General features: G+C 40.3%; 4 protein-coding genes across 4 annotated transcripts; 1 reads left to right on the forward strand and 3 right to left on the reverse strand.

The window, feature by feature from the left end:
- Positions 1–929: 929 nt before the first annotated feature.
- LOC139470058 (pyridoxal phosphate phosphatase PHOSPHO2-like) lies at positions 930–7,091 on the reverse strand. Its single transcript, XM_071252346.1, has 2 exons — positions 6,978–7,091; positions 930–4,892 (listed from the first exon to the last, which is right to left on the reverse strand). Exon 2 carries the CDS (start codon positions 4,886–4,888, stop codon positions 4,148–4,150), a length of 741 nt encoding a protein of 246 aa, XP_071108447.1. The 5' UTR covers positions 4,889–4,892; positions 6,978–7,091; the 3' UTR covers positions 930–4,147.
- An 88-nt stretch (positions 7,092–7,179) lies between these two features.
- On the forward strand, positions 7,180–19,958 carry LOC139470308 (cilia- and flagella- associated protein 210-like). The gene is made up of 9 exons (XM_071252669.1): positions 7,180–7,323; positions 8,963–9,186; positions 12,254–12,427; positions 12,923–13,128; positions 14,531–14,741; positions 16,336–16,421; positions 16,921–17,113; positions 18,010–18,174; positions 19,381–19,958. The coding sequence occupies exons 1-9, from the start codon at positions 7,278–7,280 to the stop codon at positions 19,735–19,737; spliced, it is 1,662 nt and encodes a 553-aa protein (XP_071108770.1). The 5' UTR covers positions 7,180–7,277; the 3' UTR covers positions 19,738–19,958.
- A 4,914-nt stretch (positions 19,959–24,872) lies between these two features.
- On the reverse strand, positions 24,873–35,680 carry LOC139470309 (post-GPI attachment to proteins factor 3-like). Its single transcript, XM_071252670.1, has 7 exons — positions 34,954–35,680; positions 31,142–31,291; positions 30,433–30,495; positions 28,155–28,216; positions 27,100–27,236; positions 26,456–26,660; positions 24,873–26,018 (listed from the first exon to the last, which is right to left on the reverse strand). The coding sequence occupies exons 1-7, from the start codon at positions 35,227–35,229 to the stop codon at positions 25,952–25,954; spliced, it is 960 nt and encodes a 319-aa protein (XP_071108771.1). The 5' UTR covers positions 35,230–35,680; the 3' UTR covers positions 24,873–25,951.
- Positions 35,681–44,201: 8,521 nt separating this feature from the next.
- LOC139470138 (post-GPI attachment to proteins factor 3-like) lies at positions 44,202–51,724 on the reverse strand. The gene is made up of 7 exons (XM_071252435.1): positions 51,449–51,724; positions 49,075–49,224; positions 48,325–48,387; positions 46,783–46,844; positions 45,850–45,986; positions 45,189–45,393; positions 44,202–45,015 (listed from the first exon to the last, which is right to left on the reverse strand). Exons 1-7 carry the CDS (start codon positions 51,722–51,724, stop codon positions 44,949–44,951), a joined length of 960 nt encoding a protein of 319 aa, XP_071108536.1. The 3' UTR covers positions 44,202–44,948.
- Positions 51,725–59,299: the final 7,575 nt, after the last annotated feature.

A 59,299-nucleotide genomic window follows, 5' to 3' on the forward strand; every position in this document is an offset into this window, starting at 1 on the left:
ATTATCCAACACACTGCTCTCTGAGTCTTATGGCTTCTTAACACTTCTCAGTTTAAAAAAAAAGACACTCTAATATTTAGATTTTAATGCTGTAAACATTGCTACGGTAATAGATGTACCCAGACAATATCACTCTCCAGCCCACATGGAGAAAGGCCGGAGTTACAGAGAGGAACGACAGGTGGTGGACGGACATGTGCCATGCCAGTAATATATTTTGGGACCTTAGGATTTGTGACGTAACAGTTAATCTTTAAATAATAAATAAACACATTTGATAAATATACATATATTATTGACAGCAGTCAACATCTAATAAAGTAACAAGGCTTCTTTTGCACTAGCGACAGGAATATCTAGACTGAAATAAAACGTTAGGAATCATGAATATTTTGGGGGATATTTTTTTGTAGAGTCGACTAATGTTTTTGTTCAGTAAACGTACTTGTGGTGAATAGCACTTTAAATACAGGATGATGATCACTATTTCAACGAAACAGATGCAAAAATATTGAACAATGGATAGTGTCACTAATTAGTGACATGTAAAATGATATGAGAAATCTCACTCAGTGTCAATTCAGTAGCGAATCAGCACAATGATAAACTGACCTCTCAACATCCACGGTATCTTGAAACAAACGAGCCACAAGACATTTTCAATTCAGATGAACTGGCCTTTTTCATCAGCTGACATCCAAAAAAAGTCTTCATCTTAAATCTGAGAAACGTATCCTCCGGTTTAAAAAAGAAATGATGAGTGGAAGTTGTTAAAGTACAATAAAACACTGCAGGGAGAATAAACCATGAGGGGCAGGGCCCTAAGTGGTTTATTCTCCCTGCAGTGTTTTACGGTATGATAAGCTACGACCACGAGTTGTTGATTTCTTATATGAGACATCAACATCATGTACAGCCTCTTCAGTGAATGAGTTGGGTTTAACGCCGCTTTTAACAGTATTACAGTTATATCGAGGCGTGTCAGCTTAATGTGGGAGGAAAGCCCGAAGTGATGCAGGTCCCAGACGTTTACCACTTCGGTGAAACCCATGAGCAGGGGTATGGTTCTGACAAACCTAGAAACGTAATCGAGGTAAACCAGGATTCGAACCCACAATCATAGGTTTCTGGCATGCCCAAGGAACGCAACTCTGCACAGCTAATCACAGCACCACTCAGCCCCCAAAGCCTCTTTAAGGATGTTGATGAAATGTACAAGCTTTAAAAACATTTACCCAAATTTTAATAAAGATGACCCCCCTAAAAAAAATAACGTTGTTCAATATATGACGTTTACAAGTTGCGAGAGCATATTCGAATCTCCAGAAATGATGTCATGAAGCAATTTTTTATTGTGAAATAAACCACGCTTCGTTCTTCATTGTTCTTTGCGATTTATCTCGCAGCTTTCTTAAATATGAAAATTGTGCAGGCTGCAATGTTATAAAATGAATGTTATGGAACGACCACAGCTAAAACAATGCTGCAGTTATTGTTTTAGCCAACATGGCAAACATGTCTGAGAGAATATGTACTGTAAATATTGAAATAAATGCATCTCAAAATTAATACGACGGCTGACCTCAAGCCAAAAATGTTAATATCAATGTGACTCCCCCCACCCCATCCCCATCCCCAGTGGAATGATACATATCCTTACCTTAATCCAAACAAACAGCAAATAACACCCTTATCAGCACTGAGTAGAGCACATCCGCAAAAACAATATAGTGTTTTCCTAAAAGCACAGTTTATGTGTTTATTCTGTTAACTGGCAAATATAAGGTTTAGTTAATGCGCGCAAACACCACTCACATATTTCGCATTTAATTCACGCTCGCAGTATTTTCAGGATTTACAGTATATCTGGTATTTAACAAACAATGTATATAACAAACAATGTATATAGCAAACAATGTATATAACAAACAATGTATATAGCAGACCGATTTCTACCGGTTCCTTGTTTGATATAGCCATGTTCTACAGTAAATCCTCGTTACTTTCAAGCTAATTGGTTAGCAAGAAATCTGTAATCCCAAAATTAACAAAGTGCTGCCTACGTTAGCTGTCTAACATACAATATCCTTGAACATGACAATGTAGGAATAATATACTGAATACACATTACAGATATGCATTTGTTATTTCATAAAAACATGACATGTTAGATTTGTCACTTGTTGAAGATTGTTTATGACATTCAAAATTTAAAACAGATAAACAAACATCACATGAAAATTCAAACACAGAAACCAAAACTTCACTGACATAAAACCTGTTTCAAGAAATGTTTTGTCTCACAATTATTTGTAATAGAGAAAACAACTTCTGTATTTACATTGTTTTGCCTGCATAGAGTGGGGGTGTTATTGAATATACTCTTATATATACATTAACCATCTTCACAAGGCAAGGGAATTAACTGACTATAAAGTCCAGCTCCCACCCTTGCCAAACTAAGCTGGTATTATGGAGTTATATTTTGGCTGGACTAACGAGCCTTTGCATTGTCCATTCAAAATCGTGTAACGAAATCGACATCCAGTTTGTAAACTGTCATGCAGATTTGGCCCATTGCAGGATTTGTAAAGCATGTGTACCGCCAACTTGAAGTCAACAGATATTTGCTAAATCTTTTCCTGTTTTTAATCAAGGTGCTCACGTGATATGATGCACTTCGCAATATAGAATTGGATTATCAATCAGATAGGGCACCGCCATTTTGTTTGAAGCAAATGCAAGTAATATGAGAGGTGGAATCTGATTGGTCAATAGGAAGGACAGAGAAGGGACATACATGTAACTCGTAATTGCCACTGGTGGCGCTACAATCGAGCCCAGAAATTTAAGCCTAGTTCAGCAAGGGTGGAAACTGGACTCATATAGTCAGTTAACTGCCTTATTCAGGAAAATGACATTGACAACCTGTGTTAAAACCCTCAGTTCCAAATTTAGAGTAAGATGCATCTAAGTTACAGTTAGACAGCCTCAAATTTCAAAACACAGGTTTACCTCCTCATTTGACACCCAGGATTTTATCATTTGAAACCTCTTAATATGGCTAGTGGTTCTAATACTCAACATGCTCAATAACACAGGCATCTATTAAAGGAATCACTTGAGTTGGGAATATATTTGGTCATCATGATGCGCCATGTTTGTCAGACTTTTGCATGTCGGTGTCCCACTCTTGCTTATGTTGAGGATAATGTATAAGTACCTGGATATTCGTTACAAATAATGTACGAGTCAGCACATCACAGAACAAACTACTGTCATCAAATACAGCTTAAAAGTAAAAATAAATAAATGAAAATAAATACAATACAAATATGCTGCAAGGAATTTCATACCGTACATTCATTATACATGAGAATCTTCAACTTGGTGCTTCAATATCTGTGCTGCATTTGAACTAGCCCAAGGCTCTCAAAAGGATATTTACCATCCCAAAACACACAAGAGTGATAACCTCAATCTAATGATGTACTGGAAGAAAAGAAAACCGTAAATAATAGACAACAGTCAAGATATGTTTCATTCTTATTGCCATGGAAATATAACAATCATAATTATTATAATGATGATTATGACATAAGTACAAATAGAGTACTTTTATATACAGTTAACTGGACTAAAGCCATTAAGTGATTGAGTAACAGAGCCTGTGCATTAGAAGAGGCTGACATTTCTTCCCATTCCTAAGGATAGTATGTACAGACAGATCATTGTAAATAATCTCATCAAGCGTTTTTCATCTGTGATCCAGAAAACACAAACATGATGCAAAAGTAACACTGAAACATACACATATACATGTAATATGTCTGCCTCGTCCCAAATCATGTTATATGCATCCCATCATTCTAAACTGAAATATACAAACTTTTAGTACATGTGAACTTAAAACTAACACATGCACCACAACATCTAAGACAGACAATTTGCTTTCTTCTTCTAATTTGCAAGACAGAAAACATAAATTCCAAAGTTGAAATAACAGACAACTTGTTATTTTAAAGAATTCATCTACATCTTTGTACAAACATTTGCATCCTCGGGCATGACACGTCCAGCATCACTTCAGCATTCATAATTTGTTTTTCTAAATTGCATCACATGTCTCTGTAGGAAAATTTGCATTCTAGGGCGAAATATTCTTGATAAGTCCCACAATATCACTGCCGGATTCCCAGGGGTAGATCCGAGCTTTTAGTGACTTCGTCTTCTCATCTTCTTTCATCAGTTTATTCACCTTTCTCCAAAGGGAGAATCCCACACGAGGACAGAGATAGTCCTGTTGGCTCAAGGACAACCCAGGACACAGATCATTGGACCCGTCCCCAATGTAGATCACCGTCGAGAAGGTCACACCTTTCTGCTTTCTTTCCTTGATGAATTCTTGAAGGATGTGTCCTTTACAGAGATTTACAGTGCTGAGCGAGCACCAGTCTTGGGTGTGGTAGTACTGTATTGTCAGGAGTCCATTCTGGTCAAACATGGCCGGATTCGTGAAGACTTGAGTGACAGTGTCCTTCAGACCAAACCTTTCGAGAATCGTATCGATGAAAATGGAATTGGAGTCGGAAATGATGACAGTTTCAAACTTGTCGCTGCCTTTGATAAATGCAAAGAGTTCCTCCATTCCCAGAGTCAGAGGGATTGAGGACAGACATTCCTTGAAGTTGTCTGGTTTTACTCCGTGAATATGTAGAAACTTAAAGATCTCGCCCATATATTCAATCCAGCCATTGTCACTGTAGAAGCCTTTGATTTTTTGCGGTAGCTCCCCATTTGGAGCAAGACGAATCACGAAAAGGTCACTGTTTTCGTCAATCACTGTATGGTCAAAATCTAGAGCGAGCAGAATTTTCTCTCCCATCATTAATCTGGAAAAAAAAATCCAGTTATTTCATTCACGTTCATGAAAGAAATTTCAAAAGAGTTAATTGTCACTCGATAAATATCATTGTGTTCTCAAATGATATTTTCACATTCCCAAAGATTCTGCAGGGGTAAAACATACCCATGACGTGACACTTGTATATTATTTATCATCAAAAGTCTGGACCAGAAAATCCAGTGATTGATATGGTGGGTATGAAGACACTCACCCAAGTCCCAGAGCCTGTCTGCCCGAGCCATTTGGGCACCTCTTACAACCAACAGACCCGAGAAGATCCGGGGTAGAATTGGTCTTCAGCAACCCATGCTTGCCGTAACAGGCGGCTATGTTTATCGTAAGAGGCAACTAACTAGATTGGGTGGTCAGACTCGCTGATTTGGTTGATGCATGTCATCGATCCCAAATGCGTGGATCGATGATCATGATGTCAATCATTGGATTGTCTGGTCCAGACTCGATTATTTACAGACCACCGTCATATAGCTGGAATATTGCTGAGTGCGGTGTTAAACAACATACAAACAAACAAACAACATTTATAAAGAACACTCATATAATAACTGAAGGATATAACACACTGTTTTTTCGGCCCCAGCCATTTTGCTGTATATTTTATCAAAACTATCAAAACATCTGCGGCCACATACGCTTGTTCAAAGCGACAACAAACAATTAAAGGCAAGTGATTAACTGGATTAAGTACGAGCACCTCCTCAACTTACTATTAACAGTGACTTGGCTATAGCCCTTGAAGTGGATATATTCTGTCTACTGACAGACAGCAAGTGACTCTTGTGTTTGTATGTCAATGAAACTGTATCAATAATATATTTATAACATGTATTTACTTATGTTATGAGTTTTATGTCATTTATGAGATAAATAAATATAGTACATATACGGTGCACACTTTGTTATTTATCGAGTAACATGATGTGGTCACGTGACTTGATGCAAAATGTCTGACTGTCTAAATACTCATAACAAACTACGGATATATAACAAACTAACATTAGTGGTCCCTTTCAGTTCGATATAACTGTAGTTTACTGTACTTACCAAATGAACCTCTTGTCAAAAAACTGTTGTTAAAGTAAGTGAAAGACACAAACAGGAATTATTAGTAATTATTATCATTCATTTGGGATTGACTTCTAATTCACTGTCTCCCTATTGTATAAATTTCATGAAAACAGCGCCACAGCACTGTAGCTACCTGTATATGTAGCTTAAAATGATAACAAACAGTCACTTTCAAAAGTTGCTATTGAAATGATTATGTATAAACTGAAAAAATAAAGTTAAAAGTATTAACAAAAATGTGACAAGTGCCTATATTTCCACAATGTTTCTAAATCTACAATTCAAACTTTGTTACCATACATAACAGTAAAAATAACTGTCACAAACTTTTCAACCAAACATACCACCAAAAAGGAAATAAGTTTCTAACATGTCTAATGCAAAACAAATTTACCACAAAAACACACACAAATATGTGACATAGTTACACTTTCTTCACCTATTCCCTGTGTCAACCTCTGGCAGCATAAAAACTGACGGTAGTTTGTAGTTTAATTATTATACATGAGCATATGAAACATGATGAAAATACATTTATTAATGATAGTTACAAATAGTGTATAAATACATAACATGCATGTGAACAATAGAGAAACTGTTCAGCGTTTCAACAGTATGCTGTCTTAGAATCTAGTATCAAGTGTCATTTAGTCTCAAGTATCAAAAACGAGTGTCGCATGTCGCCAGGCTAGGATTCCTATATGTTCATGCATGGATGCAAACGATGTCCCATCGACTCCTATACCTGCCTCAACACCGCGTGTGAAGATTCGATTGTTATTCATAGATAAATAAAGCAGCATGTTACTGATGTAAGTTATCCGGTTTTAAGAGCAAAGAAGTTGTTTTCAGTAAATGCAAGACTCCAAGAACATTAGGAGGGTATCAAAACACTTCAAGAATGTCTAGCTGTTTTCTGTTCAGCACTCTTAGGGCAGGCCTATTCTTATCAGTAACGGCGAAGTATGAAGGAATTGACACTCACGTTATAGTCAGCTAAAATTGTGGTTACAGATGTAACAATAGCATGACTTCAAGCACTGGACTTCTTTGCACAAAATAACTGATTTTTGTACGTCTCACAAAAGGATAGTTTTATTTCCACTGTAAATAACTAACTAGAGTTATTCGCCCTTGGTCGAAGGTCAAATAAACGGAAGTGACGTACTGGATACATGGATGTTTGCCTAACTACCAACAAGGAGGCATTTATGGTAGAATGTTGTGTGGAAATCGTTGGTGTTAGTCGACTTTAAAAAGTAAAAACAGGAGTCGAAAATTCACCATGTCTGCCAAAGTACTGCACGGTCGTAGAAAGGGACAAGAAAGAGGTAAATCTTTCACGAGTTCAACCAGAATTATATTTTGAGTGTGTCTATTTTGTTTATTATTGTGAATGACAGAGAGTAAATAACTAGAAGTGATATCCTCGGAATCTAATTAATTTCATAATAAACCGATTTATAAACGTTCAGTATGTAATTGTTATTGTCGTACGCTGGTATTTTGATTGGTAATTTATGCTTTTAGAGTAGATCAAGAAATAAGTTCATATTAACAGTGGCCGATTGATAGGATGTGCATACATTGGAGATCTTTAACATAGTCCTAGTAGCAATGCTCCATGTATACTTAGCAAACTCAACAATGACAAGAAAGATAAGAAAATCAAAGCTATTAGTTTTACCTCCATACCCCCAGTATTTAATTTAAGCATGTTTTATTGTTGAAAACAATCTTGATCAGAAGGAAGTTCAGTTTAAACATTAAACTTCAGTCAACTGCTTTACTGGGTTCCCGTCTTCATCGTTTTCTGAGGTGTGTGTATCTAAGCGGGTGCAGGCTAAAACGGCACCTCAGCAAAACGTCACCGATTTCTCTGGCGAAAACGGCACCGCATTTGGCGAAAACGGCTACTATGTGTCGGGCAAAAACGACACCTCTATTTTACAGAACGATAACAATGATTTTTGTAGTAATATATAGGGTTTATTTACATGGTATTTGATGTATTTACATGTCGTTTGATGTATGTGATGTATTTACATTGTATTTCCCGTTTTAACAGATAAGTAAATTTGTTCATATATACAGTTTTGTGGCATGTCCATCATCATCATCATCATCATCATCATCATCATCATCATCATCCTCTTCACAATATTGGTCCATGTACAACCGAACATTGTGAGAGTACTTGGGTCAGGGAGAGATCTCAAACTCCATCCTATAGTTGGAGTAGAGGCTAATTTCTAATGTAAACTTGTTTTAACTTCTCACAATTATTGGCGTTTGCAAGTTACAATGTAAGTTTAATATCATTTATTTGACCAAGGTAAAAAAAAATTAAAAAATAAGGTGCCGTTTTCGCTCGAGTCGAGGTGCCGTTTTCGCCAATCGGTGCCGTTTTCGCACGGTGACGTTTTGCTGAGGGGCCGTTTTCGCTATAACCCATCTAAGCAAGTATGTGCAAGAATGCCCAATTCCATCGGATCTCTTACTCTTAGAATACATTAACCAAGGAACCGCCACCACATAGCTGGGATGTTGCTGAGCGTGGTGTCAAACAACAAAAAATCAAACAAACCAAGGAAATTAAAGAAGAAAATATGATAATTAATTTGATTTCAATAATACAGCCTTGCCTAGTTCCTGGCTATCATGAGTAAGTAAATAGCGCTTTAAGCCATATTGTACTTCTTTGCTGCAATTATCATCAGTACCTAAAAAAACCCAAAGCGTCTGCATTTGTGGCACTTTTCATGATAAAAGACATTTTATGTTTTATAAAGGAAGTTCCAATCAAATTTCTAATTGGGACTTCTAAAACCTTCAAATCATCAGCATATAAAGAAAATAAAACAACTACATGTTTTTTTGGTTTCATATTTTTTTAGGTCATATTGATTTATACAAAAAATCATATTGTTACAAACACATTTGTAAATTCACGATGCATTTTTTTTTCAGGTGGCCAAATGCCCATCGAGATACAGAATGCCACCTTACAATTACAAAGTGGCGCCGACCTACGGCAGGTCACAGTGTTGTCCAAAACAGACTGGGAAAGAATACAGCGTGAGCTAAATAGAAGGCAGATTGAGGAGGATCGGATCAGGAGGATCACGGAAGAACGCGAAGAACAGAGAAACAGATCAAAAGAAGTGGTCAAAAACTGGGGCAATACCATTGCTGTAAGAGAACATTTACATAATTATAAATCAAATTCACATACAAGATCATGATTATAATAAAACACAAAAATACAACAACACATACAAAGAATAGTCATAGAAATTGAAAACATTTAATGCAATGTTTTGCTCTGTTTGAAACAGTTAATTTGATTTATATTATATCATATTTAGAGAATTATGAACATGTGACAGTATGTGTAAGTATGCTTGTCTTCTGTTGCTTGACGACAGCCTCCGTGGTCTAATGGGAGAGCGTCCACCCGGAGAGCAGAAGGTCCGGGGTTCGATCCCCAGCCGCGTCACACCAAAAGACGTTAAAAGATGGTACTTGTTGTCACCCTGTCTTGCGCTCGGCATTAAGGGGCTAAAACAAGGATTGGTCAGCTCGGAGTCAGTATACTGTGTCTGAGTCGGGTATTCATGTTAAACTGCAGCATGGTATCTCAGTGAGCTGGCACTATAAATCGGCATCAGTCCGGACTAGTACAAGCAGCCACACCCACATACACGTACATGCACGTCGCTATATAAGTGCAATAATCTTGGATGTGACTTTAAACCCCATTTCACCTCACCTCACCTCTGTTGCTCGACTGACTATATCAGAGCTACTGATAAGCTGCGTATATGATAAAATACCCCCCCAAAATATTTAAAACCCAATTACTTTCAATTAACTTGTGTACAAAAATGCATGCATTAAATGAAAAACTCAAATGTATAAAAACAGCACGCATAAATACCCAATGAAGCTTTTTCAGTATGCGTACAAGGGAGCTAATTTCTGAAACAAAATTACAAGATAATTTACTCTCCAAGTCAAAACTATATTTAGAACCTTTATAAAAATCAAAAACATTATTTCATTTTTTTTGAAATCTCAAAATGTTAGCTCATTTTGGGAAAAACCCAATTGAGCGATGAATAGATGAGTGAAAAAATATTGGTTACCCAATGAAAAGTGTAATAACCCAATTAAAATTGAAAACTTCAAGTAAAAACTCAATTGCTCAAAAACTTATCTGGAGCTCTGCTACATTGTTAAGGATAGCGCGGGCTCTTTTTTGCCCAAACCATATTGCAACTGTAACAGCAGCATTAGAAATTGGCACTAGTCCTGCTGACCTTACCAAACTGCCCAATAGTTAAAGTATCATAAGGACTTGTAGAAATTTGCCATTTTTAAGGGTTTTGCTATATGTTATCATTATTAGGACTAGTGGACTAAAAATGTTAGTTTCTATTGCTGTAACACTCACCGACTCTAGCTGTTGGGAATCTCAGGAAAACACTTATGATACAGCCCATATCTCCGTGCTGCTCCCTATAAACAATTTTGATTTTGACTTTTCGCTACTCAGAGCGACGGGCTGTCCCAGAGTGTTCCATAGGCCCAAGGGGGTATTGGGTGGTCAGGCTCACTGACTTGATTGATGCATGTCATTGCATCCCAATTGTGTAAATTGATGCTCATGATGATCATCACTGGATTGTCTGGTTGAGACTTTATTATTTACAGACTGTCGTCATATGGCTGGAATATTGTCGAGTGCAGCATTAAACAACAAACAAACATGCAGGGTTTCAGATTTCAGGTTTTTGACGTGGGAGGCAAATATATAAAAATCAATATAGCTTGACATAAACATGACTACCGTATATCGCTGTGTATAAGGCGAGTTTTTCGTACCTAAAATGAGGGGGCTAAGAAGGGGGGTCGTCTTATACACGGAGTCGAAGATCTCACATTTTTTTCCACTGGCGATGTCAACCGGCGTCCGATAGCCAGCCCAGCATTTGACAATAAAACTTCGCATTTCGTCCTAAATAACTGTTCAAATAACTATTTCCATACATAAACATGATTTGTATCTCTTTTCCTTGAATAAAGTTTAGTAATTTCTGCAAATAAAGTTGAAATGACCCTCTCCTTGATGCAGATTGTCAAACCAGCTGACACGGTAAAACAATCAACATCCGTGAGTAGAGAGCCGGAAGTACCGGTAATCATTTGCATATTGCACATGTGACTTAACATGTGATAACCGGTGAAGCTGAAATCAATTCCCGCTGTTTTTACAGTTGTATTAACATATTTTATAGTATAGGATTTTAGGTTGATTTTTAAGGCGTGTACAGGGGGGTCGTCTTATACGTGGGGTCGCCTTATACACAGCGATATACGGTAATTTAACAAAATAAACTCTCGAAATACAAGTTTGGTTGTTTGTTTGTTTGTGGTTTAACGCCGCACTCAGCAACACCCCAGCTATATGAATGCAGTTCCTAAGAAAATGTATTGTTATCATAATAAGGACAAGTGAACGCTGCCACAGCTTTTACAGCTAGCATATGGGTTGCGGAAGACCTATTCTATCCCGGATCTTCATGCATAGAAAATTACAAGTTGCGAAAATGCAAACAAAAGACTCTCAACATATGTATTTTTATAATTGAGTAGAATGTTTTAGTTTTTGTTCAACAAAGTTAATGTGCATCTTCCCAAGATAAGAGTGTTAACTGACTATAAAAGTCCTGTTTCCACCCCTGCCGAACTAGTCTGGTATTATGGAGTTACATTTTGGCTGTACTAACGAGTCTATGCATAGTCCAATCAAAAGCGTGCAACGAAATCGAAATCCGGTTTGTAAACTGTCGTGCAGATTTCGGTCGATTGCAGGATTTGCAAAGCATGTGCACTGCCAACTTGTTGTCAACACATATTTTCCAAATCTTTTCATGTTTTTAATCAAGGTGCTCACGCATTTTGCGATGTGAGACCCATTTTATCACAAACATAGACCTTGATTATCGATCAGATCGTCTTGACTGGGCGCCACTGTTTTGTTTGAAGCAAATGCAAGTGATACGAGAGGTGGAATCTGATTGGTCTAAAGGAGAGGCTTAGAAGGGACATAACTCGTAACAGCCACTGGTGGCGCTGCCACCGAGTCCAGGAATTCCAGCCTAGTTTGGCAAGGGTGGAAACTGGACTTTTAAAGTCAGTTAACTCTCTTGCCTCGGGAAGATGGTTATTGTGATGATGTTTAATGTTTTGCTTCAGGGTCAAAGGCAGAGGAAATTGGAGGCACGTAAAATACGTGAACGGAGAGAGGAGGAAGAAAGAGTGAAAGTTGACTTGGAGGAAGCACAGTATCAGGCTGCCCAGAGAAGAGAGGCCATTGAGAAAGCTAAGACACAACAGTATTATCAAACAGATCGAGTCAAGGCATTCCATGTAAGTTGACATGGGACCTAAGCTGTATATTTTAGAACCAGCCTTTCTTTCTTTTTTGGTTTACAGACATCTGCCCAAAAATTGAAGGTCGGTAGGTCAAGAAAAATGTTTGGATTTCCTTATAATGAATGTAAAGTAGGGGGATGGGGGTGGGGTGGTGGTGGGGGAGAGAACAAGGGAAAAAAAGTAGTTTAGAGTTACCTCCCTTTTGTTATGGACACTGATCACTCAAATAAAAATGCACACATATACAAACTTTTGTAGCTGAAGATTGCAATCAACAGTGATGACAAATTCCAAAAGATTGGGATTAAAATTAACAGTGAAAATATTACAATAAAATGACTGAACCCAACATACCCACACGATTCAACTCTTTTCTCCTCATCTTCAATATCATTCAAACATCTTTTTGCAAACATTATGTAGAAATAGAAGCGTAATAATTTTCAGAAGACCAGCCATTTTCCAAATTGAATCAATTTCCTTCTCCAGGGGGCGCTGCTGCTCACCGAGGTGTTGAAGGAACGCGAGGCTCAGCTGGAACTTAAGCAGCTGAAAGAGCGAGCCAATGAGGGCAAGGATCAGGAATGGCTTGAGATCACTCGGAGGGAGTACGAGGAAGGGATCCAGAAGGACCATGCCAAGGCCGCAGAAAGAATCTCTGCTGCAAGAGAAACAGCCGATTTCCAGAAGGCACAGTAAGCCTTTTTTTATTTTATTATTTTGGATTAATGTTTTCAAATAAATGTCTATTACTTGCAACACTTGGAGCTTTCCTTCCTCTTTCAGCTGCCACTCTGTTGTACAGTCGTGCCTCGTTTATACAGACTTCAGATATCCGGAAACCTCAGTTCCCGGACGATTTTCATTCAAAACGAAATAATTACTATATAAATTTACCCTTATATCCGGAAATTCAGTTTCCGGAACCGGATGGTCATTTTCATACACAAAACACTGAAATGCACACAAAATTGTCTCACTTATCCGGACAGTACACTTCCGCTGGCCACACGCAGTTACAGCACGCGAAAAAAGGGAAATTTGTCTGTTTAAAGAAAAACGCCCTTCAGCAAGTTTAGAAACCATCAGTAAGCATTATGGCACTGAATTTGGACATACCATAGGAAAATCGACAATTGGTGACATTTTAAAAAACAAGCAGAAGTGGCTAAATCTCCTGGAAAATGGATGTATCTGTTTGCTCTGTCATCTGTCATGAGTTGCATAATTGAAGGGAAGTAACTCTTCCAGTAAGAAGCTGGTTTCAGTTATACGGAAATTCGTTTATATGGACGAATTGTGAAATGACGCATGTGTCCGTATAAACGAGGCACGACTGTATAACTGAAATGGGGGCAGGGGTGGCCCAGTCTCGTCTAAAGCACCGATGTTCTGAGTTCTGCCTGTGGGCTTGTGAGAAAACTGTGATTGTGGAGGTCGAATCTTGGTTCGCGCCGATTATGTTCAGGGTTTGTCAGCACCATACCCATGCTCATGGTTTCATCAAAGTGGTAAACATCTGTGGTTTGCATCAATTTGGGCTTTCTTCCTAAATTAGTGAGTGAGTGAGTATGGTTTTAAGCTGCTTTTAGCAAAATTCCAGCAATCCTCCCACATTAAGCTGACACACTGTGAGTGGAATACTGTTCAAAGTTGTGTTGAGTCACTCACTCACTGTTACTGAAATACTGACCCGTGTAGATCTGGGGTAGAATAGGTCTTCAGCGACTATGCTTGTCTTAAGAGGCGACTAACGGGATCCGGTGGTCAGGCTCTCTCATAATGTCAACTGTCACTGGATTGTCTGGTCCAGACTCGATTATTTACAGACCGCCGTCAAATAGCTGGAATATGGCTTAGTGCGTAGTTAAACAACAAACAAACAAACTGAAATACTGTCTAAAGTGGGATTACATCCTAACTCACACATATTACAGGAGAGGTTGGCTAGCAATTGTTGTTTGTTTTACAGACTGGAAAGATTCATGTGCAATCAAGGCTACAGTTTGTGGAGTTCATTCTCTGTTTCCCCATTCTTGATGTTGGCTAGAAGGTGTTGGAAATTGTGTCAGATAATACCTCGTGCCTGTATTGCAGAGTAAGAGAGCACATGATTCAGGCTGAGAAGGAACAGGATGATGATTGCCTTGAGGGCAGAGAGCTGAAGACCCTGGCCTTGCAGCACCAGGTAGAGAAGGAGAGGCTCGAGAACATCCGCCGGGATGAGAGGAAGCAGATGATGATGGACAACCTACAGCAGCAGCAGGACGTCATCAGGATGAGGGACATCAACCAGCTGCAGGAGGAGGTCAGTGTAGGGTGGGGCCTTGTGTAGAGGGGAGGGAGGGGTGAGGGGCATCAACCAGCAGGAGGAGGTCAGTGTAGGGTGGGGTCACGTGTAGAGGGGAGGGAGGGACGAGGGACACCAACCAGCAGTAGCAGGAGGTCAGTGTAGGGTGGGGCCACGTGTAGAGGGGAGGGAGGGATAAGGGACATCAACCAGCAGCAGGAGGAGGTCAGTGTAGGGTGGGGCCACGTGTAGAGGGGAGAGAGGGATGAGGGACATCAACCAGCAGCAGGAGGAGGTCAGTGTAGGGTGGGGCCACGTGTAGAGGGGAGAGAGGGATGAGGGACATCAACCAGCTGCAGGAGGAGGTCAGTGTAGGGTGGGGCCTTGTGTAGAGGGGAGGGAGGGATAAGGGACATCAACCAGCAGCAGGAGGAGGTCAGTGTAGGGTGGGGCCACGTGTAGAGGGGAGGGAGGGACGAGGGACATCAACCAGCAGCAGCAGGAGGTCAGTGTAGGGTGGGGCCTTGTGTAGAGGGGAGGGAGGGACGAGGGACATCAACCAGCAGGAGGAGGAGGTCAGTGTAGGGTGGGGCCTTGTGTAGAGGGGAGGGAGGGATGAGGGACATCATCCAGCAGCAGGAGGTCAGTGTAGGGTGGGGCCTTGTGTAGAGGGGAGGGAGGGACGAGGGACACCAACCAGCAGCAGCAGGAGGAGGTCAGTGTAGGGTGGGGTCACGTGTAGAGGGGAGGGAGGGATGAGGGACATCAACCAGCAGCAGCAGGAGGAGGTCAGTGTAGGGTGGGGACACGTGTAGAGGGGAGGGAGGGATGAGGGACATCAACCAGCAGCAGGAGGAGGTCAGTGTAGGGTGGGGCCTTGTGTAGAGGGGAGGGAGGGGTGAGGGACATCAACCAGCTGCAGGAGGAGGTCAGTGTAGGGTGGGGCCACGTGTAGAGGGGAGGGAGGGATGAGGGACATCAGTTCAGTATAGGGTAGGGCTTTAGGTAGATGAGACTTGTGAGACTTGGGATATATAGATTTTGAGGGCTATTGGAAGAAGGTTTGGACCTGTAAAGATCGTCTGTAATAGGTCTTCAGCAACCCATGCTTGCTGAAGACCCGTCTATACTTGTCGTAAGAGGCGAGTAACGGGATCGGGTGGTCAGACTCGCTGACTTGGTTGATGCATGTCATGATATTCCAATTAGACTCGATTATTTACAGACTGCCGTCATAGAGATGGAATATTGCTGAGTGCAGCGTTAAACAACAAACAAACAAAAACAAAGGAAGAGGGTTTGAAGGGGTGTTGAGGGTTGTGTTTATGGTACGGGAATTGGATGATTGTTTGGTGGAGGGGAGGTAGGGTTGGAACGATGGGGGACATCAGCAAGCTTGGGAGTAGAGATTAGAACTGCCTGAAAGTGGGATAAGACATCCTTGAGTTAATACTTCTGATGCTAATCTCAAAGCAAACTATTTGCTTTGAACTGTCCATGCTAAATTTGGCAAATTAGGATTCACTGATCAGCTAAGACTCAGGTATGATAATGGCAAATGGTCCCTTACTTTGAATTACAACTGAAGAGTGTTTGATTCTTCCCTGTTCAGGAGGAGGATGAGGAGTGCAGAATATTTGCTGCAGCCAAGAGGAAGATGATGAAGCTCCGGGCAGAGAAGGAGAAACAGATTCACAGGTAGGAGCATCCCTTCCTGTCGTCATTGGTAGACACTGGTTCTGGATAACAGTGTTGTGGACACAAGATAAAAGATAAAATGACTGCTCTCTGACACCTTGGGAGATTTTGCTGCTGTCAGTTATGTTCTTGGGTGGGTGACAGCCGGACACCTCATAGACTCTATTATTGCCATGGCCTAATATCATGGTCTGGAATCATGTTCTGTCGCCATGATCTTGTTGCCATGATCTGGTATCATGGTCTGTTGCCATGACCGGATGCCATGATCTGGTATCATGATCCAGTGTCATGGTCCAGTGTCATGGTCTGGTGTCATGGTCTGGTGTCATGGTCTGGTGTCATGGTCTGGTGTCATGGTCTGGTGTCATATACTATGCTATTGTGTCACAGGTATAGAATGTTTTAGCCTGCAGGCAATCACACCCTCAGTTCTGTTCTTCTTGTAAATAACCTGACAGTGAGAAATCGTTTCCTGACGAGGCGTTTGATGTTGCAGAGAGAAGCAACAGCGCCTGGAGAAGATCCGGGAGAAGCTTGGTGCCCAGATGAAGGAGAAGCTTGACGATGAGGATGTCCGCATCCAGCGCGCCGAGGAAGAGATGGAGCAGAAGAAGGTCCTCGAGGAAGCAGAGAAGAGCAAGAAGGTTCACAAGATGATTCAGGAGTCTGCTGAACACAGGAACAAGCAGGTGACAGTGCAGGGGATTTACTGTTTAGGAGTTGTTGTTTTTTCACTGCTGTATCCAGGTGTGATTAAGCCGGAAGTCTGGCATTTCACTGGCAGACATTGGTAACAATGTGACATGGAGTCTCATGGACATCATCTTTCTTAGTCTTTTTAGAATCAGATCTAAGTTCTCGCTGCCTCTAAACAAAGATATGAGGACATCCCATTTCGCGAACTTTGACCGACCACTGAAATGACTAACAAGAAGTCGACATCAGCCAGTTAGAAAGCAGCTTTCTCGAGCTTTACGGCAACAAAACTGAACAAACAAACATTCCAGAATGTCTAATATATGGTGGAGATTGTATGGCAGTGCTTCCCGCGTACTGTGCAATGCCTCCTCCGTTCAAATGTTTATCCGACGGAAGCAAGAGATAGACGATAATTTTGACGGAATTATTCGTACGGGCCATAACTGTCGTTCGGAATACACTGTGTTAACGTTTTCGAGGTTGCATGATTAGAAAACACATTCCGACTGTCACTTTCATGATCTGGTAAGCGGCGCTTTGATTGGTCGGATGAAAGGTCGTTCTGACGTAACCCGTAAGTGATCTTTGTCTAGTGATAGCGAGAACTAAGATCTGATTTTAATGCAATTGTCATCTTTCTATGTCTGATGGTATCAAGGTATCAAGCAGAAATGGAAAACTTAATCATGTTGACATACCCAAAATATACTAACACGCCAGGCTATCCGTTTTATAGTCTGCAATCCACATCTCAGACAGCATTTGGTATGAGTCATTAACACTGTCGTTTCTGTCATTTATGATGGTCTCTAATGGTTACTGTTATTGCTACTCTCAAACCAGTTGTTACATTAAGTACTCTCTAACCACTGGTATTTTCCTGTAGATGAAGGAGTTGGAAGAGAAGAAGAAGTACGAGCGGCGTGAGGAACTCGAGATGGTCCATCTGAGGAAAGCTGCCGATGAAATTTTCCAAAGGAATGAGGAGGAAAAGCAGCGAAGGAAGCGGAACAACGCCAGTGAGCTGAAGGACTTCCATGAGAAGCAGCTGGTGAGTCTATTTCATAAGGCTTTCATTTTGCTTTAGGGGCGGTCGGGTAGCCTAGTGGTTAAAGCGTTCGCTCGTCACGCTGAAGACCCGGGTTCGATTCCCGACATGGGTACAATGTGTGAAGCCCATTTCTGGTGTCCCCCCGCCGTGATATTGCTGGAATATTGCTAAAAGCGGCGTAAAACCATACTCACTCACTCATTTTGCTTTAGAGAGCAAACATTTGATTTTCAGGTCGGGGGGCTGGGATTTTTCGTCAAAAGATAAACGATTTCCTCCGTTTTGCTGAATAGATATTAGTATTACATTACATTACATTGTAGGAAATTATGTACCTTTTTCTCCTTGTCAAGTGTCGTTAAAATACAGTTCATTGTTATTATTTATTTCTAAAAAGTACATTTGAGCACCTGTTTATGTTGGAAAAAAATATTGAACTCATAAACATGAAAAAATAATGCTATGTCAAACTATAATCAATATACTGTGTCTTAGGGGGCTATCCATGTTAAACTGCAGCATGGTATCTCAGTGGGCTAGCACCATATTCATCATCTATATCTTCAGGGCTAACATTTCAGTAAACCTACACTTACCTCTGATCCATTCCCATGGTTCTTGCAATCGGGAAGAACCCACCCTTGATTTAAATTAACATTTTACCGACCAATCAAACGTTGACATAAGGGAAAGGGTAAAGGAGGTAACTCATATTACCTAGAAACCAAAGCCACTGCAAGTTTTGAAGGACATGAAGACATCCTTTCCATCAAAAAGATTTTTGGAGTTTCTTTTGTATGCCTATCAGTTTTTCAATGTTGAATTGATTGCATATGCGATCATTATCAACGTAACTGGCCAACCAACATTGAGGCTGGTTTGGAGTGAGCCAATCAAATTGGAAAATGGAAATCAAGGGCGGGTAATTTGAGATTACAAGAAGCCACAGGACGGATCAAGGTGTTGGTATAGGTATGACATAGAGGATGACACTTTAATTTGAGAATGACATAACACCCTATTTCACATCACCTCATCGTTGTTTGAAATGAGACTCGTAAATTCAGGACTGGTGACTTCCCTTGAGGACTACCGTGTTTATAATGAGGTTGATGGCAGCTCGGTAGAAGTTCATTACTGCAGACACTTGAAGAGCTCAAGTACGATCTAAGTCTGATCATTGACATGAACTGGTCATTATTTCAGAATGACCGCCGCCTCATCGAATCCATGATCCGCCAGGACCAGTTAGCGCTGGACAAAGCCAACATAGACCTACTGGACATTGAGGAACGTCAGTTCCAGGAGTACGCCGGCAAGGTCATTGACCACTGCGAGAAGGGTGGTCGCAACGTGTACCCGCTACGTAAGGCCGCCAAGCAGGGGGCTGGAGGTGGTGCAGGACCAATATTTGCAGGGAAAGGAGGAATCCGACCCAGCTTCATGGCCTGCGACAAGACTGGCGTCCAGATGCCACACTATCAGAGGGACTCGACCAACGAGACCAAGGAGATCATTAACGCCAACGGGAACACCAAGAAACGAATGGGTTTTGTGTGGTAACCATATATCCCTCTAATGTTTGAACTTTTGTGAATTAATGTTGTAAAAGATTACTTGATATTGAATGCTATAATGGTCAGTTTTTTAACAAGTCCAGGGTCCACTTGCACAAAGCGATCTTAGCTACAACTATTGTAAGCCTCTGTAAAAATATGGGAGTTACAATAATCTTAGCGCTAAGATCTCTTTGTGCAAGTGGGCCCTGGAATCTTAGCGCTAAGATCTCTTTGTGCAAGTGGGCCCTGGTCCTATTCCACAAAGTAATCTCAGCACTACTGTAAGTCTGTTAGCGCATTGGAGTTCGGAACATTTTAGCGCTGCAATCACTTTGTGGGACGGGACCCAAAATGTTCAATTCGATAGGTTTTGATATATCATAAAACCTAACAGCCTTACACTAGAATCATGTACCTTCACCACCAGTATGTAGTTATTTTAAAAAGGCTTAAAAAAATGAAAGAATTGGTTCTCAGGCAATGGCTTTTGAAAATGTGCAGGCAGGCAATGTTTTATTTCCATTTTTTAGTTGTTAAGGCTATTACATAACCAAGTTTTGTTACAATAATTTCGCGAAATCAAATTGTTCTTTAGTATTGTTGCATTTCACTGCTGGGGTAGTGTGTTCAAGATGCGCAATATAAAGAGATTTTTTTCAATTTCTTTGAAAAAGGGAAATAAAAATGAAACGTGCGGCAGACTTCAGGATGATGTGGGCGGTGCCTGAGAACCAAGACTATTATTTTTTTAGCCTAATGTTGTTACTTCTTGGTACCTCAGTGGTCTTTGACATTCCCAATAATGAATCAATAACTAGGTTTTTTGGAGCCATGCGAAAGTCTAGAATGGAAATTGGATATTGGAATGAATACAGATTGAAATGCTATGTACTATGCTTCATAAGCCCACTGGCTTTTTAATAAAGCTTTGTACATGTCTTGAATCTTTCAAGATTTTCCTGTGATCATAATTATCGGGAACATTTTTTGAGTTGAGTGTTCACATGTATAATGTGTGTCTTTGTTGACCAATACCTATTTTTTGCATTGCAGCAAGAATATTTTCTTACTCTATAAGATACTTGTGTTATTTAATTGATGATGTAGAGAATGTGTAGAGGGGAATGGACTGTTTATTAAGTGTCAGAAACACTGGTCACAGCATCTGTGGTAATGTTGTGTATCAATACCTTGGTGGAACCTCTTCATCTGTATGAAACAACTGTGATATCGGCAGTCTTCTCTGGATAACTTGAAAGGCATGGTAAATGAATCTCATTCCCGAGCAGGGAAAGTGAACATTACTTGTTATGTAAATATCAAATTATGGTTGAAACAAAGTGACTTTTCTTTGTTTCTTTCGGTTTGTCATATCCAGTGCTGACTGTACGTGTAAAATAAACTTTCAATAAAACTGAATTTTGTTTATTGTATTTTACAGCCTCCATTTATCAATGATGTTACTCGTCTCATCATAAATCAGATTGGGGGGGGGCACTGTGCAGAGTTGCGTCCCTTGGGCACGCCAGAAACCGATGATTGTGGGTTTGAATCCTGGTTCACCCCAGTTATGTTTCTAGGTTTGTCAGCACCATACCCGTGCTCATGGGTTTCACCGATGTGGTAAACGTCCAAGACCTGCATCACTTCTGGCTTTCCTCCCACATTAAGCTGACACGCTGTGATATAACTGGAATAAGGCTAAAAGCGGCGTTAACCCAACTCACTCACTCACATACCTAAGTTAATCTGCAACTTTTTGTCCCAGTCTGAATGAACATGTCATGTATAAAATGGATGCATGAAAAAGCGAACAGAATAACCTTGGCTATTCTCATAAAAATGAAAAATTTGAAAAAAGCATTCAACAAATTTATTGCAAAAGTATGAACATAGAAACATATTTCTCTTCAAGAATCTTCATCTTTACGCTCAAGATATGCACAATGACAGATTACACATAATCATTATGAAACAATAGAAACAATAATTACACGCATCTATGGCCACAATCAAATATTAGTAGTAGTAGTAGTAGTAGTATTAGTATTATTAGTATTAGTATCATTATCATCATTAGTATTATCAAAAGTTTCTCCAAAGTAAAAACTCATTAAACTCAGATCTTTGTCGCTACTGCTAAACTATAGCAGAAGCGAGAACCGAGATCTGAGTTTAATGAGTCTACTCAAAACCACCTCCCGACGTGAATGATTGGCTCAAAACATCTGCAAGCCAAAACAATAAGAACAGAGCTCGCCCACTCCAGTGAATCCATTTCCAATATGGAGTTCTCCCTGCTGGGCAAGATGGCATAGTTGCAGACAGAATTATTTTGCAAGTTTTACATTTAACAGGAAGTGTTTGCTGTTGTTCAGTTCAGCAATAGCGAATTTCTCCCCAGGAACAGGCAGTAACAGAGATGTGTAGCACGAGAGTAGACATTAGATTCTGCACACAAGGCTATCTTAACATTAACATCAAGTTTCACAGCTCAACAGATACAAATGTTTCACATACACAATGATAATTATCATAAGACACATCGGTGGCGTACAAGTGCATAGTACAAACTCTATTAACATGAAACAAGACCATCACCATGTTACTACAGAATAGATGCCTCCGTGGCCTTGAGGATGGAGTGTCTGCCCAGAGAGCCAAAGGTCGGTGGTTCGATCCCTGGCCGCGTCATACAAAAAGATGGTACTTGTTGTTACCCTGCCTGGCGCTCGGCTCGGGATGAAACAAGAACTGGTCAGCTCAGAGTCGGTATACTGTGAGTGGGGTACTGATGTTAAAACTGTGGCATGGTATCTCAGTGGGCTAGCACTAGAAAACCGGCTTAAGTACAGACTAGTTCAAGCAGCCACACACATGTGCATGCTTGTCACTATATAAGTGCAGTAATCTTAAACACGATGTTAAACCCCATTTCACTTCACCTCACGACAGAACATAATCAAACAATCTTTTCTACAAGTTCTTTAGATTTGTCAATATTACGGAATAATAATTAGAAGGAAAAATGATCAGTTTTGTTTCTTAATACTTTGTGGCATAGATTTATCACAATTCACACCATTCATCAATTTGAGCATCCATCAGTCAATCCAGTTTGATTTTCTTTGCTTAATGTCGCACTCAGCAATAATCCAGCTATATGACGATCCCATTAGTTGCCTATGCTGACGAGCATGGGTTGCTGTAAGATGAACTGTCACTCAGATCTTCACAGAGGCACCAATCCAGGTACGAGACACAGCGATGTCAGTGTGTCCTGTGACTGGTCTTGTGGGCACACTGTTTTCCAAATCCTCACCCCCTCTCTGTTTAGTGAGCGAGTGAGTGAGTTGGGTTTAACGCCGTTTTTAACATTATTCCAGTTATATCACGGCGTGTCAGTTTATTGTGGGAGGAAGGCCCAAAGTGATGCAGGTCTGAGACGTTTACGACTTCGGTGAAACCCACGAGCATGGGTATGGTGCTGACAAACCTAGAAACATAATAGGGGTGAACCGGGATTCTAACCCACACTCATAGGTTTCTGGCCTGCCCAAGGGACACAACTCTGCCCAGCTAATCACGACACCCGTGCCCCCATCTCTGTTTATGAAATATGACAGGAAACCTGGACACGTGTTCATCCATGACTGCCTCTGTTTATGCACTAAGGATTGATGCAAGAAAATTCCTGACCAATCTGAGATATACTTCGAGGATATAGTTTACAAAACACATCTATACCATCAACTGTGATATCCCAATTCCAGTAACTGAATACAATGGTTTCAAGACTTCCATTCAATGGTTTAAATCCTTAACTGGCATTCACTTCAACATTTTCAAACATGACCAATACAATATATTACACTAGTATCACACACCATAAACGTACATCACATATCAAAGTCACGTTACAATATAACATCAGCAGCAGAAATCACAAGAAAACAGTCAGGAACTTACCTAGACCTGCTCCGAGGTCCATGTAAAGCCTTCAGCCAATATCAGTGAAAATGTCCAAAGTGGAATAAAACATGTCCCAATTCCTGTGGTGTACTTGGAACTACATCTTCCTGAGACTATAAAAGTCAAGATTCCACCCTTGCCAAAATAAACATCGAAGGGATGAAACACGTCATAACCACTGGTGGCGCTATAATTGAGCCCAGAAATTCCAGGCTAGTTTGGCAAGGTTGGAAACTGGACTTTTTACAGTCAGTTAACTCCCTTGCCTCTCAAAGCAGTCGTAACAAATGTTGTAGAGGTGTCTTGTATTTCACTGATAACAGGACCAATAAAGGCTAAGTATGTAATCCTTAGTTTCACATTACTGCATCGAATTCAATAAGATAAATCTGAATTTAAGAAATTGACAACTTTAAAAAAAATCCCAATTTGAACAAAATGTTTTTCCCCAAGTTTGGCTATCAAGTCACTCAGCTTGGAATTCCTGACATATTAGTGATATTAGTAAGCATTGCAACATGATGGGGGGATGTGCAGCGCTCTGATTGGTTGCCAAATGTTCATGGGATGTGAAGCCAGGAAATCGAGTAGGAATCAAGCAAGGAATATTTCACTGTGTATGAATAATTGCATTGTGGAAAATGCTTTCTAATTGGCATGGCAACATCACTAATGCTTCCTCAAAACATTGCGTTAGATTAGTGATCAAGTCTTTGAAAGGCATTTAGAAGTGATACACATAAGGAATTTATGGATGTCAACTGATAAATGTGTAAGCGTATACTCCGAAACTTGGGCTCCTCATAACAAAGAAGTTGACATCAATAAATTCTCTTCCTCAGATTAGTGATGATTACCAAAAAAGCTATTAATTAATAGCTATTAATTTTTCTATAATTCTTGCTGACAGGAATACAATTTCTTTGATCTGATTATAATCATGGGTGCCGTTGTACAAAACAACCTTAGCCCTATGACCGCTGTAAGTCAATGTCAAGGTATGGGAGTTAGGATCACATTGGCGCTGAGATTGCTTTGTACAGTGGTAACCTGGTTTGGCAGCACCATACCAAAGTTTGTGAGTTTCATAAAAAAACACTTTCTTCTTTTTGGTTCACAGTTTTTGTCCCCAAAAATAATGGTTGGTAGGTTGAAAAAAAGATAATTGTAAATTATTCAAATTTTATATATCTTTAGTGATTTTCATGTTTAGAAGGTAGGGATTATTATGGTAAAGATATAAAATGTGTGTGTGTGTGTGGGGGGGGGGGGGGGGAATGTTTTTAAGATAAACTTTCAACAGGTTTCATTACAGTATTTGAAATAATTTATTTATTTTGATAGTGGCTGTGAAGGATTTAACATTATGTTACTTTTTTCTTGTTGGCAAAATATATACCCAGTGCACTTTTTTATTTTTTTTATTTTCCAACTTTTCAATTTTGAGGAGTCAGTGGATTTGTAAACCTAGACTTAAAAAAGTCTGGGCTCAGTATCAGCAGCTAAAGTAAACCACTCCATGTTGGAGAGGTGCGACACATTCATATAACAGTCACAAATGTAAGGTGCATTGATAAAAATAATTCAGTGCATCAACTACCTTAAGGTCTTCAAGTGGCATTTAGAAGCATTCGTGACCAAATTGTGTTATTCCCGGACAAGCCAAATTGCGACTCGTGCCCCTCTCATGGCCATTTTTGCAAGCGGGGTCCATCTTACCGCAAACGGGCATACCTAAAACAACTGTCTACTCATTACGTGATGGTTGACATATATGTCCCCATATATTATATATATTGCAGTGGTAATTAAAAGCACATCGGGACATGCGGAATTATACAGTATGATTGAACACATTTAACTGTGTCTTAGGTATATTTTTAGATGCAAGACATGTAAAATCAAAAATTATTTCTGAGGGATTCTTTGACGAAGAACTTAAAATCATACACGCATTCTGATTGGTTTGTCTTATTTTCACACATAACATTCATCCATAGAGACGAGTCTTCTGGCAGGTTACGGAAAGGGGCGAGTGGTGACGAATGATTTAGAAGTGGGTATGATGATGAAGGGAGATAAGTCAGTTGACATCAGTGTTAGTATCTACACCAAAATGTGGCAGTCATTGTTATAAAGAAGCTGTACATCCATAGATATATCTCCCTTGTTCATCAACTCCTTTGTGTTGTTGATGATGATGCTATCTGTAGTTGTTGTTGTTGTTGTTGTTGTTGTTGTTGTTGTCAATCCAGTTTGAGTGCCATGTCTTCTTCCCACTGCTTCAGATACAGGGAATCGTCTATGATAAAACTGAAACAAAGGACTATAAAGCTAACACCAATTCTCACGAAACAGGCACCATTTGCTTCTGCTAAACAAAGATCTCAGGACATTCCATCATAACCATGACAACAGTATAACATTATATTCCATTACATCATAACGACCTGAAGCAAAATTTGACTGACCAATGACTTACAAGAAATCGACATTAGCCAATTTATCTTAAAAACATTCTCCTCCTCCTGTTTCTCAAATGAATATGTTAATGTCCAGCATAAATCATAAACAAATGCACAAAGGTTATGTATCTCGTCTCCAGATGTTTGTAATTTACATGATATAGACATATCCTTCACATGTAAAACATACGATTCAAAGGAGAATTTATATACGAAATTAGTCAGTATGTACTGTGACCCCAACAACAGGAACTACGGCAGCGTAATTCGGAGGGATGAACTTACCTGTACCACAGCCACCCGAGGGGAGCCGTCCCAGCATGCCACAGTGCATGTGCATCCAGTATCCACCAGAATGGCGGAAAGTCAAACACCTCCAGCAACAACAACGCATTGATTCCTAAAACAACAGCAGCACACTTCCACACATACCGTTGTTTCTTGTACTTCACGCCACACCAGATCAACCATCCGATCATGTTGAACATGCCTGCAAGAAAATTGTTTCTTTAAAAGTGTTCATACCCATGAGGCCAAGGATATGAGCCAAATTACTGTTTACTTTCCACTAAGCATTATCATTCTCACCTTGTGGTAAATGGGCTTGTTCACATTAATTGCTTCATTGGTTGCCCTATGTTATTTTACTGATGTGATTGGTCGTTAGGAGGGACATCCCATGATGCTGCTACACATAAAATTAATGCTTGTGATTCCTCGACCATAAAAAACTTCATGTAAAATTTTCATTTTAAAACTGTTTTGAAATTTGAGTCCTATATTCTCTGAAAATTTCATTCTTACAGCCAAAATTAAAATGTAGAATCCTAAATTAACGGATGATGAACAGCCGACGGGGATAATGCACCATGCCATAACCTCCACTGACTTCAGAAATATTTTGGCAGAGAAGAAAACTTCAAACTCACCAAAGAATAAATTTATCTTCATGTTATAACCGTAGTCAAACCTGGAGTAAGTGAGAAAGCGGATGTGTTTTGCGTAGAACAGGAGAAGGCACCCACCCACCACGCACTGACGCCATCTTACTTTCGTCCCGAAAATCCTAGACACATTCAAAAGCAACATCATCATCAACTTATCAACATCGTCAGTCAGTCATCATAATAATAATTATAATCATTGCGATCTATATTCCCATCCCCATTAAAATCATCATCATCATAGTTGTCATCATCGTCATAAACATCATTATTAACATCATCATCATAAACATCATCATCCTCATAAACATCATCATCACCACCACTAAGTTGTCACTGCAGTCATGTTATGTTCATCACCAATGTATTACTGCAATCTTGACATGTTTTCATTTCATCATTGTGGTATATATGCTATGCAGCCACATAGTGGTATAGGGGAGGTAACTATGTTGGGTAACTCTTCATGTGTGAGGTGCGTTACATGTATGGAACTTCACATGCGATATAACGCAATTGCTCGGCGGGGTCAGCCATCTTAGATGTTAAGCACAACTGTAACAAACCTGAACAAACATTAGAACCTACTCAAGACTTGTCATACGACAGATACAACCAGAGCTACAGATAAGCTGCGTATTTGCATAAAATACCCCCCAAAACTATTCAAAACCCAATTACATTAAAAAAAACTTGCGTTCAGAAATGCATTAAATGGAAAACTCAATTTTTGAAAACAGCATGCATGAATACCCAATGAAGCTTTTGAATTTTTTACAGAATTACGAGCTTATTTACCTTTGAAGTCAAGCCTATATTTAGGACTGTTATTTACATCTAAAACATTATTTTATTATTTTTGAAATCTAAATTTTTGAAAAAATATCGGTTACCCAATGAAAAATGTAATAACCCAATTAAAATAGAAACCTTCGAGTAAAAACTCAATTGCTCAAAATGTCATCTGGAGCTCTGTACAAGAATCATCTTTATCATCGGTTTCAACCTAATGAACACTTACAATTCTTCTCTGTACTCACCTGCAGCTGAAGATAAACACATTGTAAAGCACAATGGAAAAGGCAAAGAAATAGTCCATTTTCTGAAACAGAGACCATCTTTATCATGTGTATGTCGATCAGTTTCCATGGTAACACATGACGACGTAAAACACTGTCTTCAAGAAATATATGTGAATTTCATCATGGAAATGTTATTCCCGAAAGACAACAGCTCCCCTCTCCATTCAGACGTACAAGGGACATACACATTAATTCCCACAGATTTTTAAATTATAATTAATTGCAAACATCAGGGGGCACGGGTGGCCCAGTCGTCTAAGGCGCCGCGATTCACTGTGCAGAGTTGCGTCCCTTGGGCACGCCAGAAACCTATGATTGTGGGTTCGAATCCCAGTTTGCTCGATTATGTTTCTAGGTTTGTCAGCACCATACCCGTGCTCGTGGGTTTCACCGAAGTGGTAAACATCTGAGACCTGCATCACTTCAGGCTTTCCTCCCACATTAAGCTGACACGCCGCGATATAACTGGAATACTGTTAAAAGCGGCGATAAACCCAACTCACTCACTCACTCACTACAAACATCATGAATAGCTGATTGGTTAATTATCATGATTATAATTGTGAACTTCTTTAAGCAGCATTCCAGTCTTGATTAATTTATTCCAATTCAATCATAAACAATCTCAGATCTTTAACTCAAATACGATACCCCTCTGCTTGTAGGTCTAAGGAACCCCCCATAGGCAGTTGTGTTTGGTGAACTTTCTTCTTAGCCAATCAGCATCAAGACTCCAAAGTCTTGGTATGAGGGAGTGAAGCACTCGGACCAGCATAAATGATTTCTGTATCTCGAAAAACAAACTAAAACCACAAGTTCCAAATGCAGATAAGTAAGTCTGTGCTATTATATTTTGGTAGATATTTTCATACACCCTGTCTTTCAGAGCACCATGGCTTCTACACCCAAAACGGATAACCGTATTTGACGTAATAAGTGCCCAGGACGCTCTCAAAATTAGAAAAAGGGGGCTCTTATTAGAATAATATTTTGGTGAAAAAAACAGTTGAAAGATAAATTTCGTGGTTTATGCTGACGGTCTGACTGTTTATATACGACAGATATATGTTTCCAGAATTTGATTGCCCATAATTAAGGGTGCATATAACACACGAGTGCGTATTATACACGAATAAATAAGTCTTGTGTACATTGATCAATCGGAAGGGGTGCCAATTGGGATTGTTCACTTGCCAATATATTAGCAAATATCGCCGTGGGCACTTATTAGAGCGGGGTGCTTATTACATCGAATATGGTACCATTGAGGGATCATTTGTGGTCTGTGGTGGTTTTTATCTGTACAAATCAAAAATTTTGAATCAAGGCAAATATAAATGAAGCCGGCAACAGCTGTGTCATTTTAGAAAGCGAATGTCTGATTGGATAAAGAATCTACATGATCTTTATTTTGAAGGTAAAAACTTGCTCCTGGTTGAGGTGTCCCAAACTTAACCAATGAGGAGGTATCATATTGGAGTGAGTGAGTGAGTGAGTTGGGTTTAACGCCGCTTTTAACAGTATTCCAGTTATATCACGGCGTGTCAGCTTAATATGGGAGGAAAGCCCGAAGTGATGCAGGTCTCAGACGTTTACCACTTCGGTGAAACCCACGAGCACGGGTATGGTGCTGACAAACCTAGAAACATAATCGAGGAGAACCAGGATTCGAACCCACAATCATAGGTTTCTGGCGTGTCCAATGGACGCAACTCTGCACAGCGAATCGCAGCGCCTTAGACGACTGGGCCACCCGTGCCCCCTGTATCATATTGGAGAAAAAGATCTGATTTTAATAAGATCGATTACCAACACATTTGAATTTGTTATATTTAACTTATGATGGTGATAATATGTACCAGCGGTCACATATATGAAGCTACATGTATGTTATTGTCCAGAGCGCCTCTCCCCCAAAACATTCTTGTGTTTCAGGTAACCTGACCGACCCATAGTTCCACTTGCTATCCAAAAGTTCTATGGAAACAGACGTCAAGAATCCCACATTTTCATTCCAATAAAACATTGAATGTTTCCACATGTTAAAATTGCTGTTACTATTCTGATCTAAAATTCAAGGAAAATTGCAACTAATATCATTTCTGAAAATGCCATCAGTGTTAAACATTATTTTACAAAAAAAACAAAAAAAACCTAAACCGTGCATACAGGCCCTTCTGTTTGGTCCATACTCGCTGAAACAGCAGTAGGTGGTTTTGGCCAAAGTGTTCCTTACCTCGGTGAAGTCGGTTTCTCTTGTATGGAAGACAGTGGACCACGTCCAAGCATTAATCGCAACCTGTAAACAATAAATCAATTATTTAATTGTATCCACCTTTTTTAAAACAGTGAGATGGGAGGCACTTCATACTTGACATTTGATTTTTTGTGCAAGACATCATTGTTCATCAACTATCAGACCCGTAAAGATCCGAGGTAGAATAGGTCTCCATCAACCCATGCTTGCCAAAAAGGGGACTATGCTTGTCGTAAGAGGCGACTAACGGGATCAGGTGGTCAAGCTCGCTGACTTGGTTCTTGGTTCATGCATGCATGCGGCGTTAAACAACAAACAAACAACAAACAACAAACAAACAAACAAATGAAGCATGAATGTTTAACATGTTCAGTAGGACGAGGTGGAGTTCTTCATCAGGTTTGTTTGTTTGTTGTTTATTTTGTTTGTTGATAAACGCCGCACTCAGAAACATTCCAGCTATACGACAGCGGTCTGTAAATAAGTGAATCAAGATCAGACCAGTGATTGACATCATTAGCATCGACCAACACAATTTGGATATGATGACATGCATCAACCAAGTCAGTGAGTCTGACCACCCTATCCTGACAAGCATAGTTGCTTTTACGGCAAGCATGGGTTGGTGAAAACCTATTCTAACCCGGGTATCTTCACGGGTATGTTGGTGAGTGAAATGTTAACCTACCATAGCCGCCCCGTGCCAGACGTAGTAGAGAGGGCAGGACTTGGACACCTTCGACCGAAACCAGATCAGCCCCAGATGGGACAAGGCGTTGAGGATGGAGAACAGAGTGGATGCAGGCTCCTGTACCCCGAGGACGCGGACAAACGGCCACTTGGAAAAGAAAGATTAAAATTTGACTGTAAAAATCCTGTATTACATAGTTGATGTTTTTGTGCGAAATATGTCCATATGTTTTTTTTGGTTCAATACAATATTTATTTATAATTCAAACTGTTTAGACGAGTTGAAGAGATCTCAACAAAATCAGCCTCAGGTTAATACATGTACATGTACAAAGTTTGGATGAAAATCCTTCAAGATTTTCAAGTTATGAAATGAAATATGGACGGATGGAGGGACAGACAGACATTATATGGTACATGTCATATGCTGGGGGGATAAAAAGGGTATATATATCTACACAGGTCAATATCATTAAAATCAGATCTTAGTCCTCGCTACCGCCAAACAAAGATCTGAGAACACACCATTATGGGTCAGACCAACGTTGTGCGAACTTTGACCGACCAATGAATTGACTGACAAGAAGTTGACATTAGCCAATCAGAAGGCAGCTTTCTCATGCCTTACAGCACTACCTTCAAATTGGCAACTACGCTTCATAAATATTTTGACAAATTCTCGATTAAAAATTTGAAACCTGAACAAAAGAACCTTCTGGAATAACAGATGGTCTAGATTGTATGGATTCAGTCATTAAGCCTGTAACTATCGTTCGGATAGCCCGTGTTTAAGTTTTCGAGGTTGTATGATTAGAAAACACATTCCAACTGTCACTTTCATGATCTGGTAAGCGACGCTCTGATTGGTCGGACGAAAGGTTGTGCTCAGATCTTTGTTTAGTGGAAGCAAGAACTAAGATCTGATTTTAATAAAATATGACACAGAGCACAAGTGATTCCAACACCTGTATCCAGGGCTTGACATTCACTGCAAAACCAGCCAATATGTCTGGTAAACATGGTAAAGAACAGAATTTATCTTTCAAAACTGGCTCCCACAGGAGATATCGCTTGGATGAGATCAAGCGATATCTACGCGATATTTGATAATATATTGGCTAGTGAACAATCTCAATTAGCCCCCCTTCCGATTGATCAATGTACACAAGACTTATTTATTCGTGTATAATACGCACTCGTATGTTATATGCACCCTTAATTATGGGCAATTAAATCCTGGAAAAATATATCTGTCGTTTTTTAACATTTCAGGCTGTCACCATAAACCACAAAATTTACGATCTTTCAACTCAAAATAATATTCAAATAAGAGCCGCCTATTTCTAATTTTGAGAGCGCCCTGGGTGCTTATTACGTCGAATAAGGTATTATTTGATTTATCAGCTGGTCAACTTCATTGGGGTGGTCGGGTAGCTTGCTGGTTAAAGCGTTCGCTCGTCACGCCGAAGACCCGGGTTCGATTCCCGACATGGGTACAATGTGTGAAGCCCATTTCTGGTGTCCCCTGCCGTGATATTGCTGGAATATTGCTAAAAGTGTTGTAAAACCATACTCACTTTCTTAAGCCCCAAAAATATAATCAATAAATTTGTAAGGAAGTTCTCGGGATGTTCATACTTAGGGTTGGCATATTGGCACATACATCGTACTGCAATATATCGCAATACAGAGAGCTGAATTGCGATACATATTGCAGGGTTTTACACGACGCAGAAATGTGCGAGTTTTGTATTGCGATACATATTATCGTGCCCCCGGTATGCACAAATGTATAGAATGGACGCAGAATAAAATACATTTGTATCCCAAGGGATGTACAATAATGTTCATTGTACCAAATTCTTGACAAGAAATATCAACTTCCTGTAATTAGAGTAATTATTAGATCTTATAGTACAGTAAAGAACACCATTTCATTAATTTACAGGACCCTCATATGTCCTGTAAGGACCCTTGAAATTAGTAATTGGGGGTCCTCTGGACTCCTAGTTTTGAAGTCAAGATAAAACCCTGATATTGCAATACGTATTGGGGCCCAAATTATATATATATAATTGTACTTTTCAAATGGAACTTCTTCATTCAATAATCCAGACTTCAGATTGTAAGATGGGTACCTGGTAGTATGGATAAATGAGACTACCTGTGGCAGAGCTCCAGATAACTTTTTGAGCAATTGAGGTTTTACTCGATGGTTTCTATTTTAATTGGTTTATTACATTTTCAAGTTGGTAACCAATATTTTGTCACTCATCTATTCATCACTCTTTTGGGATTTTCCTAAAATGAGTAAACATTCTGAGTTTTACAAAAAAATGAAATAATGTTTTAGATGTACATAACTGTTCTAAATATAGGCTTGACTTGGAAAGTAAATAAGCTTGTAATTGTGTTTTGGAAATTATCTCTGTTGTACGCATGCTGAAAAAGTTTCATTGGGTATTTACGCATTGGGTAACGCGTAATAACACGTTGGTCTGACGTTAATTAATGAATGATTTGCACACTCATATATGCAAGGGGCCGACATATGGTTCTCAGTAGGAAGTGACAACTTGGAGATGATGGCTTGCGGTATATACAGTTTTACTTTACACATATAGATATATACATACAAAAGACACTATGTGCCAGGTCAGCACATAGTGGTAGTGGTTGTTGTCTAGGTGCCCCGGAGCACCCAGCCTAACCCTAGCTAGTCTAAGGGTAAGACCTTTCTTTTTTTCCTTCTTTATTTTTTTCAATCTCTCTTGACCAAGGCTTATATAGCCAAGGTCACCTGACATTTAGTAAGTAATAAATATAAATGTAAACAGTATTTCATCAGCAGGATGGCAGACGTTCGATGTACACAAAAATGGGGATTAACAATTAGGATTAGCATCTTATAAATACCAGCAATTACGTGTTTGAATATTTTTAATGGGTATTTTACGCAAATACTGAGCTTATCCATAGCTCTGACATGGTGAGGCAAAGTAAACATGGTAAACGTAAAATACCAATACCAACACTGAAAAAGGTTGGTTTGGTTGGTGTGTTGTTTATTGTTGTCGTAAGAGGCGACTAACGTGATCGGGTGGTCAGGCTCACTGACTTGGTTGATGCATGTCATCGATCCCAATTGCGTGGATCGATGCTCATGATATCAATCACTAGATCGTCTGGTCCAGACTCGATTATTTACAGACCGCCGTCATATAGCTGGAACATTGCTGAGTGCGGCGTAAAACAACAAACCAACAAACATGTTGACATGAAAACCAAGTTGCACCAGAAAAAACAGGTTGCACCCAGGTCTCATGAACATGATGAACTTATCAAAGTTGAAAGACATGCACATTATCTTGAAGTACCCACAGTTTGAAGACATCAAGCCCCCCAAAAGCATGACAAATTAAAAATATCCATGATAATGTAGCGGCCATAAAATTTCAGAGTCCCGTGATGGGATTCGAACCACAGACCGTCTGATCACAGGTCGGACGCCTTGTCCACATGACCAAAGAGGTTAACTCCGTCAGCAAGCTGACAAGGTAAGGATGTCATCTGTGGGATGACTCGACACCCTGCTACAATAACACTGTGAGTGTTTGTGCAGTTTTGTAAACAAAGCTTAGAAATATCAAAGTGTTACAAAAGCAATGTTGTGTGGACACATAAAGGGTTAGCCACAAATGCGAAAGATTTTGACATGCACTGGGTTCATGGAGACATAATTATTAAGTTGAATTTTCCAATAATAGTGTATGTTTTATTAAGCTAAATCCAGCCCTGGTTCGTCCTTACCTTCCCATGGAACTGAGGAATTCCACTTCCATCACGTCTAAAAGCCTCAACAGTTGACCACATACACTCATATTTACATTCATCGATACAGTTCCACTGCAACAACTGAAGGTGATATGGTTGTTTTTGAAGAAACGTCTCTACGTCCGTACAGTTGACAGTGTTGCAGTTTTTCAAACACTTCTGATAAAACCAGGATCTGTCTCCGACAGAAGCACCCACCAAGTCGACATATATCATTGACAAGGCTGCCACTGTAAGAATACTGGAATGCATTGTCTGTGAACGTGCCGAGCAAGCAGGTCTAGGCTTGGGGAATTCTTGGTGAAATTATTTTTGTGTTAATATTTAGCGTATTACCAAGCAACACCATCGCCATTAAATATTTATCCAGAAACGCTAAGACTGAAGTTCAGACTCATATACGATAAGACACGTGAATAAATCAATACACTTAATGTCAAAATCCATGCAGCCGGTTTGCGAGAAATTTCACATGGGCATTCTGCCGGTCTGCTGGTGCTACCGTTCACTGCCTGTCATTGCCTATATTCTCGCCACTGCTTAGCGGTCTGTTCGATCTCATACAACGTGACAACCGCTTAGCATGGGTCATAACATGTCAGCAATTGTATTTTGTAAACAAACTACTGTTTTCAGAAACTGTATTTGGCACACGTTTGGTCGTTTAACCTGTAGGTGAAGGTCCATGTTGACAATAATTACCACGTTCTCTAATGTGAGTTATCTCCCTTCCGAAACATTTTTGAATACGCTGTTTTCTCAACGACTAGTTACTTCTCTGCAACCAGTTGGTAAGGTTTTAAACTGAACGAAACGTTTGTGATTTTGGTGATCTTTATTTCCACACATACCAGTGAATTAGAAACGTAAAAAAAATAATGTTTGAAACAAAATTTTGTTTCGAACACCTGTCAAGGTTGAAATCCATTTTTCAACGTTTACATTGATTTCAATACATATTCACCAACTACAAGAATATGAATAATCAATTGATAAAAGTAAGAGAATGTTTTTTTGAAGATGAAATCCTCAAGAGAATAATGATTGAGAATGATTGTTCTTTATTGAACGGAGTTGTTTTTTTAACGCAGTAATCATTCACTACTAAACTGTTTATTATAAGGAACACAAACCCTTTATTCATCTGCTCCTATAATATAATGCTTAGAAAACAAATCCTTCTGTCACACTAACAGCAAGTTATTGTTGGGTGTTAGGAACTATCCCCTTATTGGTGGGAGAAATGTCTTTGTGGGGATTGTATTGCCCTGTGTGAAAATCCTGTTGGGAAATGCGCAGTGGGGAATTGTCCTGTGGGTAATGTTCGATTGGGAATTTTATTATGTACTTACGTGTGAAAGATTACGTTTTCTGAAGTTGAGGAAAGTGATATTTTGAGTGAAGTGAATATAACAATTGATATTTCACTGTAGTGAACATAACACTTGATATTTTACTGCTGTGAACATAATTCTCATGGAACTATTGACATACAAGAGTGACCTCCCCTCAAATTGTCTCCCTTTGTCGTAAGTGTCTGGCCCGTTCACAAACTGTTTACTTCCTTCTTACGTTAATTCCATACTGGCATGGATCAATAAGGACAGATGGTTATTTATGAAGTTTATATCGCTTCATGCTGTTTGTTATTCTTTTGAAAATGTTCCGTTTTAAACTGTAAATTTCTCACTCGTCAATCGAGACCGTTCGTTTCGCAAAGCGCCATTTTTGTTACTTGACCAGCGTGTATTCTTTCGCTTCCAACAGCGATCTCGAAATTTTCAAGAATATTTGTTGTCAAGGTTGATTTTGTATATAATCATATCTATATGTACGATACAGAAGTTTCGCTGCCCTAAATATTTTTGTTATACTTTTGTTTATATTTTGTAAGATTTTGCAAACACGAAACTACGTTTTTAGTCGCAAATACATGGGGTGGTGACCCGTCCCAGTGTGTTAGGTAGGGAGAATTTACGTTTCAAGGTTTTACATTTGTAATGAAATAAGTAATCTTCCGGTAGACAAATACACCAAAAGTTTCCATTAAATAGGATATTCTATGTGTCTCGTGAAATAGCATGTTTCTCTCGTCCCGTGACAGCGGAAAAGGAGATATTTCACGAGACACATGTCTTGTTGGGAAATTCCGATGGGGAATTGTCCTGTGTGGGGAATAGTCGAGTGACGTCATAAACAATGGGTGACGTCATTTTCAATTATTTGCAACAATGCTTTGAAAAGAGTCATGTTGTAATAGATCAGCGGAAACTAATTTATCACGGGAGATTATCGCTGCAATGAAATTGCATCACAATACTTTGCAGACCATTGTGACATCCTCGGTTACAATGACAGCACAATCCAATGATATAGAGAATATCACCCGAGTGTCTTTTGATATCAAATATATCAACACGGGTTTTTTTTATCAACAAGTGTTGATATATTTGATATTAAAAGACACGAGGGTGAAATTGTATTTATCATCCAGCATCATTCTTCCAACTTTTTCAGTTTGTAGATAGTAATAAGCAGTGTCTTAAGTGTAAAAAGTACTGCTAACAGCTTCAGTGGCAGAGCCATTAGTGATGTCATTTCATTGTGACGTCACATCGATCTGCAAGGCATTGTGATGCAATCACATTGCAGCGATATCTACAATGTAGATATCGCTTGATCTCACCCAAGCGATATCTCCTGTGGGAGCCAGTTTGAGATGATAAATAGAGAATACTACACTCATTCTCGTGAGATACCATTTTTAGGAAACGAGTTGACTTTCTATGGCATCTCACGAGAATGAGTGTGGTATTTTATTTATTACCCACGTTAAACATGTATGTAAGTGTATATACATAACAACTTTTGTCCGTTGAAAGACCAGACTGAAACCGGTTGCAAAATCTGGTTGCGCATGAATATTGATATATGCCCAAATATGGGAGTAGTTGGTAACAGTACCCTGGTACAGCTCCTGGCTTCTGATTGGTCGAGAGGATCACGTGACGTCACTTCCGTCCAAGATGGCGTCGCACCCGTTTCCGGTGACGTGCGCCTCCAAGATGGCGTGGCATCCGTTTCCGGTGGCGTGCGCACCTCCAAGAGGGCTGCGCCTCCGTTTCCGGTGGCGTGCGCCTCCAAGGTGGCGTCGCATCCGTTTCCGGTGGCGTGCGCCTCCAAGAGGGCGTCGCATCCGTTACCGGTGGTGCGTGCACCTTCAAGAGGGCGTCGCATCCGTTTTCCGGGGGAGGAGGAGGAGGAGGGAGTGGGGAAAAACCCAGAGAAGCGGTCGTAAAAGGTGAACAAGAAAAGAGTTTGGTGTGGTGGTGGTTCTAAACATAGACGTGGTGGTGAAGGGAGGGTGGTGGTGAAGGGAGGGTGGTGGTGAAGGGAGGAAGGCGGGAAGGGAGTCGGGTTCTTTGTTTTGTTTTGTTTTGGTGGGTGTGTGGCGATGGCATGTGGAGATGATAGCTCACTGAGATGAGCTTATCATACACAGTCGACGACTCCGCCACTTTGTTGCTAGGTTGACGTCATATCGTCGAAGGATCTTGCAACAACATTCCACAAATCATGTCATCGGGTATGGTGATGTGTTTGTAAACTTTGAGGTGTAAGGTTTCGTTCCACATGGCGACCGTGTATTGTAGCCCACTATGACAGCCGTTCGTCTAAGTTAAAAGTCGGTGAGTGGCGAATTTAAAGGTGCTAAAGGAGGGAGTGGGGAAAAACCCAGAGAAGCGGTCGTAAAAGGTGAACAAGAAAAGAGTTTGGTGTGGTGGTGGTTCTAAACATAGACGTGGTGGTGAAGGGAGGGTGGTGGTGAAGGGAGGGTGGTGGTGAAGGGAGGAAGGCGGGAAGGGAGTCGGGTTCTTTGTTTTGTTTTGTTTTGGTGGGTGTGTGGCGATGGCATGTGGAGATGATAGCTCACTGAGATGAGCTTATCATACACAGTCGACGACTCCGCCACTTTGTTGCTAGGTTGACGTCATATCGTCGAAGGATCTTGCAACAACATTCCACAAATCATGTCATCGGGTATGGTGATGTGTTTGTAAACTTTGAGGTGTAAGGTTTCGTTCCACATGGCGACCGTGTATTGTAGCCCACTATGACAGCCGTTCGTCTAAGTTAAAAGTCGGTGAGTGGCGAATTTAAAGGTGCTAAAGGTGTTGGCTGAATTCTAAAGGTGAATCGACAGGCACAGACATGAACGTGATGTAAGTATATGCCTACGTACTGTCATTCGTGTCTCCATGCAAACAGGGTGCCACGCGTGACGACAAACAGACGTTGACGTTGATCCATAGGATGATTATTGTTATGAATTATACCGAGGAGTTGGCTCTCGTGTAGGTTGACATGTGTACTGTCACGCGTGTCTTCATGTACACGTACTGTACTTCGGGTTGCCATGCAAACGCGGTGACACGCGTGACTACAAACACATGTTTATCCTTAGGATGATGACCTTATCATTCGTTCATTTATGCCGAGGTGCTGGCACTCGTGTATGTTGACATGCGTACTGTCACGCGTGTTTCCATGCACACGTGATGTACTTCATGTCTTCAAACACACATGGTGTACTACGTCTCTCCATGTAAACGTGATGTACTTCGTGTCTTCATGCAAAACGTAGTGTCATGTGTGTGTCTTCAAACAAACGTTGATCCATAGGATTATGACGTTGTCACTCGTTTATTTATACCGAGGAGTTGGCTCTCGTGTAGGTCTACATACGTACTGTCACGTGTGTCTCCATGCAAACGTCATGTACTTCGTGTTACCATGCAAACGTGGTGTCACGCGTGACTACAAACACATGTTTATCCTTAGGATGATGACGTTGTCATTCGTTCATCCATGCCGAGGAGGTGGCACTCGTGTATGTCTACATATCTGTTACCATTTGTGTTTCCATGCAAACGTCATGTACTACGTGTTTCCATGCAAACGTGGTGCCATGCGTGACTACAAACAGACGTTTATCCATAGGATTATTATTTATACCGAGGAGTTGGCACTTGTGTATGTTTGCATGTGTACTGTCACGCGTGTCTGCAAACAGACGTGGTGTACTTCGTGTCTTCAAACACACATACTGTACTACGTGCATCCATGCAAACGTGATGTACCAAGTCGATCTCTCCATGTAAACGTGGTGCCACGCGTGTCTTCAAACATTTATCCATAGGATGATGACGTTGTCACTCACTCATCCCTGCTGAGGAGTTGGTACTCGTGTATGTCTACATGTGTACTGCACGCGTGTCTCCATTAAACGTGATGTACTTCGTGTCTCCATGCAAACTTGGTGTCATGCGTGTCTCCTTGCAAAACGTTGTGCCACGCGTGACTACAAACACGTTACTAGAAGTATAGATCGCTACACATGCGTGACGTTTGCAAACGTGATGTACTTGTTCGTGTCGTGATGCGAACGTAGTGTCATGCGTGTCTCCATGCAAACGTGGTGTCACGCGTGTCTTCAAACAGACGTTACTGATCGATAGACATACGTGGTGTTTGATTCCTGTCTCCAGGCAAACGTGATGCCACTCGTGTACACCACCATACATACATACATATTTATTTTATTTTATTTTGTGACGTACCATGGTGGTGTCACGCATAGACGTGTACCTCCAAGAGGACTGGGGAGGGTGTGGGTTCTTTGTTTTGGATTGTTGTTTGGGTTGACAAAGCAAAGGATGAAAAGCGTTCTTTTGGGTGAGATGGGTGGCCCTGAAAAGGGCCGTTGGAAACAGACTGGAAACAAGCTGGACAAGGATTGTCTCCTTGATTACATTACTTTCCTTGATCTCGATACTAGATAATAATACGGACCACCCCAAAAGTCGGGTACGTCAATTCCGTGTTGAATAGTTCGTTGTAGTGCTGCCATAGCCTCAGACTTGGTCTTAAACCAGTGTGGGCTCTGCGATAGGATCGTCTTCGCTCTTGTTTTGTAGGAGAGGCACTGAAACCCTGCTTCCTGATTGGTTGAAAACGCAGCACGCTGATTGGTTCGTTCCGGCGCATGGTCTCGGATCTTTTTTTCCAAACCGGAAAGACCCTTGTGATGGATGTACAGTCAGTCTGTCTTACAGCGGTGTACATTCAGTCTTACAGAGTTGTACAGTCAGTCATACGGGGTTGTACACTCAGCCTTACAGGGGTGTACACTCAGTCTTGCAGCGGTGTACACTCAGTCTTCCAGGGTTGTACAGTCAATCTGGAGCAGTGCTTTTAAATCATTTTTGGAAATCAACATTTTATGTTTTAAGAGCTGTATCTTGATACTGCCATGACAGACCCAGTGGCCTTAAGCACCACGAAGTTATGTGAAGAGTTACGCCCCTTTGCTGGTCGCGAAAATATTCGCTTTGATATTCCTGTATTGTAACCTACGTGGAATGTATGTATTTATGGGGGTTATTTGACTGTTGAAATATTTTATTCGGGATCTGAGAAAACCCAAGTCCAGTAACTGGGCTAGTTATGACTGGCTATGGAAAAGAATGTTCAGTCTGTTCCAGGGTTCAGGCTAGAAGGTAGACGCCGTACAACCTTCTTTTGGCTTTCGTGCCAGGGTGCCGTTGTACAGTGCGATATTAGCCCTAAGGTGATCGCATACTCTCATTCCTTAACATGGACGATCGTAGCGCTAAGGTTGTTTTGTACGACGGCACCCAGGTCTGCTAAAAGATCCCAGATTGACCAATGATAACCCTTGGTCTGTCAGTACTACCCCGCAATCGCTGAGTTGATCATGATAGGCGATATCTGCGAAATATGTCACTCTATTTTGGGTTCGCAAATGTTATTACATAAAAGCGCACATGGGTCCTACTTCTTCTTGGCCCTGGCTGGTAAGACAGAACCCGTCGAACCTCTTTGAAGTAGTTTTGTAGACTGGCTACCCAGTCTCTATTTCGTATGATGGAATGGTGACCTTTTGGCCAAGGCTTTCAAGACACAGAACTCGTCAAATGTCTTCGGTAGAACTTTGTAGCTGTATCGCAGTCTATATTTCTTATGATGGAACATTCGAGACCACCTCGAGACAAGCCTTGTTGAAGGTTACGGAAACATGCGAGTGGTGACGAATGATGATGGAATGGCGTCCTTCATTCGTCACCACTCGCCCCTTTCCGTAACCTGCAAGAAGACTTGTCCCCCCACTCGGTGAATGTTATGTGCCAAAATACGACAAACCAATCGGAATACGCGTATGATTTCAAGTTCTTTGTCAAATAATCCCTCAGAAATAATTTTTGATTTTACATATCTCTTGCATCTAAAAATATACCCAAGACAGTGAAATATGTTCAATCATACTGCATAATGCCGCACGTCCCGATGTCCTTTAAATTGCATCTGAAATATATATAATATATGGGGAAATATATGTGAACCATTACGCAACGAGTTGACAATTGTTTCAGGTATGCCCGTTTGCGCTAAGGCGAAACCTAGTTGCAAAAATGGCCACGAGAGGAGCACGAATCGCTATGTCCCGACGTGTCCCCAATAGCATTTGGAATGTACATGATATATGGGGCAAATATATGTGAATCATAACGCAACGAGTTGACAATTCCTTTAGCAATGCCCGTTTGCGCTTAGACGAAACCCAGTCGCAAAAATAGCCACGAGTTGGTCACGAATGCACATGGCTGTCAAAAAACAGAACTGGCCAGGCTTCTTCGTGGAGGAATGTTTTGCACGAATCACGCGAGTGGATGGACTTTGCAAAGTAAGACCCGTTTTATCACAATATAGATCTTAATTATCAATCAAATCGTCTTGACATGGCGTCCCTGTCTTGTTTGAAGCAAATGCAATTGATAAGAGAGGCGGAATCTGATTGGTCAATAGAAGGGACATAGAACGGACGTAACTGGTCATAACTGGTGGTGCTACGATTGAGCCCAGAAATTACAGCCTTGTTCGGCAAGGTTGGAACTGGACTTTTTACAGTCAGTTACTCCCTTGCCTCGGGAAGATGGCGTAACTAATGTTGTAGAGGTGTCTTGTATTTCACTGATAACAGAGCGCCATTCCACAAAGCGATCGTAGCTCTAAGGTGATCGTAACTCCCATATTTTAGCATAGACTGTCGTAGCGCTACAATCGCTTTGTGGAACTGGGACCAGGGCCACGTTCCACAACGTGATCTTAGCGCTAAGTCGATCGTAACTCCCATTCTTTAACACTGACTTACGACAATCTTAGCGCTAAGCATTAACCCTCAGTTTCACATTACTGCATCAAATTCAATAAGATAAATCTGAATTTATGAAATTGACAACTTTAACAATTTGAACAAAATGTTTTTTCCCAGTTTGGCTATCAAGTTACTCAGCTTGGAATTCCTGAAAGTAAAATGAGTATGCATTGCAACATGGTGGGTGGGTGTGCAGCGCTCTGATTGGCTGTTACATGATATATGGGATGTGAAGCCAGGAAATCGAGTAGGGATCGAGCCAGGAATATTTTACTGTGTATGAATGATTGTATTGTGGAAAATGCTTTCTAAAATGGCATGGCAACATCAATAATGCTTCCTCAAAATATTGCGTTAGATTAGTGATCAAGTCTTTGAAAGGCATTTAGAAGTGATACACATAAGAAATTTATGTATGTCAACTGATGAAGGAGTAAGCATATACTCCGAAATGTTGTGTTCCTCATAACAAAGAAGTTGACATTCATAGATTCTCTTCCTTAGATTAGTGATGATTACCAAAAAAGCTATAAAATGGTAATCTTTCTATAATCCTTGCTGCAACCGCAACCTGGTTTGTCAGCATCATTCCAATGTTTGTGAGTTTCATTAAAAAAACAGACTTTATTCTTTTTGGTTCACAGTTTTTGTTCCCTAAAATTACGGTTGGTAGGTTGAAAACAAATAATTGTAAATATTCCAATTTGATATATTTTTAATGATTCTCATGTTCAGAAGTAAGCGATTATTATGGTAAAGATATAAAATGGGGTTGGGGATGTTTTTAAGATAAACTTTGAACAGGTTTCAATTACAGCATCTGAAATAATTTATTTATTTTGATTGTGGCTGTAAATGACTAAACATTATTTTACTTATTTCTTGTGGGCAAAATAAAAAACCTGCTGCACTTTTTTTATTTTCCAACCATTCAATTTTTGGGAGTCAGTGGATTTGTAAACCAAGTTTTAAAAATGTCTGGGCTCAGTATCAGCAGCTAAATGTAAACCACTCCATGTTGTAGAGGTGCGACACATTCATATACCAGTCACAAATGTAAGGTGCATTGATAAAAATAATTCAGTGCATCAACTACCTTAAGGTCTTCAAGTGGCATTTAGAAGCATTCGTGACCAAATCGTGTTATTCCCGGACAAGCCAAATAGCGACTCGTGCCCCTCTCATGGCCATTTTTGCAAGCGGGGTCCATCTTACCGCAAACGGGCATACCTAAGACAACTGTCTACTCATTACGTGATGGTTCACATATATTTCCCCATATATTATATATATTGCAGTGGTAATTAAAAGCACATCGGGACATGCGGAATTATACAGTATGATTGAACACATTTAACTGTGTCTTAGGTATATTTTTAGATGCAAGACATGTAAAATCAAAAATTATTTCTGAGGGATTCTTTGACGAAGACCTTCAAATCATACACGCATTCTGATTGGTTGTCTTATTTTCACACATAACATTCATCCATAGGGACGAGTCTTCTTGCAGGTTACGGAAAGGGGCGAGTGGTGACGAATGATTTAGAAGTTGGTATGATGATCAAGGGAGATAAGTCAATTGACATCAGTGTTAGTATCTACACCAAAATGTGGCAGTCATTGTTATAAAGAAGTTGTACATCCATAGATATATCTCCCTTGTTCATCAACTCCTTTGTGTTGTTGATGATGATGCTATCTGTAGTTGTTGTTGTTGTTGTTGTTGTTGTTGTCAATCCAGTTTGAGTGCCATGTCTTCTTCCCACTGCTTCAGATACAGGGAATCGTCTATGATAAAACTGAAACAAAGGACTATAAAGCTAACAGCAATTCTCACGAAACAGGCACCATTTGCTTCTGCTAAACAAAGATCTCAGGACATTGACTTACAAGAAGTCGGCATTAGCCAATTTATCTTAAAAACATCCTCCTCCTCCCCCCACCCACACACACAACAGAGGGATGAACTTACCTGTACCACAGCAACCCGAGGGGAGCCGTCCCAGCATGCCACAGTGCATGTGCATCCAGCGCCCACCAGAATGGCGGAAAGTCAAACAACTCCAGCAACAACAACGCATCGATTCCTAAAACAACAGCAGCACACTTCCACACATACCGTTGTTTCTTGTACTTTACGCCGTACCAGATCAACCATCCGACCATGTTCACCATGCCTGCAAGAAATTTGTTTCTTTAAAAGTGTTCATACCCATGAGGCCAAGGATATGAGCCATATTACTGTTCATACTCTCCACTAAGCATTATCATTCTCACCTTTACTTGTGGTAAATGGGCTGGTTCACATTAATTGCTTCATTGGTTGCCCTATGTTATTTTACTGATGTGATTGGTCGTTAGGAGGGACATCCCATGATGCTGCTACACATAAAATCAATGCTTGTGATTCCTCGACCATAAAAAACATTATGTAAAATTTTCATTTTCAAACTGTTTTGAAATTTGAGTCCAATAGTGCTGGACATTCTCTGAAAATTTCATTCTTACAGCCAAAATTGAGATGTAGAATCCTAAATTAACGGATTATGAACAGCCGACGGGGATAATGCACCATGCCATAACCTCCACTGACTTCAGAAATATTTTGTCAGAGAAGAAAACTTCAAACTCACCAAAGAATACATTCATTTTCATGTTATAACCGTAGTCAAACTTGATGAAATGGAGATAGTGGATGTGTTGTGCGTAGATCATGAGAAGGATCACACCCACCATGAACTGACGCCATCTGACTTTCGTCCCCAGAATCCTCGACACATTCAAAAGCAACATCATCATCAACATCATCATCACCACCATAGTCACCATCATCGTTTACTAATCAACATCGTCAGTCAGTCATCATAATAATTATAATCATTGCCATCTATGTCCCCATCCCCATCAAAGTCATCATCATCATCATCAATATCATCATCATAATTATCATCATCATAGTCGTCATCACTATATTATGACTGTAAGCCATCAATGTCATCACCACTAAATTGTCACTGAAGTCATGTTGTGTTCATCAACAAAGGGGGCGGTTGGGTAGCCTAGTGGTTAAAGCGTTCGTTCGTCACGCCGAAGACCCGGGTTCGATTCCCGACATCGGTACAATGGGTGAAGCCCATTTCTGGTGTCCCCGCTGTGATATTGCTGGAATATTGGATGTAAAACCATACTCACTCACTCAACAACAAAGTATTACTAGAATCGTGACATGTTTCCGTTCATCATCTTTATCATTGGTTTCAACTGAATGAGACCCGTGAAGATCCGGGGTAGAATAGGTCTTCAGCAACCCATGCTTGCCGTAAAAGGAGACTGCTTGTCGTAAGAGGCGACTAACAGGATCGGGTGGTCAGGCTCGCTGACTTGGTCGATGCATGTCATCGATTCCAATTGCGTGGATCGATGCTCATGATGTCGATCACTGGATTGTCTGGTCCAGACTCGATTATTTACAGACCGCCGTCATATAGCTGGAATATTGCTGAGTGTGGCATAAAACCACAAGCCAATCAACCTAATGAACACTTACAATTCTTCTCTGTACTCACCTGCAGCTGAAGATAAACACATTGTAAAGCACAATGGAAAAGGCAAAGAAATAGTCCATTTTCTGAAACAGAGATCATCTTTATCATGTGTATGTCGATCAGTTTCCATGATAACACATGATGACGTAAAACACTGTCTTCAAGAAATATATGTGAATTTCATCATGGAAATGTTATTCCCCAAAGACAACAGCTCCCCTCTCCATTCAGACCTACAAGGGACATACACATTAATTCCAACAGATTTTTAAATTTTAATAAATTACAAACATCATGAATGGCTGATTGGTTAATCATCATGATTATAATTGTGAACTTCTTTAATCAGCATTCCAGTCTTGATTAATATATTCCAATTCAATCATAAACAATCTCAGATCTTTTACTCAAGTACGATTCTGCTTGAAGGTCTAAGGAACCCCCCATAGGCAGTTGTGTCAGGTGAACTTTCTTCTTAGCCAATCAGCATCAAGACTCAAAAGTCTTGGTATGAGGGAGTGAAGCACTCAGACCAGCATAACTGATTTCTGTATCTCGAAAAACAAACTAAAACCACAAGTTCCAAATGCAGATAAGTAAGTCTGTGCTATTGTGGTTTGTGTGGGTTTTTATCTGTACAAATCAAAAATTTTGAATCAAGGCAAATATGAATGAAGCTGATAAGAGCTGTGTCATTTTAGAAAGCGAATGTCTGATTAGATAAAGAATCTACACAATCTTTATTTTGAAGGTAAAAATTTGCTCCTGGTTGAGGTGTCCCAAACTTAACCAATGAGGAGGTATCATATTGGAGTGAGTGAGTGAGTTGGGTTTAACGCCGCTTTTAACAGTATTCCAGTTATATCACGGCGTGTCAGCTTAATGTGGTAGGAAAGCCCGAAGTGATGCAGGTCTTAGACGTTTACCACTTCGGTGAAACCCACGAGCAAGGGCATGGTGCTGACAAACCTTGAAACATAATCGGGGCGAACCGGGATTCGAACCCACAATCATAGGTTTCTGGCGTGCCCAAGGGACGCAACTCTGCACAGCGAATCGCAGCGCCTTAGACGACTGGGCCACCCGTGCCCCCTGTATCATATTGGAGAAAAAGATCTGATTTTAATAAGATTGATTACCAACACATTTCGAATTAGTTATATTTAACTTATGATGGTGATAATATGTACCAGCGGTTACACATATGAAGCTACATGTATGTTATTGACCAGAGCGACTCTCTCCCAAAACATTCTTGTGTTTCAGGTAACCTGACCGACCCATTGTTCCACTTGCTATCCAAAAGTTCTATGGAAACAGACGTCAAGAATCCCACATTTTCATTCCGATAAAACATTGAATGTTTCCACTTTGTTATAATTGCTGTTCTGATCTTAATATTCAAGAAAAATTGCAACTAATATCATTTCTGAAAATGCCGTCAGTGTTAAACATTATTTTACAAAAACAAAACAACAACCCTAAACCCTGCCTACAGACCCCTCTGTTTGGTCCATACTCCCTGAAACAGCAGTAGGTGGTTTTGGCCAAAGTGTTCCTTACCTCGGTGAAGTCGGTGTCTCTTGCATGGAAGACAGTGGACCACGTCCAAGCATTAATCGCAACCTGTAAACAATAAATCAATTATTTAAGTTTATCCACATTGCAAGACATCTGTGTACATCATCTATCAGACCCATGAAGATCCGGGGTAGAATAGGTCTTCAGCAACCACTGCTTGCTGTAAAAGGCGACTATGCTTGTCATAAGAGGTGACCAACGGGATCGGGTGGTCAGGCTCTCTGAATTGGTTGATGCATGTCATCGTTTCCCAATTGCATGGATCGATGATCATGATATTAATCAATGGATTGTCTGATCCAGACTCGATTATTTACAGACCGCCGTCATATAGCTGGAATATTGCTGAGTGTGCCGTTAAACAACAAACAAACAAACAAACATCAGCTGTCTATGGATGTGACGAACGTCATGTACATGAAGCATGAATGTTTAGTTCGACGAGGAGGTTTCATCAAGTTTGTTTGTTTGTTGTTTAACACCGCACCCAGAAATATTCCCGCTATATGACGGCAATCTGTAAATAAGCGAGTCAAGGCAATACAATCCAGTGATTGCCATCATTAGCATCAACCTACGCAATGTGGATGCAATGACATGCATCAGCCAAGTCAATGAGCCTGACCTACCTATCCTGACAAGCATTGTCACTTTTACGGCAAGCATGGGTTGCTGAAAACTATTCTAACCCTGACCTTCACGGATACGATGGTGAGTGAAGTGTTAACATACCATAGCGTGCCCGTGGGAGACGTAGTAGAGAGGGCAGGACTTGGACACCTTCGACCGAAACCAGATCAGCCCCAGATGGGACAAGGCGTTGAGGATGGAGAACAGAGTGGATGCAGGCTCCTGTACCCCGAGGATGCGGACAAACGGCCACTTGGAAAAGAAAGATTAAAATTCGACTGTAAAAATCCTGTATTATCCTGTACGTTTTTTGTGTGAAATATGATTTCTTTTGCTTCAATACAATATTTATTTATAATTATATAATAACTATTTAGACGAGTTGAAGACATCCCAACAAAATCAGCCTCTGGTTAATACATGAACAGAGATTCGATGAAAATCTCTCAAGGTTTTCAAGTTATGCTCTGGAAATAAGACGGACGGATGGAGGGACAGACAGACATTATACATGTTATATGCTGGGGGGATAAAAAAGGTATATCTACACAGAGCACAAGTGATCCAACACCTCTGTTGTTGTTGTTGTTTGTTGTTGTTTAATGCCACACTCAGCAATATTCCAGCTATATGACGGCAGCCTGTAAATAATCGAGTCTGGACCAGACAATCCAGTGATTGACAACATGAGCATCGATCGTAATATTAGTTGTCAGATATTGTAAGATATATGCACTTCACATGCTTAATTATATTAATGGCATTGTTAATATTATTGGATTTATCAACTGATCAACTATTTTTCTTCAGCCCCAAAGATATAATCAATACATTTGTAAGGACGTTCTCAGCATGTCCATACTAAGGGTTGACATATTGCCACATAAATCCTATTGCAATATATCGCAATACAGAGTGTTGTATTGCGGTACATATCGCAGGGTTTTACGCGACGCAGAAATGTGCGTCCAATACGCACAAATGTATAGAATGGAAAATATTTGCATCCCAAGGGATGTACAATAATGTTCACTGTACCAAATTCTTGACAAGAAATATCAACTTCCTGTAATTAAGGTAATTGTTAGATCTTATAAACAGTCAACAACACCATTTCATTAATTTACAGGACCCTCATATTTCCTGTAAGGACCCTTGAAATTAGTAATTGGGGGTCCTCTGGACCCCTAGTTTCGAAGGTCAAGATAAAACACTGATATTGCAACACATATTGAGGCCCAAATTATATACATACATACATACATACATACATACATACATACATACATACATACATACATACATACATACATACATACATACATACATACATACATACATACATACATATATTTGTACTATTCAAATTGAGCTTCTTCATTCAATAATCCAGACTTTAGATTGTAAGATGGGTACCTGGTAGTATGGATAAATGAGACTACCTATTGCAGAGCTCCAGATAACTTTTTGAACAATTGAGGTTTTACTCAATGGTTTCTATCTTAATTGGTTTATTACATTTTTAATTTGGTAACCAGTATTTTGTCACTCATCTATTCATCACTCTTTTTGGATTTTCCCAAAATGAGTAAACATTCTGAGATTTACAAAAAAATGAAATAATGTTTAATGTTCTAAATATATAGGCTTGACTTGGAAAGTAAATAAGCTTGTAATTGTGTTTCGGAAATTAGCTCTGTTGTACGTATGCCGCCAAAAAGCTTCATTGGGTATTTACGCGTGCTGTTTTTATACAATTGAGTTTTTAATAAAAGACATGCGTTTCTGTACGCAAATTAACTGAAAGTAATAAGGTTTGAATATGTTTAGGGGTATTTTACGCAAATACGCAGCTTATCTGCAGCTCTGCCATGGTGGGGCAAAGTAAACATGAGTAAGTGAGTGAGTGAGTATGGTTTTACGCCGCTTTTAGCAATATTCCAGCAATATCACAGCGGGGGACACCAGAAAAGGGCTTCACACATTGTAGCCACGTCGGGAATCGAACCCGAGTCTTCAGCGTGACGAGCTGGATTGTCTGGTCCAGACTCGATTATTTACAGACTGCCGTCATATCGCTGGAATATTGCTGAGTGCGGCGTTAAACAACAAACCAACAAACATGTTGACATGAAAACCAAGTTGCACCAGAAAAAAACAGGTTGCACCCAGATCTCATGAATAATCAAAGTTGAAACATATGCACCCATGCTCATGAAGTACCCACAGTTTGAGGACATCAAGCCCCCGAAAAGCATGACAATAACACTGTGACTGTTTGAGCAGTATTGTAAACAAAGCTTAGAAATATCAATGTGTTACAAAAGCTGTTGTGTGGACACATAAAGGGTTAGCCACAAATGTGAAAGATTTTGACATGCACTGGGTTCATGTAGACATAATTATAATTATAATTGCATTTTCCAGTAATTGTGTATGTTTTATAAAGCTAAATCCAGCCCTGGTTCGTCCTTACCTTCCCATGGAACTGAGGAACTCCACTTCCATCACGTCTAAAAGCCTCAACAGTTGACCACATACACTCATATTTACATTCATCGGTACAGTTCCACTGCAACAACTGAAGGTGATATGGTTGTTTTTGAAGAAACGTCTCTACGTCCGTACAGTTGCTTGTGCTGCAGTTTTTCAAACACTTCTGATAAAACCAGGACCTGTCTCCGACAGAAGCACCCACCGAGTCGACATATATCATTGACAAGGCTGCCGTTGTAAGAATACTGGAATGCATTGTCTGTGAACGTGCCGAGCAAGCAGGTCTAGGCTTGGGGAATTCTTGGTGAAATTTTTGTGTTAATATTTAGCGTATTACCAAGCGACACCATCGCCATTAAATATTTATCCAGAAACGCTAAGCCTGAAGTTCAGACTAATATACGATAAGACACGTGCGTGAACAAATCAATACACTTAATGTCAATATCCATGCAGCCGGTTCGCGAGAAATTTCACTTGGGCATTCCGCCAGTCTGCTGGTGCTACCGTTCACTCCCTGTCATTGCCTATATTCTCGCCACTGCTTAGCGGTCTGTTCGATCTCATACAACGTGACAACCGCTTAGCATGGGTCATAACATGTCAGCAATTGTATTTTGTAAACAAACTACTGATTTCTGAAACTGTATTTGGCACACGTCTGGCCGTTTAACCTGTAGATGAAGGTCCATGTTGACAATATTTAGCGCGTTCTCTAATTAGGAGATAAACATACTGTGTTTTCAATGTAGAGCTAGGTTACTTGTAGATTTACCCCGCTAAATTGAATTTGGAACCGAACGCGCAGCGTGAGGTTTCAAATGTTAAATTTAGCAGGGTAAATCTACAGGTAACCTAGTTCTACATTGAAAACACAGTATGTTTATCTCCATTCTACCATGACTAAATAAAACGCGAACTCTTTGGTGTTAGCAAATATACTGAGTGAAGCGGCATGGGTTGAGTCGAGTGTTTTGAGTGGGTTGTCGATCTGAATTAAGGAATCACCGAACAAAATATGGTGCTTTTTATACTCAAGCAGTTTGTTTACACCGTAACACTTCACTCGAACATATGACAGGCATTGAAAGCATATAAGCACGGCAACTTGGTAAGCTAACATGAGGTGGGCATCCCTAAAGAAAACAAAGCAAGCTTTGCATGGCTTTCGCTCTACATCGCACGTCACCATTATGACGTCATATCGCTCATTGTGATGCAAAAGATATGACGTCACGGTCGTATATAGAATAGCGCCAAAATTTCAAGCTCTCTGTTGTCTCCAAAACGTAGATACATTCCCTTTGTTGGTCTCGTCGTGTTTTTCTGCACGAAATGTATTGCCACACATCCTTTGAATATTGTAGTAACCGCATCTGTGCATTTTGTAACCTGTAAATGTAGATATAGTTATTTAAATATGCCTACCGACAATGACTGAAAATAGTACTATTCTATGAATATTAGCATCCGCGGTGATGCGGCCGTCAAACCAGCTGTTTCAATCAGAGGGGGTTTATTGTGATTTAATAGCCTCTGATTGACAAATCAGAATCGAGTAAATTCCAAATTCATGGTAGAATACATATTCACCAACTACAAGTATATGAATAAGTCAATTGATAAAAGTGAGAGAATGTGTTTTTGAAGATGAAATCCTCAAGAGAATAATAAGATAATGATTGTTCTTTATTGAACGGAGGTGTTTTTTTAACGCAGTAATCATTCACTACTAAACTGTTTATTATAAGGAACACAAACCCTTTATTCATCTGCTCCTATAATATAATGCTAAGAAAACAAATCCTTCTGTCACACTAACAGCAAGTTATTGTTGGGTGTTAGGAACTATCCCCTTATTGGTGGGAGAAATGTCTTTGTGGGGATTGTATATTGTCCTGTGTGAAAATCCTGTTGGGAAATGCGCAGTGGGGAATTGTCCTGTGGGTAATGTTCGATTGGGAATGTTATTATATACTTAGCGTGTGAAAGACTGAATTTTCCGAAGTTGAAGAAAGTGATATTTTCATTGAAGTGAATATAACAATTGATATTTCACTGTAGTGAACATAACATTTGCTATTTCACTGCTGCGAACATAACTTCCACGGAACTATTGTCATACAAGAGTGACCTCCCCTCAAATTGTCTCCTTTTATCGTAAGTGTCTGGCCCGTTCACAAACTGTTGACTTCCTTCTTACATTAGTTCCAAACTGACATGGCAAAATAAGGACAGATGGTCATTTATGAAGTAAATATCGCTTCATGGCGTTGGTTATTCTCTTGAAAATGTTCCGTTATGAACTGTAAATTTCTCACTTAACTCGTCCATCGAGACCGTTCGTATCACAAAGCGCCATTTTTGTTACTTGACCAGCGTGTATTCTTTCGCTTCCAACTGCGATCGCGAAGTTTTCAAGAATATTTGTTGTTAAAGTTGATTTTGTATACAATTATAACTATATGTACGATACATAAGTTTCGCTACCCTAAATATTTTTGTTATACTTTTGTGTATATTTTGTAAGATTTTGCAAAGACGAAACTACTTTTTTAGTCGCAAATACAAGGGGGGGGGGGGGGTGACCCGTCCCTGTCTGTTAGGTAGGGAGAATTTACGTTTCAAGGTTTTACATTTGTAATGAAATAAGTAATCTTCCGGTAGACAACTACACCAAAAGTTTCCAATAAATAGGATATTCTATGTGTCTCGTGAAATAGCATGTTTCTCTCGTCCCGTGACGGCGGAAAAGGAGATATTTCACGAGTCACATGAAATATCCTCTTTGTCTTGTTGGGAAATTCCGATGGGGAATTGTCTTGTGTGGGGAAATAGTCGAGTGACGTCATAAACAATGGGTGACGTCATTTTCAATTTTTTGCAACAATGCTTTGAAAAGAGTCATGTTGTAATGGATCAGCGGAAACTAATTTATCACGGGAGATTATCGCTACAATGAAATTGCATCACAATACTTTGCAGACCATTGTGACATCCTCGGTTACAATGACAGCACAATCCAATGATATAGAGAATATCACCCGAGTGTCTTTTGATATCAAATATATCAACACGAGGTTTTTTCATCAACAAGTGTTGATATATTTGATGTTAAAAGACACGAGGGTGAAATTGTATTTATCTTCCAGCATCATTCTTCCAACTTTTTCAGTTTGTAGACAGTAATAAGCAGTGGCTTAAGTGTAAAAAGTACTGGTAACAGCATTAGTTGCAGAGCCATTAGTGATGTCATTTGATCGTGACGTCATGGTAACAATGACGTCACATCGGTCTGCAAAGCATTTTAATGCAATCCCATTGCAGTGATATCTACAATGTAGATATCGCTTGATCTCACCCAAGCGATATCTCCGGTGGGAGCCAGTTTGGGATGATAAATCACTATAATCGCTCTGCTACTGAAGCTTGTTAGTTCTATATTTTGCTTACAAGACACTGGTTAATCCTGTTTTACAAACTGTAAATGTTTTGGGTGTAAATAGAATCCCACCCTCGCGTCTTTTGACATGTGATACATCAGCTCAAGTCCATGAAAAGATCAAACCTCCGAGACTTGCCGCGATGTTTTAGACCTTTATCAACGAGTATTTGATATCAAAAGAAACTGGGGTGAGGCTCTATTCTAGTATTACTGAAAAAAACTTATTTCTCAGTTATTGTCAGTAGGCCATTTTAAAACCATAACATGTACACTTATGGGCTTCAAAATGCAGATAGTGTAAGTTTTAGGAAAAGCAGAGAGGTTGAAATTTGGCGCCTTTTCTGTAGCCGACTGTGACGTCATTACCTTTGCATCCCAATGAACGGAGTGACGTGCGGTGAAGCACTAAACCCGTTCCAAATTCAATTTGCGCGGTTAAACAGGTAACCTGGCTCTATAAAATCGAAAATACAGAATGTTTTACCTCTTAGATAGACCAGTTCCCGGTTCCTGTGCATGTTGTCGCTTCTCTTCCTCCACAGCCTATCGCAAGAATGAACAGGAACCTGTTTAATTCGCAAACAATAAAAACAGCGGAAAGATTTGCGCGAAGGGTTAGTAAGTTTGTTGTTTTTGTGGTATAGTTTGGTTTGTTTGTTGTTTAACGCCACACTCAGCAATATTCCAGCTATATGACGGCGGTCTGTAAATAATCGAGTCTGGACCAGACAATCCACTCAATTTGGATCGATGGCATGCATCAACCAAGTCAGCGAGCCTGACCACCAGATCCCGTTAGTCGCCTCTTACTACAAGCATATAGTCGCCTACGGCAAGCAGGGGTTCCTGAAGACCTATTCTACCCCGGAATCTTCACGGGTCTGTTGTTTTAGTGTCTGTGCATGTGTTACCTGGTGTAAGCCAAGTTTGAGCTGGAAATGGTGCAAGATGTTTTGTTTTATTTAGTTTACTCATAGTGAAGAAGGATCTTTGTAAAATGCCTGTCAGGAAATTCTTGGTTCAAACCATGGCGAATCCTAAGAAAGTCGAATACTTCACAACACAAAAAGCTTGTCAACAAATCCTGTTAGATGCATGACCACAGGTACAGCCTCTACAACCAGCGACAGACCTGTGTATACTGGAAATGTTATTCTGGTGCCTCGTTTCTATAGAGAATAAATAAGTCTAGAAGCCTAGAATGATATGGCAAGTCTAGACTGCCTCTGTCCTGAAGTTAAGCACTAAGCATTGTTCTGGGCTCCATTTGGATGTTATTTTTTTATTTCGTAGAGATGTAATTTTAAAAAAGGATAACTTTATTGTCAGTGTATGTACAGGATGTCTGCCTAGGGAAGTGTACCACAGACGACCGGTTTGTCCGGAATGTGCCTTCACACAACCATCCGCCAGGAGACCAGGGCCCCGTTCCACAAAGCGATCTTAGCGCTAAGTTGATCGTAACTCCCATACTTTAACATAGACTTACGACTGTTATAGCGCTAAGATCGCTTTGTGGAACAGTGCCCAGGGCTCACCTGCTCAAAGCGATCTTAGCGCTAAGTTGATCGTAACTCCCATACTTTAACATAGACTTACGACTGTTATAGCGCTAAGATCGCTTTGTGGAACAGTGCCCAGGGCTCACCTGCTCAAAGCGATCTTAGCGCTAAGTTGATCGTAACTCCCATACTTTAACATAGACTTACGACTGTTATAGCGCTAAGATCGCTTTGTGGAACAGTGCCCAGGGCTCATCTGCTCAAAGCGATCTTAGCGCTAAGTTGATCGTAACTCCCATACTTTAACATAGACTTACGACTGTTATAGCGCTAAGATCGCTTTGTGGAACAGTGCCCAGGGCTCACCTGCTCAAAGCGATATTAGCGCTAAGTTGATCGTAACTCCCATACTTTAACATAGACATACGACTGTTATAGCGCTAAGATCGCTTTGTGGAACAGTGCCCAGGGCTCACCTGCTCAAAGCGATCTTAGCGCTAAGTTGATCGTAACTCCCATACTTTAACATAGACTTACGACTGTTATAGTGCTAAGATCGCTTTGTGGAACAGTGCCCAGGGCTCACCTGCTCAAAGCGATCTTAGCGCTAAGATGATCTTAACTCCCATACTTTAACATAGGCTTACAATAGTCCTAGCGCTAAGATCGCTTTGTGCAAGTGGGCCCAAGTAGCGGGGAAGATAGCCAGCTCTCTACGTCAGCGAGATCAGTCCGAGCCAACTCCGACGCGGATAATCTATGACACGGAAACTGCCCAACTAGGTCCATGAGTGTGTCGCTGTCCCTTCCTGCAGTTCCACGAAGAGTTGACTCAACGAACCTGTTGATGCCGCCACTTCCCTGGAAACTAATTGCGGTCGACTTCTCTGACAATCAGCGTGACGCACAAATTACAGTTCTCAGTGATAATACTTCCTGAAAACATGTTCATCAATATCCTTGTCAATCTATTGTTGAGAATACACGACACTTTGATTGCATCGCAATCATTCCCTCAACTTTACATTTTGTAAACTGAGGGCCCTCTAAGTGAGGATTGGATGGTTAAAATAGTCGGACACTAGGTATGGACACTATGGAAAAGCAACCTCGAGGAAATCCCAAAACTTTAGTGCCTGATTAATTGTGTTTCGTCGTATCCTTACGATGCAGGCATTTATCTAGGAGTGTCTGGCGATAAAGCCATATACTGGTTAAAATTGTGATTATTTTAAGATTTAAAGTATTTTCCTAAATTCTGAGATATTTTAACCCGTATTCTGACATTGCATTCAATACGGTAATGACCCTGTTATCAGTAATATACGCATCTTCCCTAGGCAAGTGAATTAACTGACCGTAAATGTCCAGTTTGTTGTCTGTTAACTCCTTTGCCTCGGGAAGATGAAACTAAGTGGCATCTCTATAAAGCAATAATATATTAAAATTATTACTATGATAGTGTCACGGTTTCGGGAGATTTGTAATTCGATAATTTGGGTATCATTTCTGACATTGTATGTAGACTCGGGACCAAATATATCAGCAAATGTAGATAAACCCCTGCCGGTATGACAAGGTGCGAGTACTACAGTACTGGCCGATGGCGCGGGTGACAGATATTTTGGTATTGTGCCATCGGGCTTGGGGGTTCATGTCATAACAATGTTGACGACCGAAGCGACATCCATTCACTCAATTATCCCAACTTGGAGCTGTTGTGAAGACTGGTTGATAAAGTATTCGCTCATCACATCGAAGACATGAGTTCGATTCCGCGCGTAGGTGCGTGTGCGTGTGCGTGTGCGTATTTCAGTGTGAAAACTGTCTTGGTGAACAGGCCCTAATATGACAGCATTATTGATTAAAAAGACATAAAACAATGCGTAACATGTAAAACTTCCAATTTTCCATTTGCGAGTGACGTAATTGTACCTACATGTATTTATATTAATGTCTTAACACTAAGACAAAATTGTTATGGATGAGCAACTTCTTTATTACAATTATGCGACGTTTCGGTGTAGATTCTAACACCGTTATCAAGCAAATGATGTACAAACTAGGTGGTATACATAACAATAGATAGATGTTTATCTAACAGATAAGGTTGATGTACACTGATTGGTTAGGTAGTTGTGATAAGACAAGTTTATACAAGATATGGGGTTGATGTTCAGTAATTGATGGGTATGGGATTAACACAATCCTACAATTAAGTAGGAATGTATGGGAAGCCAGTGGGGAGATAATAGTTCAGTGTTGTTTTGGCAAACTGATGAGATCATGGTAAGCTGGAGGGATGTAGTATCCTTGATCTCTGTTTATGGCTGGCTGAATTTTTTTGATGCAAATGGCTTCTCTAAGGTTTCTGAGCTTGAAGTCTTTCTGGTTTGTTGTTAAGATGTTCACGTTGTCCCACTTAATATTGTGGCTGGGGTGGATGGGTGTGGTCAGAGATAACAGATTTAGAGTCTTTTTTTTTAGGACAGAGGCATGATGTTCTTTTAAGCGTGGGTTGAGAGGTCTTGAAGTTTCACCTACATATGAGTCGCCGCATTCACACACTATGTGATACACAACACCAGCTGGATCTTGTTTGTGTGTGCTTGGTGGTTTACCTGTGGCATTGAGGATTGTTATATAAACAGTGACGCAATTGGTGAGTAACATCCTTTATTAAAATGTGTGTACTTGTCCGAACTAATGCTGTTTAACATGAATACCCCACTCAGACACAGTATACTGTCTCCGAGCCGACCAGTCCTTGTTTCAGCCCCTAAACGTCGAGCACCAGGCAGGGTAACAACAAGTAACATCTTTTAACGCCTTTTGGTGTGATGTGGCCGGGGCGGACGCTCTACCACTGACCACGGAGGCGGTC

The sequence above is a fragment of the Haliotis cracherodii genome, unplaced genomic scaffold, assembly GCF_022045235.1.
Source record: "Haliotis cracherodii isolate W230 unplaced genomic scaffold, xgHalCrac1.p SCAF_20, whole genome shotgun sequence".
Taxonomy (NCBI): Eukaryota; Metazoa; Mollusca; class Gastropoda; order Lepetellida; family Haliotidae; genus Haliotis; species Haliotis cracherodii.

What these genes read in the sequence shown, in the direction of transcription:
- LOC139470138 (XM_071252435.1), bottom strand. Translation starts at nt 51,724, where the DNA reads ATGCATTCCAGTATTCTTACAACGGCAGCCTTGTCAATGATATATGTC. An exon ending in GTGTTTATCTTCAGCTGCAG is followed by an intron (nt 45,987 to 46,782) that starts GTGAGTACAGAG and finishes GAATGTGTCGAG; the next exon opens with GATTCTGGGGACGAAAGTCA. An exon ending in CTCGGGTTGCTGTGGTACAG is followed by an intron (nt 45,016 to 45,188) that starts GTAAGTTCATCC and finishes CCTTTGTTTCAG; the next exon opens with TTTTATCATAGACGATTCCC.
- LOC139470058 (XM_071252346.1), bottom strand. Translation starts at nt 4,888, where the DNA reads ATGATGGGAGAGAAAATTCTGCTCGCTCTAGATTTTGACCATACAGTG.
- LOC139470308 (XM_071252669.1), top strand. Translation starts at nt 7,278, where the DNA reads ATGTCTGCCAAAGTACTGCACGGTCGTAGAAAGGGACAAGAAAGAG. An exon ending in ATCGAGTCAAGGCATTCCAT is followed by an intron (nt 12,428 to 12,922) that starts GTAAGTTGACAT and finishes TTCCTTCTCCAG; the next exon opens with GGGGCGCTGCTGCTCACCGA. An exon ending in AAGGAGAAACAGATTCACAG is followed by an intron (nt 16,422 to 16,920) that starts GTAGGAGCATCC and finishes TTGATGTTGCAG; the next exon opens with AGAGAAGCAACAGCGCCTGG.
- LOC139470309 (XM_071252670.1), bottom strand. Translation starts at nt 35,229, where the DNA reads ATGCATTCCAGTATTCTTACAGTGGCAGCCTTGTCAATGATATATGTC. An exon ending in GTGTTTATCTTCAGCTGCAG is followed by an intron (nt 27,237 to 28,154) that starts GTGAGTACAGAG and finishes GAATGTGTCTAG; the next exon opens with GATTTTCGGGACGAAAGTAA. An exon ending in CTCGGGTGGCTGTGGTACAG is followed by an intron (nt 26,019 to 26,455) that starts GTAAGTTCATCC and finishes CCTTTGTTTCAG; the next exon opens with TTTTATCATAGACGATTCCC.